This window comes from Coptis chinensis, chromosome 2 (assembly GCF_015680905.1).
Source record: "Coptis chinensis isolate HL-2020 chromosome 2, ASM1568090v1, whole genome shotgun sequence".
Lineage (NCBI taxonomy): Eukaryota > Viridiplantae > Streptophyta > Magnoliopsida > Ranunculales > Ranunculaceae > Coptis > Coptis chinensis.
The window spans coordinates 23534313-23606042 of NC_141457.1; the positions used below are offsets into that span (position 1 = coordinate 23534313).

The window sequence follows — 71730 nt, forward strand, 5'->3', positions numbered from 1 at the left end:
TTTTTGAAAACATATATGAAATTCAGAAAATTTAACATGTATGTATGAATATTATTACACTAACAAGTGAAAAAATAAAAAGTATGTAAACAACTATCTACACAGACACATGAAATGTGTGTGTGTGTGTGTGTGTGTGTGTGTGTGTTTTTCTTTTTTTTTAATTGTTTTTCTCAATCTAAAGGTATCTCTAACCATATAGAGGTTTTGACACGAAGATAAAATTATACGTCGATCCAGAATCATTTTGGTTACTCCGGGGTGTATAATTTTCATTTTTATATCCCCTAGTTTTGAAAACTATGGAGAGATGTTTTAAGATACTCGTACTCAAAAAGCTATGATTCTAAACGTTAAGCTTTTGAAAACCGGTAATCTCAGGCAACTTTCGTGTCGGCTCTTTATTGAACCCAATCCAATCAGACTGTGGCTTCAGTAATGTGTGTTAGGGGGTTTACTACGCAATATATAATGGAAGGATTTAGCTGATTGGACACTAGTGGATGGTGGAACTAGGTCTCTTTGGTGGATTTTGGTAGTTCTGGTTAAAATGGGATGGAACTAATGCTCTGTTCTGATTGTTGTAGGTACCTTGTCCTTGTCTGAATGTGTTTGATGGTTGATGTGATGATATGTTGGTGAGCAAGGGACAATTGGTATCTATATGGTTTAAGTTGAGACAGAATTTGCATGGTGATATGTGCAACTCTTAGTAACACATAACTGATCCTCAAACCACCCTTAGAAGAATGGAGATTGTGTACTTCTAAGAGTTGGTCTATATGGAATCCATTGCCCATTTTGTTTTTTGTTTTTTGAAAAATCACATGACTATTGATGTATCTAGAACCTTTTATTATGAGAACGGAGAAAAAAAAACTATTTTGAAAAAGAAATGTAAAATAAAGAAATGTAAATTGTATACTCGCTCTATATGATCACACTTACTCAAACAACACGAGTAAAAAGTGTTTTATAATGAATACGCGAGATATACGTGAACTAAGGTTCCGACACTTACAACCACACACCCCAAGTGGAGTGGTTCGGTTACCTTAAGGATTCACTCCCATGCAATGCATCGAGAAAACATGATGTGTCTTTTATAGTCAAGACTATATGTGGGGTTGTTTTAAGTCAGATTCCCCAAGACTATATGTATATGATGGATGATATGTCATTAGCTATATACTAATAATCTAAACAGTTGGGGATCTTTATAGAAAAACATGTAAAAGCATACACCCCCAAACAGAATGAAATGATGCATTTGGAGTGTAAGATGTAGAATGATAAGAGAAAGTTTATACAATCCATCATGAAACTTATGCAATAACCCGTCATGTTTGAATTGTCCAAAAGAGTGTGAGGTTGGTAGTGGATGTTCTTCAGGAAGCTCAGATGCTGCGGAATATGATATATTAGGCTTTTGAACCACTTGAATGATGGGTTCGTCATTGCATGCTTTCAAGAACTCCAATAACTCTTCATCTAGCTTGGGTGTATCTACAAAATTGGGATCAGTGTCGGTATCTTTAAGAAAATCATCAATTTCGTCTATCGTTAAGTCCACAACGACCACACTAGATTGGGATCGATATTTCACCATAGATTTTGTTTCTTCTTTTTCTAGCACTTCAATCAAAGCGGGGTTATCATCCACTGGAATGATAGGCTCGTGAGTATGTATGTTGGGCAAAGTCTCTTTATTGGGAAGGTTTAGAAAATTATGAAGGATCTCAAAGGCAATTGACTTAAGTGCGAATTTGAGGTTTCTTTGAAATGGTTTAGTGGTGCATGCAGTCCTCAGAAATTGGTGGATTTTTTTTATAAATGGAGGTTGGATTTCAAGAGGTGTTAAATTGGGATGGTGATGGTTGGGTGGCGGTTCTTCACATGATCTCGAAGACTCAAAGAATTCTTCATCTAGTTTTGGCGTTTCCACAAAATTGTGGTTCATATCTGCAATAGTAAGGATGTCACAAATTTGTTCCATCGATAAGTCTTTAATGGCCAAACTAAATTGAAATCCGCTTTCCACCATAGTATTTACTCCCTCTTTTCCAAGCACTTCATTTTCTTTGTCCTCTCTGCCTAGATCTTCATAAATTTTCTCAATGCCATTTTCCAAATGTGTCGAGTGCAATACATGCTCTTGAGTTTCTTCTGTCAGAGTTTTCTCATTTATGGGTGATGATGCGTTAAGGCATGTGAGGGAAACTGTGACTTTAGGCAGATAGTCATCATCATAAGATCTGGAATTCACACAATAGTCAGGTGGATGATGATGGGATTTTAATTGGTCATTAATATCAGTATGGGCTTTAGCAATGGGCGTTGTTATAGTAACACCTGGTTTCTCTTGTTAGATGGGTTCTGGACTGGGTGGAAGGACATTAGTCTCAGATGTGGACTCTTTTGAATTGGATTGGAGAAAACATAAGGTAGTTTCTATTTGCTGAGTTAGTATTGTTTGCTTGGCTATTTCCTGGTAGAGTTGGTCTGTGATGGATGGTGTAATGGAATATGAATTTGATATGGATGGTGATGTGAATGGTAATGGGTTTTGGGTGAAACTGTACTCTGACTGACCATATGGATACATGAATGGTGGTTGACTATTTGTGGTGGAACTTCATGAATTGTCGACATGACTGAAAAACTCTTGAGTGTATGGTAAGGACTACTAGGGAAGTTTGAAAATTGAGGTTTGTAAGTGTAAGGATTTCCCGTAGTATACTCGAATTCAGTATATGATGGACAATAAGATAACCAGTGATAAGGACTACTACAAAAAGAACAAGGTTCTGGGTTTGCATTGTAATTCCATGATGGTTGCGACGCATATTGATAAGACATGAATGTTTAATCAATGATGATACACAAATAGTATAAATTTATTTTTTTGGATTTTTTTGAAAATATTTGGTTTGGTCTATAATTTACTATGCCCTGTTCAGAAGAACAATTGGGCGCGAGACTAGGGGAGTGAGGAAGGTAGTTGGTCCACCAGAATCTAGTTACTAATTACTCTAAGTCTTTGTGGCTAAATTTTTTTTTGTCCTTTTCTGGAGGAGCGTGACTACTTGGGCTCTAGTTGATTGATTTTAATTAATTTTTTTTGGTCTAGGGCTTTCAAGAATCAAGCAACGTCCAATTTTACCTACATTGGGTAATGACTTCCCAATGGTTGTTATGGCTCGGGTTCAGCTTTATGCGCGAATGTAAATTGCAGTGCGAAAAGTAAATTTCAAACAATCACGTAAGTATGCTTGAACACACAAGTATCCTCTTACTTGGGCTTCGAGGAGGTTTAGAATTTACCTCTCAAGTCGTGCTTACATACTGCTCGAGGAGAAGATGACGTTGGTTGGCACTTGATATGAGAATCAGGCCCAACCTTTCGAATTTTACCCTGTTTTAAGTTACAAATAAAGACCCACTTAAAAAGCCCACAAGTTGGGTTTTTGACAATTTATACAACTTTGCCTTCAAGGGCTCAAACTTAAAACTAAACTAAGATTATACTAATCTAATTAACTAGTTTTAGATTAATCTCCTAGATTAACTAGAGTCAATTGGACTTAGAACGTTCATTACCAAGTTGATTCAAAGTGTGTGAGCTATGATCCACAACTTGCCTCACACACTTGAACTTCCCAAGGCAATTAAAACTCTAATCCCTTGGTAATTATTAAACTTAAACCAAGTTTAACTCATGTTCATCATAAGAAATCAATCAAAAACCAAGTTTTCCCTTTTTTTCGTTTTTCTTTTTATCACTAACTATTACAAATGAGTTCCACTGTATTCTTCTACTCTATTACAAAATTTGGGCTTGGAGTACAACTATGTATCACAAATGAACTAGACCTCAAAAAAAATCTCATATACGTGGAGGTGAACCGGTGTCGCGCACCAAGACCACCGCAAGGTCCACAAAGGCCATGCCCGATGAGCGTGATGCGGTCTTTTCGCTTTGTTGGATCAGCTCCTCTCCACCTTTGTTGTCCCACAACCTGATTTGCAAAAAAGTATCTCAGTACAGAGAAACAATAAAAATAAAATGACAAAAAATAAAATAAAAAATAGAAATTGAGAGGTAGGAATGATGCTCCCTTCTTAGATTCTGGACCAATCACTCTCACTCCTTCAATCCATGATAGCAGCGCCATTTGATGGTTTAGTATTGGTGGAAATATACTTTAAAAGAGTTTAGAAGTTGAGGTTCATCATAAATTGTTTAGAGTTTGAGTGAGGGAGATAGAAGAAGAAAGGTAGACTCTTGAATCTTAGAATGGTTCTAAGCTAATGAACTTGAAAGCTTTGATTGTAGATTAAAATGACTTGAAAACATTAAAGGAAAACTGATTAAAACATTGAAATGAAGATTGATTAAAACATTGAAATGAAACAAGCAAACAAGATGAAGATTGAAACAAAGAACAAGTAACAAGTAACAAGTTGATTGAAATAAAATAAATGAAATAACAAGTTGATTGAAATAAAGTAAATGAAATAACAAGAAATTAAAAGCAAGACAAGAAAATAAACAAACCAAATGGTTTGGATCCTAAAACAATGGATGAGTTCTCTCTCCTTTGCTTTTTGATTATATATCTATTATTTTGCCATTTACAGATTTGCCCTCATCCATTCTAAACAAGACACCTCACCCCTTTCACTTTTGCTTTATAAGTGCCTTCTTGACCAAGATAGGGATAGGGATAAGTCTTCATAATTTGAAATAAGGGCCTCCATCTTTGGTATTCTGATTTGAGTCCTTTGACTGTTGACTTTGACTGGTTAACTTTGACTTTTTTAGCACTTTTCCATAGCAGCTACTGATTTTCATAATAAGCGTGATTAAGGCTCCTTTTGGTGCTAAAATACAGCTTTTATGATAAGTGGTCTGAAATACTCCTTAACCTGAAAAAGACAGTAAAAGCTATGAGTTGTCTTTTCGTTAAGCGTAAGAGGGACTGTAATGTAGCAATATACAGGTAATAAAATGCACATTTGGGAGTTGATCAGCGTCCCCCATCATTAACAGTCATAGGCATGTCTCCCCAAAAAAACTCTTGACTACGGTTAGGAGTCAACCATACATCATAATCATCTCCATCCAATAATTGAACTTCAAATTGATTACCACCATTTAATACTCGAACTTCATCATCATCATCTTCATTACCACCATTTAATACTCGAACTTCATCATCATCAGCTCCATCCTTTACTTGTACTTCTTCTTTTTCTTCAAAATTAACTTCATGTAGTATTTCAACTTCATCACCATCATCATCACCCTCATTATTGTCAATATTTTGATTCATGGAAATTCTATATTCCTCAAGGACGTCCTTTGTATCACCATATGGATTTTGGGAATCAAAGTCATCATAATCAGGTTGATCAAGATCTGGTACACCATCTTGCTCATCACCATCATTGACCACCCCTGTTATATATCAATAAGTAGCTCCCAACTATCAGCAACTTGAACTATATGATACCTTGCAATGTTAGAGTGTGTACCTTCCACAAATGCTGAAGGCAATATGACCGTTTCTTTTCTCTCTACAGAAGGTTAAGGTGTAACTTCAAAGGAAACACCCTCTGGCCAAAAATCTATGTTTCAATGAACAATCAGTAAGTCCGCCACCACTATCAACAACATGTAACCTATCAATCAACATATCCCATTGATATCGAAGACTCACTTGCCATCACCTTTTCAAACATCGACAAGCTATGCGGTTGAATGTGTTCTTCGACGTCGTGAATCTCTACATCTTCCCATTGATGATTCCCCACTCTCCTACTTGAGGGTTGGTCAAGGGGACTTTCTGGAAAACCAAAGATTCATAACTATCAAGAACTAAAGCATGTACGCTCACTAAGATTGAATGACCTAAACAAATGGAACTGCATTACTTACCAATTGCTTCATCGGCAAGTTTAAATTGGTTGATAGGACGCTTCTGATGAGCTAGCACCTTTTGTTTCAAAAAAGAGTGTTTGACAGGAGAAACACTGTTTGGAATCACGTCTTTCTTAAACAACTCAGTAACAACTTCTTTCTTCTTAACACTAGGTTATCCATTGCTGACCACTGCTATTTCGTTGATAACCTAAACTGTCATTATTTTTCTTGGAGACTTTCTTTGTTTTATAATCATGTTCAAATAATCTGTTTCTTCATCAATTCGACACGGGGACTTCTTCATTAAGTATCTTAAAGAAAAAGTTGATCTCTTTCTCGACAACACACCTTCCACGGTACACATGAATTAATCCTTCAAATGAAATACCCCCATCACAAACTCTCAATTTCACCTCGCCACCAACATACTTCATCAGGCCATACTTGTCCGCTTTCATCTCCCCATTGTAGTGAATAAGAACATCAAAAGAAGTACCTAACCAGTAAGTATAATAAAAACAACAAAAAAGCGATGGTTACAAAGAAGTACCTAACCATAAATAAGTAAATTCAAACATTTAAGCACAAAACCAGTTAAACTAACACTTTTAGGACATTTATGACAGAACCCATCTTAAATGCCTTCACATTAAACCCAACATTAAATATACAATCAACATGGAAACCACAACTACCACAACTATAGAATCAACATACATGGAGACGTCAGAGCTGTCTTCAAAACCCTCTTCCTTGAAAGATGAAACCTCAAACAAACAAAACACTAAACTACATGGAAAACAAAACCGTAAGCCAAGACCCAAGACCGTAGATAACTTCAATAACAACAAACTATACCTTTATCATGTGAATGTGTCATGTTTTCCTCCATGTCAAACCTTAAAAAATACAAAAAGCAAAGGGACAATGATGAGGAAGAAGAAGAAGAAGAAAAAACCAAGAAAAAAACATAAAATTTGAGCTTTTGTTCTTATTTTTTTAGGTTGGCACAAAATACCAGGTAAAACATGTAAAGGTACTGACAACGAAAATCATTGAAAAGTTGCTGATAGTTTATTAGTCGGTTGCTTCTTCATTATCTCAAGCACAAATACTACAACATGTTTTGATTAACGTGTTTTATTTATCAAGATCCGACGGTTGTCCATCACCGCAAAGTCAAACTCATCAGGTACAATATGACAGAGTTGTGCGTAGTAGGAAAAGAGGGGAGAGAGAGTTGTGTTGTCCACGTGGGCATTTGCTTAAAATAAGAACAAGAGAAAAAGTGTCCAAAGTTAAGTTGAAAAGTCAAAATTGGATAGTGGTTACTACTTGGGAACAAATTGACATTATGGGTTACTATTTAAGAAATTACCCTTTAATATAAAAACAAGACCAAATAAAGACTAAATAATATAATAACTTAGGCCCGAAATAATACAAGAAGTTTTAAGAAGGCCCAATAATATAACAAGTCAAATATTAATAAAATAAGCTCACTAAAATTACATACCCAGTATTCTAGAGCAAGCCCAAATATTAAACAGAAAATGGGCCCATAGGACAATATTGAGTTTTAATTTTGGTTTTAGTTAAGGTCAGCATATAATTATAGCTCAAGGACAATTTTTGTTCAATGATATTTCTACCATCCACTTACTGATTTTGGGCAAAAACATATCTCCACTTTGTTTTGACTGGTTTTCTCTTTTCTTTCTTTATTCATCTCCCTCTACCAATTTTGGGAATCAATTTAATTTAATTATAGAGAATAGGCAATTCAAATTTTAGCAACAAATTTACATGCAAAGAGGTGTATGTATGTGTGCTATATATACACATGCGCATGTGTGATATACACATGCATAGTAGTGTTTGTATGCGTATTATACACATGCGTAATGATATTTGCATGTCAGTTATACAAATACATAATGGTGTATGTATGTTGGTATACACATGTATAGTGGTGTTTGCATGTGTATCGGACTACTACTCTCAAGTCCTAACTTAAAAATATCATCGACGACAATAATATTGAAATTGAAATAAATCACACGATTGATTAACATAAGATTCGAACATTTGAAGAGGAAATTCAATTATTGTTCAATTGTTTGTCGAACCAGTGTCGAAATCAACCCAATTATTTTTCAATTTTAACAATAACTTAACCTAAAATTGGAAAAGTGAAAAAGTAGATTGCGAAGTGAGAAGAGTGTTTGTCATGAGAGAATAAGATATTTTCTCACATCTTAAATCACTAATCACAACATACAAAACAACTATCTCAAACATGGAAACAACTAGATCTCAAAAAAAATTACAAGTTTACAGTTGAAGTTTTTTTGTTTTTTTTTTCCAAGTGGAAATTTTATTAATAATAATAACGAGTTTTACAAATAATTAAGATAGGCGTGTAACAAGCTGCACACAAGTGGAAATTTATTTTTATTTATTATTTATTTTTCTAGATGGAGAAGAAGGTAGATATTTGTCATAAAAGAATAATGAATTGATCGATAGATAGAAATGGAATAGAGATTTGGGGAATAAGAGTTTGCTCACATGAAAATTGGGTTGAGTCCAAAAAATTTCAATTTCTATTATATTAGGAGGAGAAAATTATTATTGGAAAAAAATAAGACAAATTTTTTTGTCCTAGAATCATAATTACTAACACTTCCCCATTGATTTGTCCTGGAACCATAAATAAAAATAACCCGACTACAATCAACTTAGGAGAACATTGTTTCCTCGTCCATTTTCTATAAGTTCACTGACCATAACATCATCATGCAGTTGCAGTAAACCCCTTGCTTTAATTTGCCTCAGTGTCATGCTGTCATATAGCGAGTCACTACACCAAGCTAGGGATGCGACATGCCAAATGGAAGTAGCATTACCATTAGCAATCTCCTTAGAAACCAACTTGAACACTAGACCACAATATGCAGCAGAGTTCCATGTTTTGAGATCCTTATACTGAGTCCATGTGCACCTTCCTCTTTTGAATATCTAAGCACTTCGTGACTGGCCTTGTGAAGTTTCCTTTGTAGAAGGTCTAGACCATAATAATTAGTTGCATAACTTGCTAACTAATTCCAAGGACCTGCGATATATCCGATGGATATATTGACATAATTTGTATATGATATATATCGAATTTTCCGATATATACGATATAGATTGTTGACTTTGACCAATATTTGACCGCTTTTTATTTAGGGCTGGAAATGGAGCGGGTTCGGGTTGGATCAGACTATATCCATGTCCAGATCCATTTTTTCAATACAAAACCAGATCCGGATCCATGACCCGAATGGATCCAAAATGGCATACCATATCCGAACCATTTCTATAAATGGGATAATCGGATCCGACCCGACCCGACCCGAATTGCGAACCACAAGTTCTCAATCACCCACGTGTCTACAAACAAGAGAGACCTATTATTATTTGGAAAATATATTAACAAAATTTTATATTTTGGATTCGGATCTAGGAGGATCCGAACCGTTTAGAGTAAAACCATATTTGAATCCGAATTAAAAATGGATAATCCATATCCGACCCATTTTCTTATTCGGACTCATTATTAAGGTCCAAATCCGTTGAAATGGGTTTGGATCGGGTCGGATTCGGGTCAAAACCCGCACCATTTCCAGCCCTATTTTTATTAGAGAATAATTTTGTGGACATACAACTATTTGTTGTCCACAAGACCTTATGTGCTGATTGGTGGAGAGGCTGCCCAGAAAAACTATTTACTGGCCCAAATAAACTGTTTATCTAGCCCACAAAGTGTTTGGACCAATGAGAAGCTGCTGTTTGTGGACAAGTCTGTCCACAAATTCGCTCTCTTTTTATTAACATATCAACAATATTTCAGATATAATCGGTGATATTTTCAATATTTTATGATATATCGACATACAAAACAAAATTTTGACAGTAAAAAAAGATATATATCTACCGATATATAGATATATATGATATATATCGGTTTTTGGGGGATCCGATATATCGCCCCACATAGAAAAATTTGGCCTTGACTGATTCCAATACAGTCATCGATGGGTAGCCACAAATGTTCTAGTCCAATATGTGTGAAATGAACTAAGAACAGATTGTCCTAGTAGGAGCCTTCCTGCATGAGTTAAAACTCTTGTTCTTCAAATTAGAAATTCTCACTGTAACCCTTTCAATGAGTGGGAGACAAGCTCGATCTAATCCAAAGTCTGGAAGCAAGGAATGGTAGCCCTAGGTATTTGATAGGGGGTTGAACTATAGATACTCCTAGAATATCAGCTAGTGCTTCAGTGCTTGTGCATCCTCTAACTCAGTCCAGTAGTAAGCATAGTAGATTTTGTAGGGTTGATTTCATTACACTACTCATCAGTTGACTGGAAAGATTTAATATTCAACACACCTTCAGGAAAAACAACAAGCCAGCACTATTTGTCAAAGCTAGCTTGTTTTTTTTTTCTTTTTGGTAATCATGTCAAAGCTAGCTTTGTAATGTCAGTTATTCAGATTTTATGTATCTCAACCCTCCTCTTCATGAACAATTGTCAGAAATGATAGAAGAAGATGCAAGAGGCACTTGGTACGGTGTACCAAAGGTTTTCAAGTTAATACAGGTTGAGGTCTGTCTAACCTCGTAACCAATTCGTTAAAAAAAACGGGATGATGGAAAAGGTTTTTGGAGAAGTTATTGTTGGAAATGTGAATGAATTTGTGTCCTCATGGGTTTGAACCCATGACCTTTTGTATCTACTACACTCTAATGTGGGGGGCTTTAGTCCCACATTGGTTACTAAACTTAAGACTCTTAAGTTTATATTGGTTGTGTCCTTATGGAGGGATAGTGTAGAGATATAAGGAGGTGCTCGCACACAAGGCCTCCTTGGTTTGGGGGCTCTCGGGAGGTGGGAGCTCCAGAAAACCTTAGTGGCCGTGTGCCCACACACGTCGCGTACAGGGGGGGGGGCTGCAAATCCACCCAATTGGGCTTCGCGTGCGGGTGCAGTCTTGGGCTTGTTTTTGCGTTTTGGTCTTCTTTCCAAAACTGAAACTGTAACAGTCTTTCCTTGATTCGAGTCAAACAATAAAGGCAATAGCCTGAAGTTGCGTTTTTTCAGATCTATAAAACTAAGGTCTCTCCTGTTTTAGAAAATACGAAAACACAACATTATTTTCCTCCTCGATTAAAAACTGGTCCGAGTATCTTTGAGAGTTCCTACAGAGTGGTCATTGGGTGACACGCTCATCCTGTTGTATCCCGGGAGACGACGCGGCTTGAGGTCGGCTACTACCATACCGGCGGCGTTTTTCGTCTTAAGGAAATTGTGCCGAGCACAATCCTCAGTGATAAGTTTTACTTCCTTTCTTATTACTGTTTTTCGATACTAGATTCATACAATCTTAAGACGAAAAAACGATTGTCTAATAACGATCTGTTATTATCTAGTATTGTGCTCGTTGTTGTTAATACTGCTAAGATGGAAAAACCTAGTGGTAAGTCCGTCAAACCCTGAGATTTTTGATGGCAGAAATTTTAAGCGCTGGCAGATGAAAATGCGGTTTTATCTGACTACTCTGAAATTGGTTGAATGGATTTCGATTGTGAAACCCGTTTACAATGAAAATGAAGATGAACCTGGTCGTTCTGGTGGTGTGGAGAGATGGGAAAAGAAAGACTATTTATGTAGAAATTATATACTTGATTGTCTTTCCCTTGATTTGTATGATGTTTATGCCGCAGGTGCAACCGATCTTGAATTGTGGAGTTTACTTGATAAGAAGTATGCTACAAGAAGATCACGAGGTTCTAAGAAGTTTCTTGTAGGAAAGTTTCGAATTCAAGATGGAAGATGGGAAATCATTTGTTTCTCAAGTGGAAGAGCTGCAAATAATTATTCATGAGATTTTGCAGAAGGTTATAAAATCTGCAAAGGCTTCCAGGTTGCTTCCATCATTGAGAAACTCCCTTCCTCGTGGAAGGAGTACAAAAACAGTCTCAAACATAAGAAGAAAGAGATGACACTAGAAGATCTGATCGTCAACCTTCGGATCGAGGAGGATAACAGGAAGGCTGAAATCAATGTGGAGACTTCAGAAATGAAGGCTAAGGCTAACCTGGTGGAAGGTAACGCTGCTAGTTCTTCTAAGTCTAAATCAACTAAATTCCCCGTCAAAAAGAAACCATATGCGAACAAGAATAAACAGTCCCAACCTCACTTTAAAAAGAAACCTTACAATCCTGAAATTCATTGCTATGTGTGCGGATCTCGAGGTCATATAGCCCCGGATCAGAATTCAAAAAGGTCCGAATGATGGGAAGAAAGATAAGGCACAAGCAAATGTAGTTCGGGATGGTAACTTTTTTCTTTGTGGTTCCGAGGTTAACTTGGTGAGTAACATGACCGACCGTGGTGGGTAGACACCGGGCTACCAAACACATCCGTGGCACTAAAAGTGCATTTCGCCCTTCACTCTCCGGGAGAAGGAGAAAGTCCGTTCATGGGTAACTCATCTGCTTCTAGAGTTGAAGGAAAAGGGACATTAATTTGAAGTTCACTACGGAAATGTTCTTAATTTGAAGGATGTTCTTTATGTTTTCGATATTAGGAAAAATCTGGGTTTTCGGTTCCCTTTTAAGTAAGAAGGGTTCAAACTTGCCTTTGAGTCGGACAAATTTGTTTCGACTAAGGGGAGCCTTTGTGGGTAAAGGTTATTTAGATGAAGGCTTATTTAAGCTCAATGTAACTGATTTTGATTTAAATAAAGCATCTACTTCTTCTTATATGGTTGAGTCATTTGATCGTGGCATAGTAGACTTGGACACGTTAATAATGTTTCAATTAAAACCGATGCATCTAGGTAACATATCCAAGAATACTATTTCTGAAAATAAGAGATGTGAAGTATGTGTAGAATCTAAATATGCTAGGAGACCTTTCAAAAGGTAGAAAGAAACACCGAAGTTGTTGGCATTGATTCACACCGACCTATGTGATCTTAAAGGTTACATGACTAGAGGAGGTAATAAATATTTTGTTACATTCATTGATGATGCTTCACGTTTTTGGTCATGTTTATCTTCTTAAGAGTAAGGATGATAGTTTAGCTAAATTTATTTCCTTTAAAACTGAAGTTGAGAACCAGTTAGACAAGAAAAATAAAAAATAGTTAGGTCGATAGAGGAGGTGAATATTCGGTCCTTTCAATAAATTTTGTGAAAATAATGGTATTGTACATGAGACCATCGCCCTTATGCTCCCCAATCCAATGGGATAGCAGAGAGGAAAAATAGGACTCTCAAAGATATGATCAATTCAATGATCAATAGCTCTCGGGCTTCTATGAACCTATGGGGGAGGCTTTGCTAACGGCCCGTTATATTCTGAATAAGATACCTTTTAAAGACACAGATAAAACTCCATATGAGATGTGGAAAAATAGGACAACCGACTTATAGATTCTTTAAAAGTGGGGGTGTTTGGCTAAGGTATCTATACCAACACCCAAGAGGACTAAACTTGGCCCTAAAACTGTAGATTGTGTCTTTATTGGGTATGCACAGAATAGCAGTGCCTACAGGTTTTAGTCTTCAAATCTAAAAATAAATTTGTTGATGATAATACCATTATTGAGTCTAGGGATGCTGTCTTTTTTGAGGATAAATTCCCATTTATTGAGAGATCGGGAGGGACTCCGAGTTCTTCTACACTTGCTCCTAGAGTTCGAGAAGATTCTTCTGCTGAAGATGAAATTGAACTCAGGAGGAGCAAGAGACCTAGGACTAACACCTCTTTTGGACCTGATTTCCTTACTTTCTTAGTAGAGGAGGATCCTCAGACCTATTCAGAGGCCATGTCATCTTCTGATGCGATTTTTTGGAGAGAGGCCATTCTAAGTGAATATGAGTCCATTATAACCAATAACACTTGGGAGCTGGTTCAGTTGCCCCCTGGTTGTAAAACTATTGGGAATAAATGGTTATTTAGAAAGAAACTTAAGGCAGATGGATCCATTGATAAATATAAAGCGAGATTAGTAGCAAAGGCTATAAACAGAGAGAAGGGTTTGATTTCTTTGATACCTACTCCGCGTGACAAGGATTACATCTATCGAATGTTAATAGCCTTTGCTTCTACTGTAATCTAAGTAATTCACCAAATGGACGTTAAAACGGCATTTCTAAATGGGGAATTACAAGAGGAGATATATATGGATCACCCGAGGAAGGGTTTGTCTTAGAAGGCCTTGAGAGAAAAGTTTGTAGGCTAAAGAAATCTCTTTACGGTCTCAAACAAGCTCCTAAACAAATGGCATGAGAAATTTGATAGTGTGCTAATCTCTAATGGTTTTAATATTAATGAGGCAGATAAATGCATTTATTGCAAATTTGAGGAACAATCTGGTGTAATTATCTGTTTATATGTGGATGACATGTTGATCATTGGAACCAGTTTAGAGACCGTCAATAAGACTAAATCTTTTTTGAGTAAGCATTTTGACATGAAAGATTTGGGTATCGCTGATGTCATTCTTGGCATTAAGATAGTGTATAATTCTGATGGAATTACTTTGTCTCAATCTCATTATGTAGAGAAAATGCTTAAAAGATTTAATCAATTTGACTGTGTACCTGCCAGAACACCATATGATCCTAGTATACATTTGACAAAAAATACTGGATTAGGTGTATCTCCTTTAGAGTTTTCTAGGGTTATAGGTAGTCTCATGTATCTTATGAACTGCACTAGACCCGACATAGCTTACCAGTAAGCAAACTTAGTAGATACACCATAAATCCCAAAGAATGAGCATTGGGATGCTCTTATCGTGGTATTGAGATATTTGAAATATACTTCAAATTATGGTGTTCATTATGGCAGATATCCAACCAGGCTTCTTGAGGGGTACAGATGATGCCAATTGGATTGCCGATTCTCGGGAATCTAAATCCACTAGTGGTTATGTGTTCACTATGGCAGGGGTGCAGTGTCTTGGAAATCATCTAAGCAAACTTGCATTGCCCGTTCCACTATGGAATCTGAGTTTATAGCTTTAGACAAAGCTAGTGAGGAAGCGAGTGGGATCAGAATTTTTGATGGATATCCCGCTTTGGCCTAAACACATTTCCACTCGTCTCTATTCATCGCGGATAGCCAAGCCGCTATCTTGAGGGCCAAAAATACTTCCTATAATGGGAAATCTCGACATATTATTCGTCGAAGACATAACATTTGTCGCGACAGGTTGTTAAGAGATGGGATCATAGCTATTGACTTTGTGAGGTCAAAAGAAAATTTAGTCGATCCTTTAACTAAAAGGTCTAGCTAGAGAGTGGTTTTAGTACATCGAGGGGATGGGGCTAAAGTCTATTAAAGACTAATTGCCTATTTAATTAAATCACCGATAACCGACACCCAACCTTCGCGGAATGGAGATCCCGGGATCAAGGTTCAATGGGGAAACAAGTTATCTGCGTGATTTGTGGGGGTACTACACCTAGAGTGAAAACTCGTACCCATCCCTATGATGTAGTAGTACCTTCAGTATCATTTAAAGGATGAGTGAATACTCTTAATGCTTTCTATAGCTGGTTTTTCCATTGGGGTGTAAAGATACAAGATTACCCTCGATAGAGGCACCTATATGAGTGAGGAAGTAAAAGCCGTTTCCTATGAGAACTTATAGGCTTGTTCTCTAGAGCACTCATGAAACCAGGAAGCTCATGGCTATATGAAAGCACAACCGAGGGAACTCTATGATGATTTTTGAAGTTATGTGTGTTACTGTTGACTAGGCTTACATATAGGTTGAGCAGTTCAAGACTAAGGTCACCGGGTCAACTAGTAATCCCGACAGACAAACACCAAGCCGAAGGTTCAAGTCGTATGACACCTTGACCCCATTCATAACTTCTTCATACTCCGGACATTCTTGTTTTTTTTTTTCTTTTCTTCGTTTCTTAATAATTCCATTCATGTGGGGATTGTTGGAAATGTGAATGAATTTGTGTCCTCATGGGTTTGAACCCATGACCTTTTGTATCTACTACACTCTAATGTGGGGGCTTTAGTCCCATTATTGGTTACTAAACTTAAGACTCTTAAGTTTATATTGGTTTGTGTCCTTATATGGGGATAGTGTGTAGAGATATAAGGAGGTGCTCGCGCGCACACAAAGGCCTCCTTGGTTTGGGGGGCTCGGGGAGGTGGGAGCTCCAGAAAACCTTAGTGCTTGGTGTGTGCCCACACGCCGCCTTGAGGGGGGTGCAAATCCACCCAATTGGGCTTCAGCGTGGGTGCGAAAGTAATCGGGCTTGTTTTTATGTTTTTGGTCTTCTTTCCAAAACTGAAAAAATCAGAATCTTTCCTTGATTCGAGTCAAACAATAAAGGCAATAGCCCGAAGTTGCTTTTTTTCGGATCTATAAAACTAAGGTCTCTCTGTTTTAGAAAATACTGAAAACACAACATTATTTTCCTCGATTAAAACCTGGTCCGAGTATCCGAGAGTTCCCGCAGAGTCGGGTCATTGGTGGTGACACGCTCATCCCATTTGTATCCGGGAGACGATTGAGGTGGCGGCTACCATACCGGCGGCGTTTTTCGTCTTAAGGAAATTGTGCCGAGCACAATCCTCAGTGATAAGTTTTACTTCCTTTCTTATTACTGTTTTTCGATACTAGATTCATACAGTTATAACCATGGTGTTACTTACTATAAAATTCATGAGCTCAAACCTTTAAATTACCAATCGACTTTTATTGTGTTGAACTGTTCGCTAGCTTGAAAACTCAAATTTGGGACTCAAATGGATGAAATGTATGTTGACACTTGACATTAAGAGGATGGCTTGGTCACCCACCTTCAGTGAATGGAATTTACCCCATTTGTTCAATTTATAAAACTATCAACTCCTCCGTTTACATCTAGTCATCTCCTCGAAATTAAAACATCTGGAGTTTTCTCTACCCTTTGTTCAATTTCATTTTGATTTACTGCCAATGTGATTATTAAAAAAAAAAAAAAAACTGTCTATGCCTATGACACCAAATGTTGACATTGAAACACTGGTAATTTCAAAGTAATACCCTTGGGAAAATACTTTAGTTAAGCAGGGTTCTAATGTTTTTCGAACTGTACGTTCAACGTTTTGTTGAAGTTGCGTTACTTGCGTAGAATTGGGATGACCAGTGAAGTGTACATACATTTCTAGCCCTCGTCCAAACCCTTTTTTATTTATGGACTTAGCTAAAGCCAAAGCCCAATAACAGTCACCATTATTTTCAATTGGCCCAGTACAATCGTGACGTTTCTTCTTTCATTTTACACAAGAGAACCCTAGAAGGAAAGTAGAGTAAGGACTAAAGGCTAAGGAGCAATGAAGAAAAGGAAAAAACAAAAGAGTAGGTTTTTTCTCAGGTAAAAATATGTTCAAAACTTATGACACTTTATAGTTGAAGAATATTTTATAGTATTAGATTTTTGGAATCTAATTTCTTATGATATATAAATTTGTAGGAATGTTGGGTTATAATGATTTGTCCTCTCAAATTAAACAAGGTACACTCATTTTTCTAGCTTATAACTGACAGTGCATCTGCCTTTCATTATTATTATTTTTATTATCTTTCATCTTAACTTGAATTGATGGTTTGTCGGCCATCCAAATAAACAGTTTGTAGGATCGTCCGTTTATAATGATTTCTTGACACTAAGCATTGTTGAAACAACTGCATAATTTACGTAGGATGGCTATTGTTTGGCCTCCCGGACATCATGTTTTTGTATCCTGAACAATATTGCAATTGCAGCATCTTATCTTCTCAGCAAGATAATGTATCTTAGCCCTAGGCATCCACACTTACGCAAGCAATATTTGTACTTGGGTTCTTAGTATTTCTTCTTCCTGGCCATCATCTCTATTATTTAGCATACTTGATCCTTATATTGTTCTTTATTTCTCTACATATTCTATATATCGATAGGTTCTTGGCTCAATGTCATGCAGTGCATACTTGTGTTAGGTATCGTAGTTGACAGTCTCGTTGGCAAGTCCAAACTACAAGTCCACTCAGGGTAATAAGTTGAATTCTTCTTTTTGAGTACGGAAAATAGTGGTGCAATTAAAGCTGTTATTTCTTTAGGAATCTTGTGGAGTGTGGGAGATGCCCTATCGATTAATGCCTGGCTCGGTTCCTGGGTTTTGGTGACTGTTTCTTCATTGTTGGTTCTTGATCCTGTGAATCTTAAGTGGACATTGCTAATTGTTGGCATGTTGAGTATGTCAATAGAATTTTTATTGATCCCTTAGAGTGGTAATTCAATACCGTACTTATATTATTGGGCTTCATACGGATATGGAGTTTGTTTGATTAAATCTGTGTATGATAAGGTCCTGGAATGGTATGATGAAATTAGGCTCTTAAATCCACTGTGTAAGATCCTTAGCGACCAGAACATAAAGTGGGTGCGAGAAAGCTCTCAATATTCAGTTTTCCTTTGATCTTTATCTATTTATGTTTACTTGGTGAGAAACCCGAATATATTTATTTAATCACCTTCACTTCTCAAAAAGACTTTAGGAGTACCATGTGACTGTAACTTTAGAAACATTTCGACAGCTTTAGCGTACATGTTAAAGTGGATTGGCCAATAAGTATAGAAAGTGGCTGTTAAGAAATCAGGGCACGACTTCTTATCGAATTAATGTGAAAACCGTAAAAGTGCGTTGCTAAGGTAAAATTATAGTGGGAACCAACATTTGGTAGTTCATGTTGCAATGTGTTCAAGAAGTGACTCCCACTACTGATTTCTTAACTAGGGGATTTCTAGTTCATAAAGAGTGCTCTCTTTGGGATCACAAATAACTGAATTAAGATTTGAAGGCAAATACATATTCATTACCTATCCATTGCGAGGGTTGTGGTTTGGTGCTGGAATACTCCTTCCAGAATTGACAATGAACAACATTGCTTGTTGTGGCTAATGAAACTGGTTACATTGACATCAAGTCATCGTCAAAAGTAAAAAAAACAAAAAAAGTCATTGTCAACCTGATCAATGTCTTTTGTTGCTTCAATTATTTGGCATTGCTCTTGGCAAGGCCAAAATGAATCAAAATTTGTGGGGGATTTCCTTCCCATCTTCGTGTTATTTCTAAAGCTAAAAGGTTTTGTGAGTTTTGCTGTGTATGCTTACATCTTTGATACAATTAATGTGTTATAATTCTATAGGAACTTCTTATAAATTTGAAAAAACACAAAAGGGAAACTTCAACTCAAGCAGCTAGGAAAGGGAGGAGGGCACAGTTTAGAAGTTCTTTTGTTCCGATGGTGCAGTTGATAAAAAATCTTAAAAATAAGATGGGGGAAAGATATCTAAAAGCCATTCGAGATACCCCTTTCAGAATTCTCTATGATGCTTTCTACAATAAGCAGATTGGAGAAGAGGACACAAGGAAATCATCACAACTCATATACATCATAATGGTAGCATATTGCAAAAACAGACATGCTTTCAGGATTGGGAAAACATGGATGTCGCTATCTGTGGAAGATGTGGTTTTATTGTTTGACCTTCCTATTTCAGAGACAAAGTTAGAACCAACTTCTCAACACAAATGAGATGTGAATGATGACTTGAGGAAAACACGGTTCTTCAAAGAATACCATCTTGGAGTCAAAGATGTTATACCAGTTCACATACTTAGGGGTATAGAGAATTCATTGGATAACTAAGCTAGCACTACACCCGATGACTCTACTCGGTTGGTGGTGCTTTACATGATGGACATGATTTTTTTTGCTAGTCCTACATACCATTGGACCTTCTACCATATCTACTGTGTTCTAGACTTAGCGAAGCTGAAGAGTTACTTGTGGCCTCACATATGACCAGCTGATGCATCAAGTCGAAACCTCCTCCTTAGATGATATAGGTGCATTTACTGGTTGTGCTTTCTTACTTTTGGTACGTAAATCTTTAATTAACATAAAATTAAGTTGTTCATCTAATGCTACCATTTTTTGTTATTAATCGTTTATTTGGAAAATACAGTTTTGGTTATGTGAGCATACAACCGTTGTAAAGAAAGTAGAAGGGAAATTTGAATTTTTTGTTTGTTATGATATTATTTTGTAGGACTATCTATTATAATGATTTGTCGTCTCAAAAGAAATAAGGTATACTCATTTTCTTAGTTTACAACTGTACAACATTCTTATTTCTTAGAAGACTTTATGCATTTGCCTTCCATTTTTTTGTTTTTATTTTTTTTATCAACTTGAAGATGTATTTTGGAGTTTGTTGGACATCCTATCCAATACCTATATTTACCAAATTGTTTAGTGGAGATGGTTTAATTTCACATACAGATTTTTATTGTTTATTTTGATATTCTAAAATCTTGACAAAAACAAAATTAAGTGTAATGAAATTATTTAGAACAATTGGAAGTAATTATTCCTTGGTTGCATAGCAAGCAGTCCATTCGTAAAACATCACTCTTACGGATCAAAATAAATCTTAAATTCTTTATAATAAAAATTGAAGCGAGAATGCTTATTGAAGAAAATATTTCCTACTTGAATATGATTATGACTCGTGGATAGTATTTCTTCTAAACATAGTCGTACCAAGGATAGAACGGGGGAGTGAAGATGAGGATGACCTCACCCCCATACTCCTTTAAATGCCTTGAAAAGGTTGATGTGGCCCTCTATTTTCAGGGCCTGCATTGGTGATGCCCTTGGCTTTGATTCCACAAAGAATGCCAGAAATTATAAGGATTTTAAGACCAATGTTCCCTAACTATTAATATGGTTATTTAAGGAAAGCCATGATTTCATGAAACTCTTAATTTACAGGGTGACTTTTAAGGAGAACAATACCTTAGATTGTTATTGTTTCGGAGAGGTAGGATTCTTAGCAGACAGAGAGAACATACTACTTACTTCTAGGTTAGCACAATCACTGCTGTATCACACTGAGTGGCCAATGCCAGTCACAACTCACAACTGTTGGTGCTAACAGAGAGGGAACTTTTAATGGTGGAAGGTAAGTCCTTTGAAGTAGATTGGGGTATGTTTTTGGTGAGGAGGGGTTAGAGCTCAACTGAAAGGGGCAGTAGGGGGTTTTTTGTTTATTGGTGGAAGAGGGTTAAGGAATCTGCTCTGTCAAAGTTCTCGAGGTTGAGCTATGGGGTGCCGATCTGCCATACGGACAACTCAGGTAAGCTAATATGTACTATTCAAAAGAACAGTAATGTGGATTTCCTTCATTTGCTGGTTTGCGCTAGGTATAAAACTATAAATCAAAGAAAAGGGCAGTGATGTGTGTTACTTCTGGCAAGGATATAAAGGGGTGGGTTATCTTGGGTTGAAATTTCTGGAATCGCTCGATTTAACTGCCCAAGATCAGTGTACACAAGACAAATTCGAAACACAGATGATTCATCAGCTGAACCAAGGGGAAAAGATTCTTCTTTGAACAATCCAAATTGGTTGTCAATGTGTGCTCGGGGTCTTGGTAGATGTAAAGGGGTGGTGCAATCAAAGGTGTCGTTCATCATGGTGGGTGACAATGGTGTTATGTTGCTCTAAAAATGGGATTCCAAATTGGGGTTGGGTGAAATGTAATCTCAAAACTGTGTTTGGTACTGTGGATGTTTGGGTTACGGAATCCGGAGGAGCTCTGGTTTTTCTCCAGTCTGAGAGAGGTGGAGAGATTGATGAAGATGCCACCTTTTAGATTTGGAGAAGGGGAAGTCATCTTTAATTGCTGGAATCCTGAAATGGGCCGTATCTCTAACTCCTTTTTGAAACCAGCAAAGTCTGGCTGGCTCTTTCAGGCATTATTCTACATCTCAGAACTAAAGAAATAGTTCAATCCCTCATAAAAGATAGTGGTAACTTGATAGAGATAGATGAGTGTTCCCTGAACTTTTGTGGAAAGAAAACATAGGTAAAAGTCAAAATTGCTGACTTGGGTGCCATTCCAAGAATTGTCAGCTTGGAAGAAAGTGGATACATAATTCCTGTTTGAGTGGAGATTGATATCGAGATTGACGACTTGGAAGAAGAAGAAACCTTAAGAGTGGCCAGAGTGGGTAATTGACAACATGGCAAACCAAGCAGCAACCCTTCTGTGGTGGCTCAGTTTCAATCTGAGAGTTGTCCCTAAAATCTTACAACCACCTTGCTGATGTCACACCAGAGTTGAGTAGGCCACCTGGTGAGACATTGAGGAAGGAATTCAAAATTAAAAATTTGAATCCTCTAATTAGGTAAGTCGGGACTGCCAACTAGAGGGAATAGGAGAATAATACAGCTAGTGAGTCGTCAACATCTGACCCTCCAGTGATTGACCATAGGGTGATGGGGAACTTGCATTAACAAGTTCTGGTATTAAATCAACTTCTGTTCCAGAAGTGGTCCTTACGCCAGTTTTGGAGCCCCGAAGCACAAACCCAAGTGTCCTTCAGGATAGGCCCTTTAGTTTGGATCCAAATCCAAACATTACTACCCAAAAGAAGAGAAAAATGACCATCATGGACAGAGCAAACCAGACTTTGCAGGTACATTGGGGAGCACTTTGGTCCAATAGGTTCAGCAGACATTTGGGTCTTATCAGAGTCTGCAATGGAAAGGAAAGGCATAGCTCAAAGGAAGACCAGGGTAAAAGCAAGAAGGCTATATTGTACCAGAGGCCTTTGTCTCTTCCGTTATATCAAACGTAACCGTCGCCGATCCATGAAGCGAGTGAGTTCTCTTCCAGATTTCTCTATGTCAACGGGATAGTTCTTATTCTCTTACAATTACACTTTTATAAGAGGATTCAATTGTGGGGGCTGATGCTTTTGGGATTGAGTCAGTTGACAATATGTACTGGACGCACTACCAAAAAATCGACTTTCCCCAACGGCCAAAGTAGAGCTTTCTTGATAGTTATGACTGTCGCTAGTTACCAACGGTTCACGGCTGTAAGGACTAGTAAAACAGCGTCGCAAAGTTTTTAATATTGTTAAAAATTTTTGTTACAGTTTTTTTACATTCATTTCCCGTCGCGAATTATATTGCCTCAAAGATGTCAGTAATAAAAATTGTCGCATTACAATTTTCGACAGTTTTTTAAAGTTTGCTTGATGTACTTTAGCTGTTGCAAATACTAATGGCTCATTGCTGTAACAAAAATCTTACGCAAATCAACTTGATTCTATTTACAGTTCAACATTTTCAAATTTTTATTTAATAAAAATATATTTGTTCAATATTGAGTACAAATGCATGTGTCTAACCTTTCAAAATATTATCATATCAACACACGAAAAAAGAAAACACTCGAGCACTCCCAAAGGTACTGATGTAGTTGAATCTACAAAGAAATTTCTTGAAGCACAGTCCTAATTCAATCTTGAGAATTGATTAATATTATCATATATTCATATGTAGGACAATCAGTCATTCTGACTAACTATTCAAACTAATTACAATTTAAAACTATTGTATAGGTAGTGCTTGGTCCTTCAAATATGAAGTAAAAATGAAAATTATAGGAATGCCTACTAATATATGTGACCTATTTAAGCAGGTATATGCCAACTAGGAAAGTTGGTAAAATCTTTTGGTGGTGATGATACCAAAAGTCTAGGGCTCGAACACAGCCAACATCAAAGAGTACATTACTGATCTCATTTAAAACTGGCTTGCCAATCCAAAAAAAAAATTAAAAATTAAAATGTGACCTATTAAACAGACAGACATACTAAATAACCATCGTTGATTTACATCGAGACACGCCCGCGCTATTTTAAGCAAACTAACTTTATCTAAGTAGTGAGTTGCAATAGTAGTCAATCAAGTAAGTATGAGTAGAAGTACGTCTTGCAAAATTAATCCCAAGATCGGATCTTTAATTAGTATATATAGAACGAGCTAAGCAGCTCGCATCTTTTGTACGTTCAAGCACAACTCATGGTTGCAATAAAACCTAGGTAGAACCATAGAACGAGCTAATACTAGTTGAAGCTGAGTAGCTTGGGTAGTTTGCCAAGCCATTGTCGGCTTGTGTTTTAGTTGTGCTTTTAAGTATGTTCAAGCTCGGGTTTTGATACAAAAATAAAAAATAAAATAAGAAAAAGCCCGTAAGGATTTATATAAAATATATATTGTCCTGAGTAACTGGACTCGTTGACCATGCAAGCATATACGCACAAATTACTCTTTATTAAGCAAGGTCGAAAATGTCGACTGATCGGCAATATATATATCTCAATTTTTAAAATACCAATATCCCGATATGGATATATTGGTGCTGAATATTGACCCATTTTCAAGGTGATATATATAGCATTTTCCGCCGATATATCCGATATGTATAGTTTGACTTCATTTGACTTTTGATTAATTTTTTATTCTTTTGACCAATTTTTTATTCTTTGAGATTTCGGGATAATTCATTCTTTGAGATTTCGGGTTCTGGCGTCGGCGCTCTTCAAGATATCTGAAGTACGTTCATTGTTTCCCCAAAGACATAGACATGATAACTCATTTGGACGTTTCTAAAAAGAGAAAGTGGAGCGAAGTTTGGCAGGCCATGATAAATTGGCATGATGCCAAAGAATGGCACTTCGATAGAGATGAAGCTAGAATAGACATACCCCCAAAACCCCCCACTACAATGGTCGTGCAAATTGGTTTTCCCCCCAACAACCCCCAAAGTCTTGATGGTTATAAATATGCTTCAAATCCTATCACTTTCTTATCATAATCAAGGCTTTCAATTTGGTATGGGTGTTTTTACTGTTTTAAGTTTTAGTCTTTTGGTTGATCAGAATGTTTGTCAATCTAATATGAATTTTTCATATTTGTAGCGAAAATTAGACAACCATGGATTCTCTTAACCCACAAGATGGTGATCACTCACAAGGTGCTGATTTAGATGACCATGCCATTGATGGTAATGTATAGAGTTTATGGCTTACAATATATTTGGTTACATCCTTGTTTTCTAGCGTATAAAGTGAGTAATCTTATTGAACATGTAGGAGGCACGCCTGCAGTGTCTTCTACCAAGAGAGGACCGTCGAAAGGCCCTACAGTATTACTAGATGGGAGAAAACGAAAAGTCATTACTAATGAGTTAGGACATCCTAATGGGATAGATCTGGACGGCAAGGCATTTAGTACTGCCATAGGAGTGAACAATAGGAAGTATATTCCCATAACACATCTGAACTTCCGTGTAGTGTCGGATGGTTTTAAAAACAATGTTTTGCAGGTATATGTTTAACTTCATTCATTGTTTAAGTTAAAATACGATTTTTTTTTGTTTTTGTTTTGGCTTTAAGACTATACAGTATGTACTAATCATTGTTTTTTCTTTTGTAATGATTTTAGGACAACTTTGATTATGATGATGATTTAGCTGAGTACCTCCAAGAAAAAATGAGTCAAGCTTGGAGGAATCACAAGCATAACTTGCACAAGAACCATATTAAGGGTAAAAATTTGGCATCAGTTAGAGCTGTGCCACCACCTCCTTTTGTGAATACGGAGCAGTGGTTATGGTTTGTCGAGTACACAAGGAGTGCGAGGTATCAGGTATGTAGTAATAAACTATCTAGATCCATTGCTAGTACAGATATCCAGTAGTTAATTCTGTGCAGGTCTGTATTTGAACTAATTTTCAAATTTCTATTGGATTATTAGTTTCTTGAATTCTTTGTTTGATTACTGCAGGCTTCAAGCAAACGGAACATAACTAATCGTTCAAAACTGAGAGCACCAAATACACTGGGAAGGAGGAGCATGGCTGTGACATGCCATCTCATTGTGAGTACAATTGTTATAATTGGGCTGTGTTTATAAAGGACATAATTTGATTTTTTGGTTATCGTTTTGAGCTGTATTGGTACTCTTATAAACATATAAAGGCAGAGGAAAGGAAGCTGAAGTCTGATTTAGAGGTTGGGAGGGCTGAGGTATACATTCGTGCCCATACAAAGAAGGATAAAACCATACAGTGTCCGGAGATTGTTGTAAGTGTAATTTGCAAAACCAATTAGTACTTCTATTATTCAGGCAATTGGAAGTTTATAAATCATGTCAATTGGCATATTACTAACGTATTAAAATGTAACAGGAAAAAATTCAAGGCATTGTAACTTCTGATCCTTCGTCCAACATTTTGAGTATGACGCATTGACATTGACGCAGGCAAGTTATACACATTGGTACAAAGCCTTTATTCAATTTTCCATCTTTCTTATGTTTGAATTGGATCATTTTACAGACGCTTGGGAAAGACAAAAGTGGACGTATGAGAGGTATGGGTGCTGGAATCAGTAGTACTACGATGGTGAAAAAAACTTATTTGCTTTTGAGGAAACATGAGGTGTTGAGAGGTTAAAACAGTAATACAAATTCAATGCTGGATAAGTTAGAAAAGGAGTTGCAGATGGTTGATAGGGACATCACAGGTACTGCTGGTAGGGGAGTTTTGAAATTTGGAGTGTTGTTGTTTATGGTTTTTCCTTGTTTCTAATTTATGGTTTATGTACATTCAGCTCACATCCCAAACACACAGTTACCTTTTTCAAATACACCTACAGCTGGAGTTTCATTACGTCAGCCTAGTCAGGTATATTATTCTCATTCGTTGTGTTATATAGTATGTTTACTTGTAAGTATGTAGTATACTAAGCTTGCATTATCATTAAAATGAAAGCATGGTAATTGAAAATGCAGATGGATTATTTATGTGTCAACAAGACGAGGGATTTGCATATTGTGGGGGGCTTGAAGGTTGGTAGCGGGGAGATTGTTGCAGTGGACCCGAAAACTGTTGTCCATAATACAACTATGGGAGAGGGAGTTTTCAAAATTCTTGTGACTGAAGTGGTTGACAACAATGTCAATGTGTTTTTCCCAAATGACTTTGCTAGCTCACTTGGAGAAGATGGAGTTCATGTATTTGTCACTTGGCCAACGGCTTTTCTGAAAGTTCCTCAAGATAAGTTTAGTTTAGTCATTGCGTAGTTGATGACTTATGATGTCTATACTTTTATTTTTCCTGTTTTTTTGCTTTTCAGGCGTGGGTGCCTAGCCCCCAGGTTTGTGTGACTGGTTCCAGCATCCCCCAAAAAAAAATGTATTAGATGCTGCCTACGGCTTTTTGGACTTGACTATCTGTAAATATGTTATTTGGCAATGGATTATTGTTCTCTTTTCATTTTTGTGTATTCCATTGCTGACTTATTTATCAAAATGAATTAGTATGTCTATCTATGTCAGTAAATGGATTATGGTGCTCAGTACATTTAGGCATTAAGAAGAAAAGAAATAGGAATTTGTTCTACGTGTGAAGCAGTGAAAGATTTGAAGTAATGAGTTGTTGCTCTGCAGAAAATTAGTAGATATGCTTTGACCACCTTTTGGACTGAGCTGTTGCTCGGCAGAAAATTAGTAGATATGCTTTGACAACCTTATGGACTGGCGTCATGGGAGCATGCGTTCACACTTTATACATCACCGTAGTGGTGTTTCATTTGGCTTGCTAACTTCAGTGACAGGAAGTAAAAATTCACAGTTTGGCAGTGTAGTGTTTTTTTTTTTTTTTTTTTTGGGACAAGTGGTAGTGGTGGATGGTGTAACTGATGTTAATTCAATGAACTCATTTTATTTGCTTGGTTATGCTTGAAAATTATGGTAGCCGGTTCTATTATTTTCATGTTTATTGGGAGCACATTGAACTACTCGTATGTTTTCATGAAATTTCCACTACCACATGCTCCAGGGGATGGACCAGTATGAAGCTTTGCTGAAGGCTAAAACTCGTACATAAGAACACAATAATTTTCTAGTTAGTCTATTCGAATTCTATTTTCGCTGTGTGATTAGTGATGTCTTAGGCATTTTGAATTTCAACACACTTGTTTAGCTAGATAAATAAATGAAAATATAACAATAAGTGATGACTACGATTAAACCCCTAGCTGGGAAATTAGGGTCTAATTTCGGACTTAGTAGGGGGCTAAATATTAATTGGCTCATCTAGTGGAGGTAATTCTGGTTAATCCTAACAATAAAAAGGAGGATAACCTGTCTCGTAATATGAACTCCACTTATATGAACTCTAAAGAAATTCCATCATGAAAAAGAATGAATTAGAAACTGATTTTTGGTATAGATGTTCTTCTCACAACATATATCATCCTTAGAACAAATCAACACATTTGAAAATGTCTAGACGCATTAAAATTTGTTTATGGTGTTATAAAATTATCTAACCGTCTGTATTTTTCAAATTTTAAAATAACTTTTGACAAAGTTAAACAATTTCGTTTGGGCTGATTTTTAGTATGAAAATTCTCTATTATGAGAAAACTATTTTCACCAAAAACAACTCTCAACTCATCTTATAAATCCACTTTTGCTGGTGGAGTTCATATAACGGACTCAATAGTTTTATTGCTATTTCTTTCTTAAGTTTATATATAAATAGGGATGTGAACTAAAAGTACTGTGACATCTTTCTTCAACACAAACTTATTTGCTTAATAACAAATATATCCAAAATATATATTTGCTAATGTGCTCTAATAATATCTATTGTAGTAGTAAGCGTGGCCATAGGACTGACAGATTAGCCAGTTCATCTAATAAAATAGAATGGTATGGGGTCCTCACGTTCAGGATCTAAATTACTTACTGCAACATGGGGTCCAATTTCCGTCAAACCTATTTCTTCCAAGTCAACAGAGACTTCTGTGTCGGGGACTATGGCGTATGGGGAAATGGCTTAAATTAGTTGAATGAATTGGTGTACATTAAATACCGTAGTTGGTTCGGGGCTTCGATAGCAAAACAAAGAAGTGGGCTACAAAAAACAGAGTCTATACAAAAAACAGACTTAAGTCTTTGGTTCCCACTTTTGATTGATTTGTAAAAAGACAGAGATTAGAGAGTAAGGAGTAATGAAGAAAAGGAAGAAAAAACGAAAGGGTATCTTTTTCCAAGGTAAATATAGGTTCAAAACATTAATGATATTTTTCAACTTATTATAATTATAGTTATTTGAATTTTATTTACTTATGTTTGCTATGATATTGTTTTGCAGGAGTTATAATGATTTGTCCTCTCAAAATAACAAGGTATACTCATTTTTTGAAACATTTTTATTAGGTTATAATTTAATTCGATTGGGCGGAAGCAAGAATCAGTAGATCGCCCAAATAATTTGATGTTATCTAATTTTGAAATTAGCGGATTAACCTAGAAGCGATATCTCTTTTTTCTGAATTTTTTTTCCCTTTGCTATTGAATAAGTCACGTGTAGTATCTTTGCTTTTGTCTTGTTTATGCTACTGGTGACCCTCTGTCACCACAGCATACCACTACAATGTGTGTTTCAAAAAAGAGAAAGAATTAGAGATAATCAAATTATTTATAGGGGGGTGAATTAATAAAAGCCCCATTAATAAATTAAGCCAAGAAAAGAAACCTTAAACAGTACTAGGATTCTCTCTTTTCTTGTTAGTGTCTATTGGATTCTATCATTATCAATTGTTAGATGAGCTTAGCAAAGACTACTGGTTTTAGGGCTCTAAGGAGCATAGTACAAAATATCGCGATATTTATCGATAAATCAGAGATGGACATTGAAATATCGCGATATGTAATTAGATAAATACAAATACAAATATCAACGATATTTGTAGATATATCGCGATATTTCAACGATACAGTGGGTGTATTGTGATTTGAAAGAAAGGGTTGAGTCGATTGCAAACCGACGCGAGAACACGAGAACAGTATCTTTCTATCCTCTCCCACGCCCTACTCCTACCCTCTCCCACGCGCTTGCCAAAATAATTGCAAACGAATTCAGCACCATCACTAGCTGCTCTTGTTTTTTTCATTTTTCTCTTCATGGGAGTGGAGAGTAGACTCTTTCTGAAAATAATTTTTCATCATGGAAGAAATTGATCATAACCCATCTCAGATTCACAGGTTTGCTATCTCAATTCCAATTTATTCAGTTTGTATGTATATCTATTCTTCACAAACTATTTGGAATTCTTCGGATCCAACTTGTATAGTTGTGTACTTTTAAAGTGCATAAAATATAGTACCCCATCGTCCAGACAAGACTGTTCATTTGTTTACTAGATCGAATATGCACTAGCTTAGCAAAGTCGACCAACTAGAGCATAAGTACTTTTTGGGTTTATTTTTAGGAAGTGTGGAAAAGATCTCAATCTTTTCTTCTTCTGTTTTTTCTGTTTAAGTTTTTTGTGGTGTGAAAACTCTGTTTACATTGATGAAAAGTATATGTAATTAGATATTTGTAATTAAGTATATGGGGTACCTTTTCCCAGAAGGACTTGGAAGCGATGTATAGTTGAGAACAGTGACACCACAAATGTGTTGTTAATGCGGTTGTAGATATTGCTACTAGAAATGATGACAGACATGGAGATATGTAAGCAATACTGAACCTAGAAGCAAGGACAGAGCCAGGAATCTTAGTTTGGTGATGCAATGGTGAAATTGTTCTAAAAAAATTTAGCTACTTACCAGTGTGTGATTTTTTTTTTTAAATTATTAGGGGTGCGGTCTACAGTCACACTTCATTGGTTTCATCCTTGACGAGAAGGTCAGCATGAATGGCTTAATGTCATTACGCCAGCAAACTTTGGATGAGAATAATTCCATGTCTAACATGTAGAAAATCAGAAAGACATTCTTGTATCAATCAATTACTTTATTTGATCATATGGTTTCTGGTTCAGTAGATTAATTGTTTCAAATCTAATTCTCAGAACTCAAGGTATTCATCATTGTAAGAAATTTCGACTTTATTAAGTCAATTTACTTGTATTACTACTTGTAGGGGTTGATTGTAATGTATCATGCTATGTATGTTTTAAGATTGAACACTTCTTCTATTATTGATGGAGTGTTTAAAGCATTATTTGTGTGGATAATTTCCAAGTTTTTGTTTTTAAAATCAAAGTATACATTGAAAAAAATGGGAATTTTCGGTGATAGGCTTCTAATCAGTGATTACTCTTGGTTTGCGTGTTGCTTGCTTTAAAAAATGTACAAGCATAATTTCATTTCAATTTTGGATTATTGCTCACCTTATGCTACCAAACAAAAATAGAGGGATCTTGTTGCTCACCTTAAGGATTCTATTAGCTTATCAACCTTATTTTAACTTCTAAGAATAGCTGTCTTGAAATCTATAGGTTTGTTTTTTAAAATCTATAGCTTGTCTTGAAAGATTTGCCTTTCCAGCTCACATTGTTATTCACTTATTTGACTTGCTTTTTTCAATTCTTAATCTAGCTAGTTTATCATTTCATATGCGTTTGGAATTGTGGAAATCAGCATAAGTAGAAAGTCGTCACAATTTTGAAATTTTATTCCTCTACTTTGAGCCCTGAGGTGAGCTGAACCAAGTTGTTCCTTCCATTCAAGTTGATTTGTTGTCACACCTTCTATTAGTTATATTCAATCAACTCTCTGACAATCAACATTTCTTGCTTTGACAGAAGTTTTGCTCATTACTCATTACATCTTTGAATTAGTAGAGCTAATGATACTTTCTAGATCTTGACATGTAATGAGTAAATTCTATGCCGAACTTGTCTTCATTGAAATTAGAATTCAGGATCTATCTTCAGTTTGTATCATAAGCCTTTAATCATACATCTCTAAGATTCTAACGCATATACAGTAGATGTAATTAATATGTTACCACCTGTTGAAGTAGTTGGCTTGAATTTGTTGATATTTGATTCGAGGGTTGGTTACTTGACTTAACTGGCACTAGTCGAGATGGTTAAGTAGCCGGTTCTACAAATCAGTATATCTTTTAGTAGTTGGGTGTAGTTTTATTGGATTTCCAAGTTATGACAGGATTTAAGTTTATGAAATGTCGAAAATACAGAGGAAATTCTGTCGAAATTTTGTTGGATTTTTCTGTCTCTGTGTAGTTTGGGTTTTGCTTAGTTGGTCTGTATCACGTTCTGAGTTTTGTAATAATTGTAGATGCCACGTGTCTTTGGTATTCAGTGACTGTTTTATTGTTTTATTGTTAACTTCGTTCTGTTATCTCTTATCCCTTATCTCTCTGGAAATGCTAGGGCTAGTTGTTCTTGTGTGCGCACATCTATGCTGAAGATTCATATGTGAATGAATCATCATAAGAAAAGATGATGAAATCAGTTTCAGCAGAAAACGTCTCTGAAATCAATGAGAGTTATATTGATAAAAACATGGGAATAATGATGGTCAATGGTCCAAACGAGACGATGGGTAAGGTTCTAGAGTTCTTGCAAAAGCCAAAAGATCATGATCATAGAAAATGAGAGGATCTTGATTCAGTGTTGTTTGTTGGGAAGTATTTGGCGGAGTCACCCTTTGCCTACATGTTAAAGGCTCTGGATCTTCTCGAGTACCTTCTTTCCATCAAGGGTGAGGATGAACCAAGACCATTCTATTCTGTTTTATTTATGCTTTCCCTATTGTTTCAAATAACAATCTCCATTAAAAGATGTAAAATCCTGGTTTCAACCAAAAGGCTGCAATATGTTGTAGATTGCCTGATCAAGATGATGGATGTGGTTTATGACATTGATGGGGAGGATACTAGTGGGAGCATGATTTTGGCAAGTGATGTAATTGAACACGTCCTATTGACAATTGATGAAGTGGATTGGAGTTGTGTTGGTCGTCTCCTGAAGACGTGAAAGTGTTGGATAGACTTTATAGGCGAGGCATCTATGGACATCAGGGTTGCAGGCTTTCACGCTCTCATCATGGATTCAGTCACAACTGAAGATCTAATAGATGATTGAATGCTTAGTGCAAGTGCAACAAGTATTGTAATATGTAGAAAAAAAATTTAAGATTCATTGTTAAAGAATGAAAAGTCAATGTAATATGTAGGAATTCTGAGGTGTATTTTTTAGTATTAGAGAGTAATTTATATTAAAAGTACGACTGTGAGAGAATAATATATTTATATATATTATGCACGTGTCTAACATGAATCATGAAAACTCATGGAAGATCGTTACAACATAACACTTTGTCTAGAACGAGGTGACAATCTCCATGACTCATGACAGATCGTTACAGCATAACACCTCGTCCAGAACAAAGTGACAACCTAGCATATGCACGCAACGGACAATAACGTTCAACGTAGCTGTGTTAGTTAAAGCCGTAAGCATTAGTTGCGCTCATGAATACACTGTCTAAAAGCTCATTTATTCTCATCAAGACAGAGACTTGAGCTGACGGAGGAAAGGGGGGAAGCATTGGGTACTTACCTATAAAATAGAGGAGAGGAACTACGTCTGACTTGATTCAAGTTTATCACGAAAACTTGATACGTAGGCAGCTTGTCCCAAAGCGAGCTTAGTCAAAACTCGACCCATCACAATCTTCTCCATTATTCACACTTGTAAGGACGGATCAAATTCAACCTTTATAATGACCATTTTCAAAGAAAATATAGTTGATTTGTAGATATTTATTGATATTTGTCAATATATCGCGATATATCTACGATATTTGCAGACAGAAATAACCACACAGTATGTGGATATTTGTCGATATTTATCGATATATCTCGATATATTTACGATATTTGCAGATGCCCCAATATAATATATCCCCACACAAGGGAATATATCCACGATACATATCCATAAATCAGAGGTCGATATTTTGTCATATCCTGATATTTTGTACTATGCTAAGGAGTACTGGTGTGTGCTAAAAGGACTGATTGGTGGTGTTAGGTTTAGGTTTATTGTTGGTTATGTTGTTAGGCTCTGTTTCCTTTGGTTTATGTTTCGTTTCAATGTTTGCAGGTGCCTTGTTGTTTGTCTTCTTAGTTTGTCTACACAAGTGTGTTCCTGCATGTGTTGTTTGTCTGCAACTGGTTCATTTCAATGTCCATAAAACATTGTACAAGTAGCCCTAAGAAGCATTTAGTTGATTTTAGAACAAGAGTAAAAAGTAAAGGCGCACCCATGCACCCTGTGCATACTAGGTTTAGCCAAGAGTAAAAACCCAACTGGATCCTAAAGCCAAATACTATTGCTCCTCCAAAAGATTAGTAGAAATGGTACAATGTTAAATCCATATGACATTGTTCGTGTAAGTCATTTCTTCTAACATACTATACTCAACCACAAAATATCAGTAGAAATGGCACAATGCCAAATCCATATGATATTGTTTGGGTATGTCATTTCTTCTGACCTACTATACTCATCCAAAAAAGATTAGGAGAAATGGTACGATGCCAAATCCTATGACAATATTGTTCGGGTATGCCATTTCTTGTGACATATTATAGTCATCCCAAATTTTTCTTGTTGAAAAATTTCGTGAAATTTCAAAATTTTATTGGGCACCTCATTTCATTATTGATGTCCATGTGGAAAATACACGTATTTAATTAAGTAATTTTAATAATTTTAATTTAGCCTTAAATATTTAAATTTTGAGTGACACATTGAAATTTGTTTTGTTTAATACCGCCTAAATCAATTTGGACAATGAAAAAAAAAATCAGTCCCTATTTGGGGTGGCAATGGGTTGTGTTCGGTTGGGTTCGTGTTGTGTCATATTCAAATCACATGTTAGGAGATCGTGAGCAAACCAAAATCTAACACCAATTACTAATTGTGTTGAGTTTGTCAAACCCAAACCCAATCCGACTTATTTAACGGGTTACCGAACAGGTAACCCGCTAAGCTAGCGGGTCAATTTTAGATTGGATTCACACAAGAGATATTAGGGGATAAGTGGGAAATCAAATGCAAAGGCACGGCTGTGAAAGTAGATAGGTGGGAAGTTAAAACAATTATCAAGTGGCTAGTTTTAGGGGATCCCGACTCTTAAAAAAAACCACACGCACCAAATATCTCTTCGCACGTTTATATGCAGGTCACTTCGTTCATACAAAGCATGGGCAGCACCAAGATTTTGTTAGAACCTTCTCGAGATTTGTGCCAACTAACAACTGTTAGTCTCTTAAAAATCCATTTTGTGAGGTTTTGCATTTGATTTCGGAAAATAAGTTGGCAAAGATGGTGAAGAGGATGAGTAGGTTCTTTAACTTTGTTCTTGTTCGTATAGTGAAGTTTGATGTTAGCTCATTTTACAAAACATAACCATATATTCAAAGGTGCTACTTTTTATAAAGTTTGTATTTTTCACTCTCAATATAGTTGAAAATTGTATAGTTTGGGTTTAAGAGTGTTTTATATAAGGATGAATGTGTATTGGTCTACAACAGATTAATATGGTGCACAATGGTATGCCTTTGTTCAGATCCGCCCAAGCATAAAAATGTCCTCTTTGTTTTCGTGGCAGTAGTTAAGGTTATTGCATAAAATTTGTGTTTTTGTTTATCATGATAGAGGTCGTTTTGTCTGCTTTGGTATTAGAGTGTTTAAAAAGGATTGAACTCAAAACTAGAAAAGTGAAAAATAGAATTTTATTCATTAACAAATACAGAGAACTAGTGTAGTATTAATACATGAGGTTAGGTGAGTTAGTTACACTAACTTTTGTTACAAACGGTTAGGTTGTTATAGGATTTTGTTATATTGTTATAACTGACTCTGCTGAGTTGTTAATTGTTGCTGAGCAGTCTCTTCTTCTAGAACGTTTGAGATATTTCCTCTATTAGTGTTTTGCATAATACATAATATGTAGGGTGCTGTAAATAGATGTTTTTTGTTGTTAATTACTTCTAGAGGTGTTGACAGACTATAGTTGTCATTGGTCTTGGCTTTAAGTAGGAGATGTACTAATCGAATGATATGTTCTTTTTGGTTTGATTTGAGAAGATGAAAAAAGTAGTTTTTGGTGGATTTTTTTTGTGGTTATTAGTTTTGAAATTTTTTAGTAGTAAAGGAATTGAGTGATGGTAAATCTTAACTTTTTGAGATTAACTCATTTATTTCGATATTTGCTCCTGAAAAAAAAACCACTATAGCCCTTGCATTTTTATTTGTATGTATCATGATAGAGGTCGTTTACTGTTTTTTGTTTTTCATAAAAGTGTTTCTTTGCTAGTTCTTTATTTTTTATGTCTTATAAACAATGGCCTTGTGTTTTATGTTGTTTTATATACGAAAATCCCAGATTCAGAAAAATGCAAAGTGCCACTGAATGAGTTCTACAATATATGTGACGCTATTAACTCTCTGAAGAGGGAGTTAAGCATTGTACTGGTTGAGGTGAGGGATATTAAACGTACACACACACTAGCTATATGTGTCGCAATGGAAGATGTTGATGCGCTTTTTATTGGTCTGAATAGATTGAACAATATGTTAGTTGAAATGGACAAAACCCGAAGAAGGGAAACGTTGTGGAGGATCCAATATATATAGCCGATTTGTCTTCCTACAATGAAGAAGATTTCATACACTACTTTTAAAAAAAAAGGCAAGGTTCTATTCTCTTCTCTAGTCATCCCCAAAGTGAATAAGTTAACTTCAACTAGAATATAAAACCATATCCTTCAATTAGTGTATACGCTGCAATTAGTGTATAATTTGAGTTGCATTGTAGTTTGTAGTTAAGCGTGACATTGAAGACATGCCATATACGGATATAGATCCAAAGTGGCTAGAATCTCACTGGCTGCTAACAACTGACGAAGAAAAGTCTTCCGCTGGATATTTTCAGCTACTGCCAAACCCGGATAAACGGTCTCATTGAATTGCCTACATGTTATTTAGTTACCTCATCCACCAATTAATGCTATTCTTTCTTGTCACAGGGATTTCATTGCAAACTTTCCTATGTGGCACAAGTCCCGATCTACGTTTAAATGCTTGTTAGGAACCAGTGAACTGTCGCTGCACGTATGCTACTATCAACGTGGTGTTTGATTTCATAAATTTATTATTGTTTATCAAATATAAGACGTTACTAATATGTTATTTGTTGTAGCTCAGGTTTATTTGGTGCGCCTATCTGAATGCACAACAAAAAGTTTACCAATAAGCACTACTATTATTCAGCGCTCATGAACACAAATATGAAGGTATCAAGCTGAATCTTTTATGTTCCAAACCATAAGTTAAATTATGAAACTGTGAATCAATAACTAGGAGAATTTCATACAAAAGACATTCTATGCATCCATCATTGTTTACGAGTTCCAATTATGTTTAGTAGGAATGGAGCACTGACCCATTGAAGCTTGCTGCTGCCACAAAAGCAATGAATTTAGATTCAGACATAAGACAATATCGGAGAGTAAGATGATTTTGTCATGAATCATACGTTCTATAATGTTGGTTGGGTTTGAACCATGGGAACTAATTTGATTGTTATTGTGCAGTGGTACATACTGATATTGAAAGATCATCATTGGTGGTTATATGTTATTGACCAAAAGAATTGCACTGTAGTTGTGATGGATTCTGTCAACATCGGCTAATAATATCTCTGGCGGTAAGGATAACAATGTAATCCCCACTGAACGGGATAAATCGACGATAAAGATTGATATTTCGTGGGTTGATGATATGAGTCTGGTTGATATATGACCCAAATTTGCCGCAAGTTTTTGGGCGGTCTTGTTTTTTCGTTGTTGGCGCTCATACCAAAAAAATTGAATTGAATCGTGTCCTAAAAACCACCTAAAACACTGTAGGGCGCAAATATCATTATTTCGTTTGGCTCGTCATTTTTTTCCCCTGCAAGAACCCCAACAACCGAAACAAGGAACAAAGCCCTGAAACAAATGCTCCCTCTCTCAATGATCTAAGATAAGCCCTAAGTTTATCTCTCCCAACTACTAAAAAAGTGCCATCTCTCTCTCTCTTGGGTGACACAATCATTTCTTGAACTCCTAATCGACTTTATTCTATCTTGTGGAATCGAAAGATTAGAACAATTTTGTCTTTGGATTAGTTAGTTTAGATTAGATTGTTTTAGTAGTTAATTTCATTGGATTATGATATGTTGTTTATAACTTAAATTGGGTATTTTGTTGCAGTGAATAGTAAGAGAAGAGAATAATTGCTTGAAGGATTTAGTGGAGGGTGTAATAGCAATACTAGCTAGAGTTGCTTGCTGACTTGGTAAGAAACTCTTTAATTGTTTGTTGTTAAAGAAGAAAAAAATGTGCTGATTTTTAAGTTGTTCTAGCGTATTCAGTCCTTGCCTTGCATATTGTCAGTATCAAGCTATATATAAGCTTTTATTCATGCGCACGGTTATATAAATTAGTATGTGGATTGCCTAGTAAACAAATATTTACTTATTTCTTATCAATTGCATGGTTCTTTGTTGATGGTTGAGTGTCTGTTTGTTGTTTTGCCTTGCTTGTACTGAAATGGAGTTAAGATCACCACCTTTTGGTACTAAAAGTAACGAAATCAGGAGTACCACTATTATTTTCCCTTCATTAATTTTAACTACCTTATCTTAAGATATTCAATCCTTATTCATCAATTTGTTTAATCTCTTATCTCTTGTATGAATTGTTCTAGTTTAATTATTTCGGCTCTAACTTTCCTCTAAATCTAGTTCCTACACACACTGCTGCATGGAGAGATTACAAATTATGAAGCTTTTATACTTACAAGATGATCATATATCGTCTTTGCTCATAGAAGGAAAGAAAGAGAGGTAACTAGCTATCTTCAACTATTTATTAATTATAAGTTTTCAATTTTCTTTTATTAATTAACATTCAATAATTTGTCTAAATGACTAACAGGTTCAACCAGTGGTCTGTACACATGAGCACAATCAAAAGGTAAATAATTGGATATTGTCTAATGCCCAAAAGAAAATGGTCGTGGGTTTGGGCTTCAAGCACCTGAGAAAAATATACCATTTCCAAGGAGACCGGGACTTGATATCTGCTTTGGTTAACCGTTGGCGACCAGAGACTAATTCATTCCACTTTCCAACTTTTGAAGCAACAATTACACTGGAGGATGTAGCCTATATTCTAGGCTTAAATGTAATTGGGAAACCAATTGTGGGCAACTCAAAATTGAATGCTCATAAAGCATGTCAGAAATATTTGGGCCCAAGAGGTAAGAGGAAAATCAGTTAAATTGTGTTGGTTGCAAACTACCTTTCAACGTTCACGAGTTGGTGTTAGCGAAGCACAACGCGTGATTGCATTTTGTTATTCCTCATTGGAAGCACAGTGTTTTCAGAGCCAGGACGTTATCACGTGCATACGAAGTATCTACTATTCCTTGTCGATACGAAGAATTATGCCTCGCATGCTTGGGTACTGCTGTGCTTGCGTTCCTATTCAGGTCACTCATATGGGCCTCACTTAGTCATAAAGAAAAGAACAATGGCCGCAAAAGTACCTATAGTTTTGTTTTGAACGTTTGTGGTTCTTCAACTCTATTGTTGGTAAGTATTGTAACACTGTAGCTTCAAATTCTTTTATGGACAATTCTTTATTAAGTAACTATATATTGGATTGTAATTGTGGATGTTTGCTTCTAGGCATGGTTTTACAAAAGGATTCGTATGTGTCAACCAAGGTGTCCTGCTTTAGTTAAATTCCCAGCTGCTTGTCTGTGGAAACATGTCAAATATAGACCTTCAAAGCTCACGTATGGCCATCTAAGTGCAAAGATGGACATACTACGTGTGGATCAGGTTTGTCGTGTGGTTGTTGTCTTAAGTAGATATTTAGGTATTAGTGATATGCATTTATACTTGATATTTGTCATGCATAAACAAATTAGCCACGTAGTAAAAACCAGTGCAATTAGGTTGTTAGGAGTTGATCACTTTTTATTTGTGTGAATGTGAATGCAATTAGGTTGTTTGGAGTTGATCACTACTTATTTATGTGTGAATGTGAATGTCAAAGAAGTATATATACTATTCTTGGTATGATGTTTGCTATTTTAGATAATATAGCAGCCATGGGAGGTTTGGGTGAATGCTCTCTAGTTTGCTTTGAACGCTTCATATACGAAACCCATATCGACATGGCTTATATACTTTGACATTCTAGAGAGATATATGCCAGAAAGATGCATGAGGCAATTTGGGCAGAAGCAACACGTACATACCGTAACCACCTCCTAGGTGGAGAGATAATCCTAAATTCGAGAAGCTATCCAAAGAAATATGCGCAGATTATGATAAATGGTGTACGTCTGACTGTACTGGCGAGGAAGAAGCAGAGTTCACCGAGGAAAGTAATGTAGCTTACTTGGAGTGGTATAGGAGCCACAGTGTCACGTAGATTAGACCGTGGCATCCTCGCGAGGCATTGCTGAGGGCTAAGTTGACTAAAGAGGTTAATATGTCATGGATTCATTCCGGGTGTTTACTATATTTTTGTTTAGAATTATGTTTGCTTAGAATGTACGTTCTTAACGACATTTGTTTAGAATGCATGCTTTTAGAAAGTAGATTGATTATGATATGATGAGATTTCCCTTAAAACTTCTTCTTGCTAGTAACTTTAACCTTTGTTATGTGGATACTTATCCATGTATATCTTTTGAACCTAAAATTGCATTTGTTTTGGTGTTTTGGTGCAGAGGAAACGCTCTTTCCGCCTTTCTCAATTGCTTGTGCCTTTCTTCAAGAGTATCACTGCGCAAGTAATCTCACAAGATTTGCTCGACGTGCATTCAGAAATAGTAAGAGCTGGTGAAGCTTGGAGTGATGCTGATGTAAGTGAAAATAGGCATTGCGATGAGACTACGAGTGGTGTGACTGCGAGTGGTGTTCAGGAGGGCTCCAATGACATGAGTAGTGAGTCTGATCCTTTTTTAGCACCAACTTATGAAAGTGAAGACAGCATTGATGACACAGGAGTAGTATTCGAACCAGTCAATGCCCCATCTGAAGCAGACCTCAACAAAAGTCATACCGTCAGTGATACAGGTGAAGCAAATGAAGATGAAAGACAACATCATATAAATTTAAATATCTAGTAAATATGTTTGTGTTACTAATATGCTTGTTTTGCAGGTTGTTTCACTATGCCTCCTGATGTGCGATTGTCTCTAGATGAAAATATGCCTCTGACTACAACACTGCCTGCTTCTTGTGGTAAGTTTAGGTTGTTATGTATAGTCTTATCGAATTAATGATGTACTCTTTAGTGTAAATAAATAAATACATATTTGAATTGATGTGTAGAGAATGTTGAAGGAGGCATTGCGAGTGGTAGTTCCCATGCCGAGCCGGAAATACGTAATGGTAATCTGGAATTGTTTAAATACATATATGTATCAAAAAATTGAATTCCCCAAATAATTATTATCATTGATGCTTACGAGTTGGAATTTACAACAATTGGTTATGCAAGTAATTCTGCGAGTCCGGTTGAGAACATTTTCACCACAGTGCATGCAGAATGTCAATGTGTTTTTCCCAAATGACTTTGCTAGCACACTTGGAGAAGTTGGAGTTCATGGCTTTGTCACTTGGCCAATGGCTTTTCTGAAAGTTCCTCAAGATAAGCTTAGTTTAGTCATTGCGTAGTTGATGACTTATGATGTCGACTTTTTTTTTCCTGTTTTTTTGTTTTTCGGGCGTGGGTGCCTAGTCTCCAGGTTTGTGTGACTGGTTCCAACATCCCCCGCAAAAAAATGTATGAGATGCTACTTACTGCTTTTTAGACTTGACTATCTGTAAATATATATTTGGCAATGGATTATTGTTCTCTTTTCTATTTTGTGTATTCCATTGCTGACTTATTTATCAAAATGAAATAGTATGTATATCTATGCCAGTAAATGGATTATGGTACTCAGCACATTTAGGCATTAAGAGGAAAAGAAATAGAAATTTGTTCTACGTGTGAAGCAGTGAAAGATTTGAAGTAATGAGTAGTTGCTATGCAGAAAATTAGTAGATATGCTTTGACCACCTCTTAGACTGAGCTGTTGCTCCGCAGAAAATTAGTAGATGTGCTTTGACAACCTTATGGACTGACTTCATGGGAGCGCGCGTTCACACTTCACACATCACCGTAGTTGTTTTTCATTTGGCTTGCTAACTTCAGTATCAGCGCTTGTTGTTTTTTGTCTTCTTCTTGTATATTCATAGATGACTAGTTTGGCCACGATTGCCGATTGGGATTTGGGAAGTCTGCAGGGGTGAAGAGGTCATGGGAACATTGCTGGGAAGAAGTAAAAATTCACAGTTTGGCATTGTAGTTTTTTTTTTTGGGACAAGTGGTAGTGGTGGATGGTGTAACTGATGCCAATTCAATGAACTCATTTTATTTGCTTGGTTATGCTTGAAAATTATGGTAGCCAGTTCTATTATTTTCCTGTTTATTGGGAGCACTTTGAACTGCTCGTGTTTTCATGAAATTTTCACTACCACATGCTCCAGGGGATGGACCCGTATGAAGCATTGCTAAAGGCTAAAAACTCGTACATAAGAACACAATAATTTTCTAGTAATTCTATTCGAATTCTAATTTTGCTGTGTGATTAGTAATGTCTTAGGCATTTTGAATTTCAACACACTTGTTTAGCTAGATAAATAAATGAAAAAAATAACAATAAGGGATGACTACGATTAAACTCCGAACTCGGAAATTAGGGTCTAATTTCCGACCTAGTAGGGGTCTAAATATTAAATGGCTTATGCAATGGGGTAATTCTTGTTAACCCTAACCATAGAAATTACCCTAATTTCCGACCTAACCTAGTAGGGGGCTAAGGCTCATCTAGTGGGGGTAATTCTTGTTAACCCTAACAATAAAAAGAATGAAAAAAAATTGACACAAGATACATATACATCTATATCTATTTATAGGCTAACCTGGCCGTTATATGAACTCTACTTATATGAACTCCAAATAAACTCCATCATGAAAAATAATGAATTAGAAGCTGATTTTTGGTGGATATAGATCATTCTTAGAAAAAATCAACACATTTGAAAATGTCCAGACTATCAAAATTTGTTTAGTGTTATAAAAATTATCTATCGGTCTAGATTTTTCAAATTTCAAAACAACTGTTGACAAGGTTAAATATTTTCGTTTGGGCTGATTTTTAGTAGGAAGATTATCTATTATGAGAAGACTATCTTCACAAAAAATTAGCCCTTAATTAATCTTATAAATCCATTTTTGTTGATAGAATTCATATAACGGGCTCGGTAGTTTTATTGCTATCTCTTTCTAAAGTTTATATATAAACAGAAAAATTGCAAGTCTGTCACGTACAAAAACACTATAAACACTAACTTTTAAGACTAAAAGTATCCTAACACTTTTCTTCAACACAAATTTATGAGTTTAATAAGAAACATACCCAAAATATGTATTTGCTAAAGTGGTCTAATAATCTCTATAGTAATAAGCTTGGCCATAGAATAGGCAGAGTAGGTAGTTTATGTAATAAAATAGGGGTGCTGTATTGGGCTCCACTGAAATTAGATCGGGCAGCCTCCAGCCCAGCCCAAACAACAAAGTCCAAACAAGAAAGCCCAGTACACCCCCCCACCAAATCGCAAACCGGAAAAACCTATTCCTTCGGTCATCTCTCTCGCCAAAACCCTTCGATCAATTATCGCGAAACCTAACCAAAAAAATCCAAAATCCGAATTGAAGCAATCCAATCGCGAAATTGAAACAATCCAATTGAACCTTCGACTATGAGGAAGGGTTTGTTCTAGTGGCAAGAAAGCCGTGTTTTGGATTGCCAACAGCTTGCCCTTCATCTTTACCTGTTTATATCTACCTTCGTTTTGCAAACGTCCCCTTTGATTTGCGTTTCAATCTTCTTCATCCTGATTCAGGTACACGTTCCCCCTTTTATCCTATTTCAATTACCGAACTTTATTAGCTGTTTTACATAAGTAATTAGAATAGTGTATAATGTATGTGTAGAACAGTTGATGTGGGACTATGTGGTGTCACTGATTCAGTTTAATTAGAATACTGATTGAACAAGAGCAGTTGATGTTTCTAGGATGTATAATGTGGAGGGAGGGAGTTGGACAAGGTCGAGGTATATCAAGGCATCATATTTTTACGTGTGCTAGAACTTTGAAGGCCATTTGGGAAAACAAATATTCAATAGGCAGGTTGGATAGTTTGGAAAAATGAATTCTCTCGAAATCTGTTTTTTTGGGTTTTATTGCCCCTTCCTATGTTTCGCAAGAAGAATGATAAAACACCGTGAACTGTTTTCTCGGGATGATTGATAGGGATCATCATTTATACCACCAGGAATCTGTTTTACTTTCGAAATATCGCCAGATTAGGCATTTGACGTTTTGGCTTACTTGTTGTCTATCCTCATGTCTTTGTAAGGTTGTATCGGTTTTGATATACTTTAGAGTTGGGTCTGTCTTCATCTGAACAATAAGGTAATGACAAATAATGACTTACTGATTTGAAAGTAGGAATAAGGAATTAGAAAGCTAAATTGAAAGATTAATTTTGTTTTTCTTCTCTCGACGAATGAAAAATCAAAGCAATTATGAAAGAAGAAGAAATAGAAAAATAAGAGCGAGGTTTTGAATGCTATACGATTCTGGATCTCCATAATATTGTTTTCATTATAAGTCCCAGCCGATTCATTGAATTACATTCGTCACCGCCCCTACCAAAGAAGCAAATGCAAGTGCTTCACTAATGGTCCTATGTGTACTGTTCCATCCATAGCAACTTCTGACATTGACCTCAATGTCCTTAATAGAAGATTCTAGAAGCTTTCGTTTCTCTGGTTGATACCCAAGTCGGAAAATCATCCGACGGTAGTCTCCGACCTGCGAAGATCGACTTTCAACGTCTTATTTGAAACTATTGATTTGTGTATGACTAGTGAGTTACTAACATGTTGAATATTGCTTTGTAAAGTAGCGTGAATAAGTTCTTTTTCTTTAAAAAACTTGTGAGTTTGAAGACCATCTAAACATGTAGTTTGATGGGTGATCGCAGTGCTTAGCCATGTTTGGGTATCATCTGGACTTGGGGTTGTTGTTTTACTATCTAGGATGCTATTAAGTTGGTCTATAGTATGATCGAGTAAATGACACGAGGAGTCATATTGCAGCTTAATATGACTTGGACTGCATTTAATTTGCATAAGCTGAAGACTTGAAGCTACTTTTGTTAGAGATTATTTTACATTCTATAAAGTTCTCCATTTTAGTAATAATACGCTTAGAGAAATACTAGCGATGCTACCCCCTCTACTAGCGATGCTAGCAACAAGACGCTAGGGGGTAGCATGGTGATACCCCCAAACATGTGATTTAGAGCCCCGTTTGAAAATTAAAAAATGAGTTGCTTTACATCTTGTTGCTAAACTTTCATAGTGCTCATCTTTCATACCTAGTATTTTCCTTTAGGGCTTGATGTTATAAGAGAAGATACTTTTACCATTTTATGATTAGTGTCTCTGTACATTCTGTTACTCACCTTTTATATTGCTTATGTTCTTGAGTCTTGACTAATGAGTAATGACCTTGATTACATGCAGCTTTTACGAGTACTTGCTTAAGGTCCGGATCTGAGGGAACAAACCGGAAGCGGTAAAGCATTATAGGTGAGAAGCTTTTTCTTTGGTTATCAAATTTACTGAATGTACAATCAAGGTGGTTTTTTTGGGTGGTTTCCCCTATGCTTGACGAGGGACAAAAATTGTATTGTGGGTTGAATATTTTATAGGGTGTTATGTACATATGGTTGTTGGAAGGATGTCATTATTGATTTCCAGGTTATGACAGGTTTAAGTATACGAAATGTTGACTAAACAAAGGAAACTCTGCCCAAAATTCGATAGAATTTGGATAGTGTAACGCCTCATTCTATTTCTTCATATATACTTGGAGTTATCATAGCAAGCTTATAAGTATATTAGTTTTCATTTGGGATGATCTCTCTTTTTTTTTCTAGTGGTTTTCTTTGTACATTGTTTATTTAAATATGGTTTACTAATACTTATTTTATTTTTCTTTGTAGCGATGGGTCCTCGATCAAAGAATGTGAAGAATGTAGCGAAAACTACATTCAAGGGTGTTAAGAAATTGTTTGGTGGCGGTTCCTCTAGCGGTGATGCAGTTGGAAGAAAAAGACATAGGGCAGACGGCTTAAGCGCGTAGAGGGAACCATTTGGAAAAAGAGGTTCCTGAGGTTGATTCGTTTAGTGAAGATAGTGTAGATAGTGATACTAATGTAGGTTTAGATGTAGGTTTAGACAAAGGGAAGAATATAGTAGAAGAGGAGAGTGAGGAGAGTGAGGAGGAGAGTGAGGAGGAGGATGAGCAGGATGATGATGTTGAAGAATATGTGGTAGAAGATGTACCACCAGTGGAAGAAGCACCTCCGGTATTGGATTTCGTAAGAAAATCCAATGATGATTTGGAGTTTCAAAGAGGTGTGTATGGGGGAGGCCCGTATGAGTCAGAGTTGTTGTATGACTATGCGGTGCATGTCGCTCGCGATGTTTGGGAGAGAAGGGTAATATTTTGTTTTTCTTGTGTACTTTGATTTTCTTTTACAAAATCTTTTGTTTACATTCATATATATCTAATGCGTGCTTTCGGTTGTTTTGAGGAGGATCGCGGGCGTTGAAGTGTGTTTCACACTTAGCGAAGTTATCCCAATGGAATTTCAAAATGAATGTGAAAGGTCTTGAGATTTGCCGTGCTGGTTGAGAAAGACCGGGTTGTTTGATCTCGTGGAAGGTTATCACGAGCATATGGATCCACCATTGATCTCTGCGTTTGTGGAGAGATGGCATCCGGAGACCAACACCTTCCATATGCCAGTTGGGGAGATGACTGTGACTTTGGACGATGTTGTCCAAATCTGTGGAGTCTGATTAGAGGAAGAAGCGGTGCAAGAGGGACGATGATTGAACTTACAACAATCGATAAATCTCTTACATCTTGGTCTGGGGCTCCCTATTGATTTGATTAGGGCGGAGATGGAAGCTAGCAAGTTCACTTCAAAAGTAAGGCTAGAATTCATCCGGAAGCATTTTGCGAACAAGGTTCATGATAGCCCTATATGTGACGCTTTGGGAATGTGGTAGAGAAGGCCTCGAAGTTTCGGGATGTTCAACGATTTGTTAGAGCTTTTATTCGTTTTTATTTGGATGTGCGTTTTTTCTCGACAAGTCCGGGATTTGGAGTGCCTATATGTTATCCGAGGCCGTTGTTGAAATTCAATTGAGATAGAAGAGTATGCATGGGGTGCGACAATTTTGGCGTTTTTATATAGAGGTCTGGGGGCCGCCCATGTGCGAAGGTGAAAGGGGGTTACGGCTATATGACTCTTCTGGGGGTAAAACTTGAGTATTTTAGAGTTTATTTTTTTTAATGTTAATTTTATTACTCTATCAATATGTTAACTATTTGTGTATATCTAGGCATGGATCTATGAGTATTTTCGGTATTCATGACGGTCCCAAACTTCAACTATATCTCGTCTCGCCCGGCGTGCTCATAGACACATCGAGTCGCTCCACACTATTACGAATAATAACGTATGCATTGCAGTTTTATCGGCGATAATTGATGATTTGAATGAGTTCAATGTAAGTATTAAATTTAATGACAATTTGGTATTTAAGTTTGTTTATATTTATTTTTAGTAATTGATCATTAGAGTTGTTAATGACACATTTGATTTTGTTTCAGTTGTTTGGCATCCCTACAAAAATATCAGAGATACAAACCCGATCGATGACATTGCATTTTTTGAGGGATTGCTATGTTTTTTCAACATTGTCGAGCTTTACGCTGTCGCAAGGGTGGTGCGTCAGTTGGGTCACGTGCAACTTGTACCTAAAGATCCTCCAATGCCAAATTGGAGAACAAGAACTGTGGCAGGACGCGGGTATGAGGTGAGCTGGACCAATATTGGGCCACTTTACTGGGAGTCGTGGCAGAATCACGTGATCCAACTCTGCAACCGAGGACCTATTTCGTCTTATCCATGGGAGTGTCATCAAAACTACATGACTTGGTATGAGAGGAATTCTCATGTAGTTTTGGTGAACCCTGAGCTTCTTCCTATTCATCCCTCCCGGAACAACTTGCCTAACTGTTCACCGATTGTAAGTATTGTGATTTTTAATTGAGTTTTCTCTAAGCGTGATTTTTGCATTCGATTGGTAACTTATCTTGATTTTTTTTTTAAATGAGCGGCGTCATCGATGAAACCAGTCGTTTGCTAGAGAGAGGTCCGCAATTGGTGGGAATGATATGCGAGGAGGAAGCAAGGTCCTCCTTCGAACAGCGCATACAACTTGACTAGGTGCAAGTACATTGGTGGGCTTATAGTTGATTTGTTTTTCGGTTTAGGGTTTGTAACTTTGTAATTTAGTTTGATGGATGTAATTTGTTTCAGTTTAGGGTTTGTAATTTTGTTAACTTTGAATGAATTGATGGATATGATGTTTGCATGAATGTTTGAATGGAATTTAATGTTTAGGGTTTAGGGTTTAGGGTTTAATGTTTGAATGTAATTTGTTTCAGTTTAGGGTTTAATGTTTGAATGGAATTTTATGTATGGATGAATTTGATGAATGAAAGTGTTTGATATCTGATGTTTGAATGGAAAAGTGGAATTTGATGAATGAGAGTGTTTGATATTTGATGTTTGAATGGAAAAGTGGAATTTGATGAATATGAAAGTGTTGTAAAAACAAAACGAATTTTGAATTTTTTTTTTCCAAACGACCCAGCCGCATCGTTTGGCATAAAGGCCAAACGACCTCAGCAGATCGTTTTTCCTTTATACCAAATGACCCACCCACATCGTTTGGTCTAAAGGTCAAACGACATGGACACATCGTTTGGTCTAAAGGCCAAACGACATGACCACATCGTTTCGTCTAAAGGCCAAACGATCTGGCTGGGTCGTTTCGTATTAAAGCCAAACGACTTGACCGTGTAGTTTCGGTCATTATTGACAACATACGAACATTATTTCAAATCACTCGATTGCGGTCGAATCAACTAGTCGATCTTTCGATTGCCATCGAATCAACTTAGTCGATCATTCGATTTCAAAATCACTTTCGATTGACGTCGAATCAACTTAGTCGATGGCTCTATTTCCAAATCACTTTCGATTGCCGTCGAATCAACTTAATCGATCACTTTCGATTTCCAAATCAAATCAAATAAAAGCCCTAACATTATTTCCAAATAACAAAAAAAATAAAATCAAATTACATTTGTTCTAAATTACATCAAAATATCAAATTACATCAATATATCACTTAGTCGATAAATTTCGATTTCAAAATCACTTTCGATTGCCCGTCCGAATCAACTTAGTCGATTACTTTCGATTTCCAAATCAAATCAAATAAAAGCCCTAACATTGATAACATAAAAATCAAATCAAATTACACTTGTTCCAAATTATATCAAAATACAAATTACATCAAAATATCATATCGACAACATACAAACAACTTAGTCGATAACATGTACTGTTGGGTCTTCAACGAGCTCCTTTTCCCATATTAAATTGGGAATGTTCAATGCCATAAATTGCAATTGCCTTACTGTCAAGGCCAAATTCCAACTTTCAGCAATATCATATCGAGCTCTAAGCCATTGGCGCATTACTAGAGGAACCGGACAATCTTCAACAAGTTTAACATTGACAAAATGATTTCCACCAACATGTGCGCTACCCAACACTTGGGTCACTCTCTTAGGATTTGCTTGGGTTCTCAGCGGCATGAGAAGGAAGCACTGATGAGCTCCTAAATGCATAAGGACAACATTAAATCTTGAAGCAAATAAGTATCCAGCAAAAGGCATGCTCATCCACTTATTTAAGGGTGCGTAACCTTCTTCATGTAGGATTTCCTTCATCGAATATAAAACCTCACTTTGATTGTACAAAGTACAATAAAGGGGAGGTTGTCGATAAGCTCTTCGCAACTCCCTTCTCATCTGTGGCCATTCTTCTTGACTTCTTCCTAATGCAATGCAGAAAGCTCTATAACCCGCGGTTGCCATCGCCAATGAGGTCATGGACTCTAACAATATATTTATGCATTTCTTCAGGAATATCCAACCCGTAATCCTTAGGACCCCTCGTCTTTCCAAAGTCTAAGCCATCTCTCACATTTCGTGAAGTGATTTGTTTTGGAGAAGGCTTATTTCGTGGTGTGTGGTTGTTTTGGTGTTTTGGGAGAAGGTTTATTTCTTGGTGTGGTTGTTTTGGTGTTTTGGAGAAGGCTTATTTGTTGGTGTGGTGTAGATGTTTTGGGTTGGTAGTTTTGGAGAAGACTTCTTTCTTGGTGTAGTGTGGGTGTTTTGGGTGCGTAGTGTTTGGTTGTGACGAGACCCCTCTTCATGGTCCGCGTTGAGAATGTTCAAAATGAGATGGATCTCGCTTTGAAAGTTAGTTATCATCTCGGTTTGAAGCTTTTCTGCTGCAGCTACCTTCGGCCGACCTTTGGTTTTGCTTCCTCACAAGGTGGTACTAGCCATGTACTTTCCGAATGCGGCAATCTCCATAAGCTTCCTAATCATAACCCTCGCTCTTCTTCGAGAAACCATTGCAAACCTATTCATGAACAAGTCCATCGAAGGTGCAATATCGGGACCAACACCCATCGACACATTGGGAGAAGCGGACAATGTTTTCCAAAAGGGGTCGATAGCAGTCAAAGGGATGGACGCTCTTGCTCTTCAAACTCAATTAATTCATGAGCACATGGCAGTCCATGGCTTGCGCAAAAATAGCACCAACACCTTATCTCTCCATCTTTAACACGCTTTTACGCGGGTATCTATTTCTTCAAATAACAAGTCTAAACACTTGCGTGAGACAAGGCCTCCGAAGTTCCGCGAAACAAAGGAATTCGGTGGTGGTCTTTGAGTTACAATCATACTTCTCTCGAAGGTAGCTCTAATCTCGGACATCCGGATCTCTAGAATCGGGTGGATTAAGCTAAACATACTCAAAAAATCATGGCGGTTTGCATTTCCTAGTACACGCTTCACCGAGCATGAGACCCTTCAACTCTATTGGTCGTTGTACTCCCAAAGTGAATCGTTGGTCATCCAACAACATACTGAATCGATCCCCGTGAGGAAACCAAGTCTCTCGCAAATAACAAACAAAATTGAGTACTCAACCCCTGTAATATTTTTCCAAAGCATCCCATCTGTTTGGAAAATAACCTCTCTTCGATTTGACTACGGTGTTCCACGAACGGGCCTTCTCTACAAGTTACGTAGTTGGAAAAATATCGTAACATTTTGAAAGGACGACGTAGCAATATGCCATCTACATAGATGCTTGTGTGCGTTAGGGAAAACTCGTCGTCCACACGCATCAAGGCTAAGTCCTTGTCAGACACGATCACAGATGGGGTTATGTCACCAAGCAAGCCACTAAAATGATGCAGGGCCCACTCATAGTCATTTGTTGTTTGGTGCAAAGCGGACGACACGCGGTGAAAGATTTCCACGTTGAAGTCACCTGACAAAAATGTCACGAAAGGCCACCGATACCTGTTAGTTTTGTAGGTAGCGTCTAACATGAAAACTGTTGGAAAAGTCCGAGCCAACTTAACACCTTCTGGATGGGCCCATAACAATCCCGTTATCTCCTCGTTATTCTCATCCTGTCTCAACTCCTCAAAATAATGTTCTTTTGCTAACAACTCATGCAATCTCTGCAATTGTGTGAGACCGTTCATATCCAATTTCCTCACCTTCTGCCTTGCAGTGTAGACTTGGGATATACTAGAGATGTTATCATGATACCTATTCTTGATAGAATCCAATATTTGTTTAGATTTTATTCCACACTTACTCATCTCTGACAAATACTCGAACTCTGGAACGGTTAGTCGAGTAGCAAATGCATGTCCTTCAAGGGTCTTCGCCAATGGATGGTTGTGAACACCATTAAGAACGACAATTTTCCAACTATCGACAGTGCCGCGTTGGAAAATACTTTTTAACTTAAATGGACATCCCGATTTCTTGGTTCCCGACCTTCTCTTATTAGCCCTCTCTTCGCCTTCCTTCTTGTGTGACCGATACATACCCGAGCACTCGCAAGCCAAATTCAATCTTGCTCCTCGGTTTCCTTTGGCACACTCCGACTTTTCAATGACCACAACAACATTAACTTGTCTTCCTCTAGCGGTTGCCCAATCGATTGCCTCGCTACGTGTATGAAAGACCTAAACACATAAAAAACAACAACTATTATTAATACACTAATAAAATTATATTTAGAAAATTTAAAAAAAAAATGAAATCAATGCCTACTCAATCATACCTCTTTCGTAGTAAAAATTTCTATTGTATCACTTAAAATCGGTTGACAATCCACATCATTCGAGTTTGCAGAGGATCGGTTCCCGGATAGCGGCAAAGAATTCTACATATAGAAGAATAAAACAAGAGTCTCAAACAATTTGCATTTAGTTTCAAAGTCACAAAAAAAAAAAAACTTTTAATTAAATTTAGTCCAAACGACCCAGCCATGTAGTTTCATCGAGAGTTCAAACGACCCAGCCATGTAGTTCTATAGTGTCCCCAAACGACCTGGAGAAGTCGTTCTATAGTTTTACCAAACGACCCAGCCATGTAGTCCTATAGTGTAATGAAACGGCCCGGCCATGTCGTTCTGTAGTGTTCTCAAACTACACCGCCATGTCGTTCTGTAGTGTTCTCAAACTACATGCCCATGTCGTTTGATAGTGTTCCCAAACGACCCAGCCATATCGTTTGGGCTCGGGTTTTGCATTCATTCATTTTGCATCCATTCATTCATTCATTCAATCAATCAATCAAGTGTTTTGTATTCATTTTAATCAAGTGTTACCTCATTATTTAGGTTTGCATTTTGTCGTCGACGATTTCTCGGAATTTCATTTGCTCGACTTTTCGCATCTTCAAATTCTTCACCTTGACCTTCAACATTTTGTTCCACTTCTTCACTTTCAACATATCTTCTATTTTCTCCTTCTCTAATTTGTTGTTCTTCTCTAATTTGTTGTTGTACCTCAAACATTACCTCAAATACTTCTTCTTCATCTTCATGTTCCATTTAGAGAAACTTGAGTATGTAGAGAAACTGGAGTATTCTATGTAAACCATAAACTCTAAACTGAGTGAATGAGTATTCTATATATATTTGAAATTTTGATATATTTCGAATAATTGAGTGAAATATATTTGTAAACCCCCCAAACTAGTTTATTATTTACAATTAAATAAGAAAAATGGAAAATAACAAGTTTAGATATAAAACAAAATATTATTTTAGATTTAGATAATTTAGTGAAATATGTTTGAAATTAATTTTTTTTTATGTCGGTACGAAATTTGTAAACCCTAAACCCTAAACCCAAACCCCAAACCCCCAAACTAGTTTATGATTCAAAATTTGAAAAAGAAAATAAAAAATAATAAGTTTATAAGTAAAACAAATTATTATTTTAAATAATTAAGTAAAATATGTTAGTACAAAATTTGTAAACAACTCTAAACCCTAAACCCTAAACCCCAACCTAGTTTATGATTCACAATTTTAAAAATAAAATTAAAAATAACAAGTTTAGATATAAAACAAATTATTATTTCAAATGATTAAGTGAAATATGTTGGTACGAAATTTCTAAACCCTGAACTCCAAACCCCAAACTAGTTTATGATTCACAATTGAAAAAATAATAATAATAATAAGTTTAGATATGAAACAAATTATTATTTTAGATTTTAGCATGTTTGATTACATGTTTTAACTTGGTTATAAAGATACTATGTCATAACAGATAAAGAGTGCATGTAGTTTTATTGATGTAATTGTGTTGTTTCTAACCCAATTTTTTAAATCGGATTTCAATTTTTTCTAATTCAATTGAAATCGTTTGAGTCGCTTTGGAATCGCGTTTGAGTCGCGTGTCCACGTCGTTTGAGTGTCACTCAAACCGTGACCAAGTCGTTTGAGTGTATACTCAAATTACATGTCCAAGTCGTTTGAGTGTATACTCAAAACTACATGGACAAGTCGTTTGAGTGTTACTCACACTAACACACAAACTACTGGCGTCCATGTCGTTTGAGTGTACACTCAAACTAAAAGCGGCCATGTCGTTTGGTACACTCAAACTTCTGGCGGCCATGTCGTTTGAGTGTATACTCAAACTACATGAACCGTCGTTTGAGTGTTACTCACACTAACACTCAAACTCTGGCGGCCATGTCGTTTGAGTGTGTACACTCAAACGACATGGCGGCGTAGTTTGAGTGTTAGTGTGAGTAACACTCAAACGACGTGTCCATGTAGTTTGAGTATACACTCAAACGACTTGGTCATGTAGTTTGAGTGCACACTCAAACAACATGGCCGCGTAGTTTGATTGTACACTCAAACTACGCGGTCATGTAGTTTGAGTATACACTCAAACGACTTGGTCATGTAGTTTGAGTGTAAACTCAAACGACATGGCCGCGTAGTTTGAGTGTTAGTGTGAGTAACACTCAAACGACTTGTCCATATCGTTTGAGTATACACTCAAACGACTTGGCCATGTAGTTTGAGTGTAACTCAAACTTACACTCAAACTCAAACTAACACTCAAACGACTTGGACAAGTCGTTTCTATTTACACTCAAACGACTTGGCTAAGTCGTTTGTTTACACTCAAGCGACATGGTCATGTCGTTTGAGTGTAAACAGAAACGACTTGGCCAAGTCGTTTGAGTGTAAACAGAACCGACCCGGAGGGTTCGTTTTGGCGATACCGGTTGAATTGGTTGCTGGGCTTGGGCTTTGATGGCAAACTTGTAATATGGCAAATTTGTAAAATTTCTTTTTTTTTGAGGGGTTGCCCAATCCAATTTGATGAGTGCCCAATGGAATCACCTAAAATAGAATTGTATGGGGTCCTCATGTTCAGGATCTATGGCTGCCATCCGTTTTCATAGGGTATGATTTAGGCAAACCCAAAAGAAATCAAGTAGTGTGATGGTTAAGCTAAATTACTTACTGGAACATGGGGTCCACTTTCCGTCAAACCTATTTCATCCAAGTCAACAAGGCTTCTGTGTCCGGGACTCTGGGCGTCTGGGGAAATGGTTTAAATTAGTTGAATGAATTGGTGTACATTATCTAGAAATAAAATACTGTAGTTGGTTCAGGCTTCGATAGTAAAACAAAGAAGAATTGGGCTACAAAAAAACGACTATGCACTTCAGTCTTTACCAACCAAAAACCCTTAAAATTAAAAACAGAAAGAAGTTCTCACTTTTCAAGAGAGTAAGGAGCAATGAAGAAAAGGAAAAAAAAACGAAAGGGTATCATTTTCCAAGGTAAAAATAGGTTCAAAACATTAATAATATTTTTCAATTTGCTATAGTTATAGTTATTTGAGTTTTATTTACTTATATTTGCTATGATATTGTTTTGCAGGAGTTATAATGATTTGTCCTCTCAAAATAACAAGGTATACTCATTTTCTGAAACATTTTTATTTATATTTTGCGTTTAATCTTCCTCGTCAAAAAGTCGGTATATAAAACCTCCCCGTATCTAATCAAACTAACAAAACACTCCTCTTTTCTAAAACAAATTAAACCAACAAAAATACTCCCGAAAAATTATCCCGGTACCACCGTAAACAACCCTCGCATCTCTTTCATCTTTTTCACATTTAAATTTTTTTCCCCACACCATAAACCCTCGCCGCTATTTACCCTCTCTCTATTTCCTGACACCACCGTAAAACGAAGTTGATAAAATGGTCGAAGGAGAGAAACTAGCTAAAAGTAGTAGAAAAATGAAACAATGTTCAACTTCTAACAAAGAAAAAAAGAAGAAGGTTGGTAGCGAGGCGAAGTCGATAAAAGTCACAGATCTGGTAATAATTTGTTACAATGTATTTTTATATTTTCGTAGTAGTTAATTCAAAAATTTATGCTGTTAGAGTTTTATTTTTAAATTTGCATAGATGATCTTTGTTATTAATTGGTTTTCTCTCATTATAACAGAATATAAACAAGAAGAAGTTGTACAAGACATTTAGATCTTCTGCAGTAGCTCTGTTGGGTCTTGTGCAAGATTTTAAGGAAATTCTTAGAGATGACCATATTGCGAAGTTAAAAGAAACACCATTTAGAAAGTTGTTTATGGGGTTTCACGATGGTACAATAACGAAGGCAATGTTAGAAAAGCACCCACTGCATAATCAAAGTCTTAGAAGCTTACTCGAAGAAAGGGCGAAAATTCAAATTCGGGAAAAATAAGTGGGTGGAGTTGACTCCAGAAGATGTAGCTGTTACTTTTGGCCTTCCAGTGCAGGGAAAGATAGTGACATTCTAGTCGAGAACACTTAGGCAGAATGCCATTGACGCTTCACCGTTTATGCAAAGATATTGGAAAAAAGAAGCCAAAATAACAACTATGGTTGTATTAGCTACATTGAAAAAAATTGTCAACAAAGAAGATAATGAATCTGTTGAAGACGTTGCTAGACTAATAATCATATACATGGTTATGTCCATGTTTGTCAATAGCGGAGCAAGTGGAATTGGATGGTTATTTCTAACACATGTGGAGTCTTTTGATGCGATGTGGAGTGTTGCATGGGCCACATCTATCCACAAAGAGTTGATGACCAAGGTTTATAAATGGGATAGTAAATCCCCGTTCACTATATCAGGATGTATTATTCAGCTCTTGGTAAGTTATTTAACTTTATGTATAAATGATTGGCCATCCCGATTAACTATTAAAGATTGTCTGATCCATAGCAGTTTTACTCTGCAATCTTAGATTTTCAGAGTAGTTTTACTCTACAATCTTAAATTTTCATAGTAGGTTTACTCTGCAATTTTAGATTTGCATAGCAGTTTTACTCTGCAATCTTAGATTTTCATAGTAGTTATACTCTGCAATCTTACATTTTCATAATCTTAGATTTTCATAGCAGTTTTACTCTGCAATCTTAGATTTTCATTGTAGTTTTACTTTGCAATATTAAATTTTACTCTGTACTTTTAAATTTTCATAGCAGTTTTACTCTGCAATCTTAAATTTGCATTTGATGTGCAGTATTTTCTATGTGAGCATGTTGCTATATGTGAGCCTGTAAATGCGCACTCCTTCCCAAGAATAGCAAGGTGGTCTATGGAAAAACTGAATGAGAAGATGACTAAGGATTTTAAGCTAGAAAATGTTGAAATGGGGAGCGTGATGATAAATTTGAAATTGAGCGAGAAAGAAACAAGATTAATAAGCCATGTTTCTGCTCCAAGTGAACTGGATTGCTTGAGAAAAGAAAATGAAGACTTGAAAAAAGAGAATGATCAGTTGAAGGCTGAAAACACTCACTTGAAAAAGTTGTTAAAGATCGAGAAGTTGGATATGGAGAATGACATAGGTGAGGCAGAAAACAAAGAACAAGCAAAGTTGGACGGAGAGGAGGAAATTGGAGAGGCAGACGAGGAAGAGGAGGACAAAGGAGAGACAGGTGAAGTGGATGAGAAAGGACAGATAGATGAAGAGGAAGAGTCCGAGTCAGATGAAGTGGATGAGAAAGGAGAGGCAGATGAAGAGGAAGAGTTCAAGTCAGATGGAGAGGAGGAGAAAGGAGAGGTAGGTAAAGAGGAGGAGAAAGGAGAGGTAGATGAAGAGGAAGAGTCAGACCAAAAGGAGGAGGAGAAAAAAAAGTTAGATGGAGAGGAGAAAGGAGAAACAAGTGAAAAAAAAGGAGAAAGAAGATGCAGATGGAGATGGAGAGGAAGAGAACAATTTGGATGGAGAGGAGGAAATCAAAGAGACAAAATCAAATGGAGAAGAGGAAAGCGGAGACACAAAATTAGATGAAGACGAGGAGAAAAAAGGTGAGGGAGAATCTAACTCGATGTTTAAGAAAGTTAAGAAAATGGAGAGGATGAAGAAAACATCAACGATATATGAGTTCGGAGATATTAAAAAGCAAAAAAGGAAGACAAAAGTTACTGAACCGGTGATTGATGTAGATGATTTCGAGACTCCACCACTACGAGCGGAAAAACCTATGTCAAAACCACACTCAAACAAGTTGTGGAAGCTATTTGATAAAGAAAAGATGTCGTTGGTGGAAAGCTTCTTCAAAAAAGCAAACCAGAAGTAAAATTTATTTTTCCAAAATATATGTAAGTTTTTATGTTTTCTTATTGTCTATGTAGTTGCACTAAATTTTTTGATCGTGTATGTTGCAGTACAATTGCGTGGATGGACATCCAAACGCATTTGAAAATACAGGGGGAACAATTGAACCACATGATGTTGAACTTATTCATTAGTGATAAGGTAATTCTTTGATTACTCAAATCTTTTGAAATGAAAAAACTTACAATTTAGTTATTTTTCTTACTGTTTATGGTAGATTATTGATTGGTACATGCACTTCCACCTCCCAAAGGAAGTGATGAAGCTAATTGGATGTTCTCCACCAAAGTGTCTCTATTTCTCATCATTTGCATGGGTAAGCATCTTCCATGTAATTTAATTACTGAAGTTGAATGTGTAATCTGTGGTTAGTCTGCATTCTTATATTTGCAGACTAAATTCACAAAATCTCTGAAGATGTAGTCTGTGGTTATTCTGCATTCTTATATTTGCATAGTAGTTTTAGTCGTGAAGTTGAATCTGTAGTATGTGGTTATTCTGCATTCTTATATTTGCAGACTAAATTCAGAAAATCTTTGAAGATGTAGTTTGTGGTTACTCTGCATTCTTATATTTGCGTAGTAGTTTTAGTCTGCACTTTTAAGTTTGCATAGTAATATAACTTCTTTTTGCCCAACACTTGAGATTTTATAGTGAAGTCAGTTACAATTATAACGCATAATACTCTTACTATGCAAACTTCAGAGTGCATAGTAAAAAGTGTAAAGTGTTAAAACATTATTGTTTAGTGACTTATTTATTGTAGCTAGCTTTAAGAGATCAACATAAACAAGGCATGAGGTCTATGTTAGAGATGTCCTAAAATAGTTGGATAGCAAGGTCGCCCATATGTTTTTCATCATAGATAGTCCCAAGCTGAGAAAGTACAAAGATGGTCATTATTGAACTTTGTTTCATGTTGATACTTTGAATTGGGAATGGACGCACTATGACTCTTTAAGGCCAAAGAACTACAAGAATAGGAAATACATTCCGTTAGAAGATGCTAAAGTTTTGGTACGTGAAATGTTATTTTAAGTTACTATGTAAATATAAATATATATGCAAATCTATATTTACATAGTTTTGGTAATTTTTTGTTCAATTTAATGCAGCAAGAAAGGGTGGTGGAAGCTATTAGATGTAGGCGTCAGGAGCTAAGGTTGCCAGATGTGGATTTGATGAATGATATCAAAGTTGGAGCATGCCCATAACAAGGAGCATCGTAAGAACTTAATTTCCCGAACTTAAATGTCTTTTTAATCTCTTATCTCTTATCTCTTATCTGAAACTTATTTTTTGGCATTTTCCGTTCAGATTGTGAATTCTTCGTCATTATGTTCGTGAAGGCTATAATATGTGGAAAAGCTATGCAAGATATAATAGTAGAAGACGCGAGACAATTAAGGGTTGACTTGACATATGAGATTGTATCAAGCCAACAAGAAAAATGGGATCCAAAAAAAGAATGCAAGAAATGAAGAGCTGATTTTTCGTATTTCTAGTTTATTACGTTGTGTTTATTTGTGGTAAACATTGGAACTATTCTAATTTGGGAGTGTTCGATTATAATGCACTATTACTGTTAATGTGTTAGAGTTATTTAGTATTTAGGTTCTACATATTCAGTCTTTGTTGGATTATACTTTTTTGTATGGTTACTCTGCCAAAACATTTTATTATGATGGATTAAATGTTTATAGCTTTTCTGGAAATATTATGTGTGCACAATCTCTTTCTCTGTCAGGTTAAGCACCAATATAATTATACTATCTATATTTGTGAATCCAAGGTTACTTGAAAATCACTTTTTGTCCTAATAACATACTTCATTATGGTAGTGTGAGGGAGTAATATTCACATTAAATGAATACCACACACGTGTCCAGTATATACAGAACTAACAACCAACCTCGTATCCTCGTCCTCAGAGCTCGCTTCATAGTGACTCAACTCAGGCAAGCAACCTCCACAACTCGCGCCCAGAGTGATGGCACCACCAACCGATCTCTCGTACTTGACCTTCGAGTTCGCTTCAAAGTGACTCGAGTCCAGGAGGCAATCTCACTAAGAAGCGACCTCCATAGCGCTCACTCCTCTCGCTCCACAACGGCTCGTAATATAAGCCTTTATTACACCCATCAAGACCAAAACTTCAGGCACGCAGCTCATTGATTCTCCATAACTCGCCATCATGGCTCATAAGTGACCTGAAAACCTGGATCTGACCTGAAGCGGGAGAGCAGGAGGCGCGGGCATCTTACCTATATAAAGAGGATGAGGAACTACGTTTGACCTGATTCAAGTTCCCCCCTAGAGAGAACTTGATACGTAGGCAATTCGTCCATACGAACTCGGTCACTTTAATCCAAACATCCTAATCCCTTGATCAAGCCTACATTTGTAAGGAGAACCAAAAGCATCTTTTACATTGGCGCCATCTGAGGATCGAATTACTTGAAAATTCATCTACTCAAAATTTCCATTTCTTTCGACCATCTTCCTAGAATCAGTAATTTTCAAGCCCACTGTAACGCCCGTATTTAAAATATGTAATTATTTATTAATTAATTAATTTAATTATTTATTTAATATTCGCTGGATTTGGATTTGGGATATGTGGGCATGGTTTATGGGCCCGAGTCTGTGTTGGGCTTGGGTTTCAAACCCAAGTATATAATCACATTGTTCTAGAGAATAGGGTTTTTAGAGAAAAAAATATAATAAAAATGGAGGCAGAGATAGAAGCTGGATTTCTAGAGCGTTGGAGCGCGACGATTCGGACTAGGAGGATTCGTGGAGCTTGGGATTAAGGTGAGTAGTTAGTTTTCTACTTCACCGGTATACAGAAATCGTTTTATTGTTCATTCTTCTTCGTCCTGTCTTGTTATTTTCTTTAAACTAGTTAAATATTGGTATGTTAAATATTGGTATATTGTTTTTGGGTTAGTAGTGAAACTGTTTGAGCTGTTGAAGCTCGACAGACGTCAATGGCGGCGCAAGACAGAGAGATCGTCTCTGTTGCCTTTTAAACTTGTATTGGGTTGAATATATGGTGTGTTAGTCGGGTATAATTGGTTGATGGAGGTCAGGGGTTAAGTACTGGAGGGTGGTTGTCGGTGATTGGATGAGCTGTTCAAGCTCTGAAGAAGTCGTTAATGGCTGACGTTTCAGTGTGGAGAAAGGGCTGTCGTCTGTAGTGTTGGATGGACTGTGTGTGTGAAGGTAAATGTGGTATTGACGCTGGGTTGGGGGTGAGTTCGAAGCTTGAAGGTCCATTAATGGTGGCACGCCCAGACGTCCTCCAGTAAAATGATTCAAACTGTGATTTGGTTGATTTTGTTGGTTATGGATGTTTGATTGAGTGCTGTAGAGTGGTGGTGGTGGGGCTGTTGAAAGCTTGAAGCAAGCCATTAATGGAGGTCAAATTTTTTGAGATCTAGAATTGATGAAGGGTTTGGATTTAAGGATTTGAGGTTTTTGCCTTAATTAAAGTGGTAGGGGTTTTGCATTGGGGTAGTTTCGGTTAGGTCTTGTGCGGGGGCGATGGAAGTGGTGGCCGATTTGGTGGCTGCTGGAGGAAGGAGATGACCGGCTGGGCCTTGGTTGGTTTCTTGGGCCTAAACCTTTGTTGGTTGGGTGATAAAAGGATAAAATTGAATAGTCTACCTACGAAATGAACGATGAACTCAAAACGTAAGTAAACTAAACTAATCTTATGATGCTTATATTTATCAAAGTTTCTCTACTCTCAATTCTATCGAATATAGTGGAGTAGGAAGTTCGTTCCACTCCTAGTGCTCTAGCATGGAATGTTTTCTAATCTAATTAGTCGGTCTTAAGTCAATGAGAGCTTTACGAAGATGATATACTACGATACTTACTGAATTTGATTACTTGAATTTAACTACGAATGCTATGGAAATATGATTGTGTTGAATCTAGATAAAGGATTAGAGGGGAATTGAATCCACCTCAAATCCAACTTAATAGCCTAACATAGATTCTTGTATCTCGATTCTTACGTTCTTACGGCAAGAAATTCGAGTTCTAATCCCTAGTGTTCATGGCATTTCTACCGAGTACTAACTAGCATTTGAGGTCGCCCACCCATTCTCATGGCTTAATCACGACCTTCTAGATTGGAATAGATTCTACAATGTTTCTACACTATACCACTAAGTTTTCATCAAGGCTTCATCAACCCCTCTAATGGAGGTTTTAGTCTTGAGTCATCAAACCATCATTTCCCATTTCATTATAACTACACATCATATTCAAATTCTAACTTAACTAAATTAACTAACAATGGTTCAATCTATTTAAACTACGGAATGATAATCAACAAGAATTAAAATCAGATCTATAAATTGAAATAACACAATTCAAATTGAGAAAACAACTATTTTATTTATCTAATCAATCAAGAACAATGATTCAAAGACTTAATCTAAAACAAGAATTGAAAATGGAACTAAAGCTTAATTTAATTAATGAAAACAGATCTAGAATTATCTATATTAATTTAGGTCTAACTAGCTACCATTAACAAAGAGCTAAACTTTTGTTTTTATACTTTCAGATCCAAAAATCGTGCATGGGCTTGGAGCCATGTTTTGGGCCAGAGAATCAGGCTCAAAACCCAATTCTTTCAGTCCAAAAAGGCCTCTTCAGCTGCAGTTGGCTTCCACAGACTTTTTGTCCACTTTTACTCCTCTGATTGGGTCAAGGCTTAGACCATTGGAAAGCTCTTTCCGAGCCGGTCATTTTGACATAAGGTAGGCCCAATTCCGAGGTCTGAGTCCAAAGATACGGCTTTCGGAAGTTCTACTGACTTGTGTGCTGTTTCAGTCCATGTCGACTTTTCAGCTTTTGACCGGGCTTTAGGAAGGCTTTATCTTCTTGAATCTTGGCCTTTAATCATGGAACTCCTTAGTAACCGACCTTTTCTCCTTTATCTCACTAAAGTGGCACATTTCTGCACATAATAGACTTTGAAGCCTGAAATGCATAAAAACACGTAATCAGTGTTAACTCTTAATTATTACTCACATAATTGGTCCAAAAGTATGATTGTTAAAGGGTTAAAACTACAGTTTTGGGCTCTTATCAAACCACCCCCAAACAGCATTTTGCTTGTCCTCAAGCAAAGATGAGAAATTAAAATAAGTGACCAAAAATGGAGTTCTATCTACTCTCGTTTGAAATTTGAGTCGCATTTGCATTGACCCTATGCAATAAGGCCTTAAACCACTAAGAATTTCCTAGTGGACGAGTTATAGCCTGTGAGAGTTTTCCAGTGAAGGTACTCACAAACTTCAACTATACTACAACGACTAAGAAATAAAACTATTGTTTCCTCATTCATGTCCCAACTATCTATACATCTCACTAGCAAATGAATAAGAATAACCAAGTCAAAAACCTAAGCTAATATATGCATAATAATCAATCATCTATGATACAAATATATATACTATGAGTAATACTATGAAATGCCTAGCAGGTTCAAGTTTTGAAAAACTCGAATAGCGCCCTTAAGTAGGTCCTCACATAAATGTCAAGACAAAACCACTCTGATTTTTCCACTCAAGTTTAAGCTACTCCAAGCAATGCGGTGGGCACACTTTACCTTACAATCTCAATGACAACAAGGAAGCGGGGTCGATCAAACACATCTGCCACTTACTATCACACTAACCTATTCCTAATTGAGCTAGAGGTCTTTATTAGGTGTTGGGGGATTAGGAGATAGTTTAAGAAGGAAGGAAATGGATATTCAAAAGGACAAGTCCGAGATAATAGAGTCTTCATATTATGTAACTTAGAGAAAACCTTGTTATTTTCTTTTGCTTCTATACTTTGTTTCCATCCTTAGCCATATTTTTTTTTTCTTTTCTTTGGCTTTTGACTTCCTTTTATTCTATTTTTTGGAGTTTTTATTTATTTCTATATATATATATTTTTTCTTTTCCTTGGATGGAAACTTCTTTTTCCAAGCAACTAACTAATTTTTGTTTACATAATGTGTTTTTCTCTTCTTCTTTCTTCACTCATTCTATTCTCGGACTTATTCTAAATTGGGTAGGTTGATTTATTTTTTCTATTTTGTTTTTGTTTTGTTTGTAAGGGTAAAGGAATTGTGGTTTATGGAAGGCTAAAGAAAGGTCAGAGGGGCTAATTAGCGGAAAATAATTTATAGGTTTGAATTTCTGGCTATATCGATCCAAAGAGGGCCTAAATTTCGCTTTAGGATATGGCATAGTGATCAAGCAAGTGGACGTGTGATATCTCTATCCGGATTTTACTCTTTCTTGTGTCATTTCTCAAATGTTTCGCTCATATAAGGCTTTTAGGCTATATTCTCACAGGATTTGTAGAATAAGTACTCTAGCCTAGATTTCAGAAACTTACTGCTAACAATCATAGATACTCATGTAATATATTTATAGATAAATGCAAAGATTATTACCTATATATTAACCTAAGTTCTAGCAATTATTCTGATGCAAAAGCTACGCGAGACTTCTAGATTGTTAAGAGCATGGAGAAAGAAAACAATACCAATATTCCTAAGTGTATAGCATAACTTATTTATTTATATTTTTGATTTTTTTTTTAAAATTTTAACTAGAAAACAAATGCATATTATACATATTTATATCCTAACAGATGCCTCAATTACACGTGTTTCTATGCCCCCCCCCCCCTCCCAAACAAGAATCATGCTTTGTCCTCAAAGTATTGTAAATAAAGATGGTAGGAAAAATACCATTGAAACGTGTGAAATTCAGGAACATCTGCAAAACAAAGTTAGAACGTACTACTATAGGAAATAAACCGACGCTTAACTCTATAATGAAGTTCCACCCATTATAGGGTTAACAAAAAATGAAATTGCTTGGGACATAAGGACACTAAAAAAACTAAAACTTACCTTATCTCCCCGCTTTAAGCATCCTCCTCCTCATTAAAGATATGAGGTTCCTTCAAGATCCGCCAATCCATTATAACTTGCCAAGCTTGCCGCCATTTATCATCTACTAATGCTAACCTGTTAAGTGTTATTATGTCCGATGGGATGTACGGGCGACCAAATGAGGCTGCACCGCCATCCCAACCAAGTCATTATTCGAATGAGCTTAACCACCCTATTGGTGGGTCTCATGACTTCAACCCTTTTCCAATCTATGAATTGTGCACGTAATACAGGTAAACAACTACGCATGATGCGTCTTACCAACACAGGCATAAGAAGATACTTATGCCTCATGGTTTGGGCTCTCTTAAGACTAGTGACCAAAACTCGGGGAATGTCATAGTGGCGACGTCCCTCAGCTAAAGCGAGGAAAATGTCACCGATGATATTGCTTTTGCGTATGAACCGCCATTCCCCAAAATATTCATCAGGATAAATAACATGGTGGTGCCTACGTTTAAGGAAAGGCTACCAAGGGCAATGCTATATCGCCCCTGGTCCATTACTCAAAATACCCCTCCCCCATAATAATCATGGAAATATGTATAATCATAAAGATATGCATTATTAGTCATATATGCCCATGTGTGAACAGGATCAGGTATTGGTATTCCTAAAACTAAGGCGACCAAATTTTTATTGAATTCATGTGTCGTGTCATCAAATACGACGGAGAATTCTTGATCTCCATCCTGATTACAATAGAATTTAACGTGGTCATAGAAATAAGCAGTAAGTTGTGGTGAATATGACTCGTCATCACTTACCGATAGATGGCGACGCCATCCTAACTGCAGGATCCTGTGTCGGAACCAGTGTCCATAGGTCTCGGTGCCCAACACATCTTCGAAAGACTGTTCAGGTATGACTATAGGAGATGTCATCACAATAACTCTTTGAACAGTTCCACAAAAATCCTGGAATGACCGTCTGAAAATTGGAAATTTCCACGTTCACAGAAACCAGCGTCGCGGCGGCTTCGTGTAGGCGCTGGGTCGCACTCTTGTGTAAATGCGACATAGTGTTATGGCGCTGGTCGCGCTTTGGTATGAGGGGGTGGTCGCTCGACAAAATTCTTCAAAAAAAGTAAGGCGCAGTTCTAAAGCGCTCTAACAAGCGCAAAAAGCGCTCGTAAAGTACCAAAACCGGAGTTTAGATGAAAAAGAAAGTAAAACTTGGAGTGGATGGTGCGGGATGATGGTGGTGGAATATTGTGGTTTGTTAGTGTAGAAAGAAGGGAGTTTAAATAGGTTATGAGCTTCCAAAACGAATTGGGAAGTTCCCTATTTGTTTGAAGGCAATTTCCGGAAATAGGAAAATTCCCAAAACCGAAAACGGAAACAAGCCATTTTCATGATTTCCTAAAAATCCTGGTATCTTTCATACTGGATTTAGAATAGTAACTTCTAAACTCCCCTAGATTTCATGCTACCACCACACAAGTCATAGATTTGCCGATATCGGCCAAATTATCAACCTTTCCTCCAAGACAACGTAACATATATATGATCATATAACGACTTATGCTCGGTCTAAATATTTCCACCCCCAACCAAGTCGGGAAGGTGGGATAAATGATAAAACAAGCAGTACTCGAAAATAACCCATTATATTAAAAATAAAATAAAATATAAATCCAAACAACATTAAATAAACACATTACTATTTAAATTTAACTACTGAATTAAAATCCTTCTAATAAAACGAAATTATGAAATAACAGCGAACTCCAACTGGGGTGAACACCTAGTTTTGTGATGATGATGGACCCTGAGATGGAGATTGGCTTGAACCCTCTGTCCTTTGGCGACGACGCTCATGCCTGTCGGACTCGGCTGAAACAGAGTCCTCCACGGGTGGCATGCGTCGTAGCATCTCTATTCGGAACAAGCGTTGGGCTTCCATCTCAGTACCGAGTACTGCATACTGGGTTTGTTGTTCCTGGTTATACAACAAATCTCCATGTTGTTCCTGGTTTGTTGTATAACAGTCTCTATGTTATACAAGATATCGTCCAGAACCCCTCCGAGCATTTCAAATCTCCTCTGAAGGTTCCCTTGCTTCTTTTGAACTACTATCTGTCTATTTCGGATATCTCCACAAATACCATAAACGCACCGCAAGGCAGTTTGCAACACTTGCATGCGTTCTACATTAGAATTACACTTCTCTAATGCATCTTCATCCATCCATGTCATATCTTCCCTTTCATCCTCCGACTCATCATTTTTTTTCTTCGACAACGCCAAGTCTCTTGGATGCAATCCAGATAGATACTTGCATTAGAATGCAATTTGATCTTAATAGGAGCAGATCTTGCGGCAGCTCTAAAGGAGAGCATGATCTTAGTGATCAATACGGGAAGAGGCGCTTAAACTCTTCCCCCCTCCTCCGAATCACATTAAACATTAAATCAAGGATGCAGAAATTATACTTCTTTGTTTGCAAAATCCAGAGAACGTGCGGACATTGCAGCCGATATCATCGACTTTGTCTTTTCCCGGGGCGTTCCTACCAATCCACCGAGCTCTGACCCGGTTGATTGGTTCTCGTGGTGGTCCGGCGGACGAATGGGATGTCGGATTGTATTCACCCTCCACGACGGTATCCTTCATCAAAGCGAGGAAGTCCAAGATATCTTTGGGGTTCCTGAATTGTCGTTAGTAGGTTGCTTTCAAAGCGTAATTCCTAACGATTCGCCTAACAACCGCCGCGTTACTTCTCTCTCGCGTTCCTCCTAACTTTATGAAAATCCTATCCCCTTCCAATTCTCGCTTTTTATAAAACTGTTCTACCAAATCATAGTGATAGAACTCCTCAGTTGAGTACCACAGTTCGTTCCAATGTCTCTTGAACATCTCCGCGTCATAAAATGGTGCAAAACTGTCGGAAGCAAACGCGTTTTCCAGCAAAATTCTACGTCGTAGCGCCATTGAAATTTCTTAGACTACTAATGGTTTGTAGACTGTGGGGGAGGCGAGTTTGAAGAAAACTACTAAAACGGCGTTGGTGGTGGTGGTGGAAACTGTAATTGGTGGGTGTTTTTCGAAGTTGGGTTGGTGGTGATGATTGTTTAGAGAAGATTTAAGGTGGATTTGATTTCCTTGTTGTAGGTGTAGTTAGGTTTTCTTCCCTCTCTCTATATTTATTTATTTTATTTTATTTTTTTTATTTTGGTTTCCAAACTTGTAACCGGCGGTTTGGGGTTGAAGTGGAAACACTGTGCGTGTGGGTTGGGAAGGAAGGAGACGCGCTAACGTCGCGTGCGGTTTGGGCCCAAGCCCGCTTTGAATTGCGAAATTTTCTGATTTTTCGCGCAATTTCAAAGTCAATTTGCCGCTTCGTTACTGGCCCGATTTTGGCGAATGAGTTATGGAAATGATCAGTAGAGAATTTCCAATCCAATGATCCATAAAACACTCAATTCCAACCATGGGTGATGTATAAGAGGGTGGAAGAACGCCTCGAAGCGCGTGTGTGGACGTAAGTTATGCTTAACGAAGGAAATCTAAGTTTAGATTACGCCAACCCAATTGAACTAATGGGCCTAAACAAAACCAATGGAAAGTTCGAGCAATCCCGATGGAAATATCGATCGCTGCCCACCCCCAAACAAATTTTAAACACAAAATTTGTTTACAACGTGGTCGATTTAAAGTCATATTCCCAAGACTTGTTGGATTGCTATTTCTATGATTTTAAGAATTTTAATTTTAATTTTATTTGTTTATTATAAGAAACACGAAAAACAATAAATACATAATTCACTCCATAGAGGAACATGACTCAAAACCGAAAACATGCAAAAGTGGAAAACGTGAATTATGTGCATTGTGGACTTAGGATCCCAGATTTATTACCACACACTCCATAGGGAGGGCCCGGTTACTGAATGGTGTACTTATCAAGATATGGAAATGAAAGTAAGTACACCAAATGACAAGGGTCATCCTCATATGCGGTCCCCGTAAAAGGACTTCCTCTACATCGAGACGAAGTTCGTGAAAATGTTTTAACCGTTGACCATTAACTTGAAAGGTACTGTTGTCATTTGGATTTACCAAGGTGATTGCCCCATAAGGGGTGACTTCAGTAACTAGAAAAGGGCCAGACCAACGAGTTTTTAGTTTGCCTGGGAAAACATGTAGACGGGAGTTGTAAAGCAAAACCTTTTGACCGACCACAAACTCTTTGCGAGATCGTACGAATCGCTACGGATTTCTTCAAGCTCATTCAATTGCAACTTGCGTTTGACACCTGCCTCATCAATATTGAAGTTAAGGCTTTTTATAGCCCACAGAGCACGGTGCTCTAATTCAACGGGCAAATGACATGGTTTCCCAAATACAAGTCTAAAGGGAGACATACCTATAAGAGTTTTGAAAGCAGTTCTATACGCCCAAAAGGCATCCGATAGACGCTTTGACCAGTCTTTTCTATCAGGGTTTACAGTTGTTTCTAAAATCTTTTTGATTTCCCTATTAGAAACTTCTACTTGTCCGCTAGTTTGTGGATGATAAGGAGTTGCTACTTTGTGTGTAACTCCATACTTTTTCACTAGGGATGCAACAACTCTGTTGCAAAAATGTGTTCCACCATCACTAATGATGGCTTTAGGAATGCCAAACCGACAGAAAATATATTCTTTGATAAAAAATACAACGGTCTTATGGTCATTGCTACGGCAAGCTAGGGCCTCTATCCATTTTGACACGTAGTCCACGACAACTAGAATATAAATGAAACCGTGGGAAACCGGGAAAGGACCCATGAAATCAATGCCCCAAACGTCGAAAATTTCTACGATCAAGATTGGATTTAATGGCATCATATTACGTTTCGTAATTCGCCCAAGTTGTTGGCAACGAATACACGTCTTGCAATGCACTTGGGCATCCTTAAAAAGGGTAGGAAAATAAAATCCACATTGCAGAACTTTAGCGGCTGTTTTCATCCCACTAAAATGTCCACCACACTCTTTGTCATGGAAGAACGATAGAACTTCATTATATTCCCACTGGGGAATACAACGACGAATAATCTGATCCGCACAATACTTAAAAAAAGGTAGGGCTCATCGGTGAGTATAACTTAACTCGGCCAAAAACTTCTTACGTTCATTTCTTGACCAATTATAAGGCATAACATCAGCCGCTAGATAATTTACAATGTCAAAGATACCATGGTTTGAAAAAAATGGCATACGATGATGCTCATCGGGAAAAGAGTCCGGTATGGACTCGAGAATCGATCGATCGTCATTTGTGAGTCTAGATAAGTGGTCGGCAACTACGCGTTTTCGATCCCTCTTTTGTCCTTTATTTCTAATGTGAACTCTTGCGAGGAGAAGGATCCATCGATTAATCTCGCTTAGCATCCTTCTTTGCAAGAAGGTACTTTTAATGGTGTATGGTCCGTGTAAACTAAAGTTTTAGAACCAACCAAATAAGGGCTAAACTTATCTAAAGCATAAATGACGCTAAGAATTCTTTTCTGTAGTTGAATAATTTCGTTGAGCATCGTTTAATGTTTTACTAGCATAATAAATGACAAAGTGGACTTATTATCTAGTTTTTGTCCCAAGATCGCACCAACCGCATAGTCACTAGCATCACACATGAGTTCGAAAGGTTTAGACCAATCGGGAGGTCAGATAATTGGTGCAGAGGTTAGCTGCTGACTTTTAAAGTTTCAAAAGCCCGCTTACGGTTAAAATTAAAATCAAAGATTGCATCTTTCAAAAGCAGATTAGTTAAAGGCCTAGCTATTTTCGAGAAGTCTTTAATAAATCGCCTATAAAAACCTGCATGGCCTAGAAAGGCTCTAATATCACGGACAGTCCGTGGTTTAGGTAGAGTCGCTATCTTATCTAGTTTGGCCTTATCCACTTCGATGCCATCACTAGATACAATGTGACCTAGTACTATGCCCCTTTTCACCATGAAATCACACTTTTCCCAGTTTAAAACGAGGCTCTTTTCTTCACACCTTGTCAAAACCTTAGACAGGTTAGACAAACAGTTTGTGAAGGAGTCTCCATAGATAGAAAATCATCCATGAAAACTTCCATAAAGCGCTCTACCATGTCACTAAATATATGAAGCATACAACATTTGGAAGGTTCGGGAGCATTACAAAGGCCAAAAGGCATTCGTTTATAGGCATACGTTCCAAAAGGGACATGTGAAGGTAGTCTTTTCTTGGTCATCAATATCAATAATAATCTGAAAATAGCCTGAGTAGCCATCCAGAAAACAATAAAAAGCATGACCAGCTAGGCGTTCGAGCATTTGATCTATAAAGGGTAAAAGAAAGTGATCCTTTCGTGTCATAGCATTTAAACGTCTGTAATCAATACAGATCCTCCATTTCATAGGACCTTGTGTGACAACATAGTCACCCTTTCCGTTATTAACCATGGTAACTCCTGATTTCTTAGGAACTACATGAATGGGGCTTACCCATTCGCTATCAGAGATGGGGTATATGATACCCGCATCGAGTAATCGTAAGACTTCTTCCCTAACCACCTCTTTCATGGCAGGGTTCAAGCGACGCTGAGGTTCGCGAGAAGTCTTCGCGTTATCCTCCAAATGGATACGATGAGTGCAAACATTAGGG

The 71730-nt window shown here is 36.9% G+C and overlaps 3 protein-coding genes across 15 annotated transcripts; all 3 read left to right on the plus strand.

Moving 5' to 3' along the window:
• The first annotated feature begins 17221 nt into the window (after positions 1-17221).
• On the plus strand, positions 17222-27182 carry LOC147515438 (uncharacterized). Of its 4 annotated transcripts, XM_086587519.1 has the most exons (12): positions 17222-17372; positions 17472-17513; positions 20094-20134; positions 24823-24908; positions 24997-25229; positions 25349-25552; positions 25691-25783; positions 25885-25989; positions 26094-26167; positions 26244-26430; positions 26518-26591; positions 26699-27182. In XM_086587519.1, the coding sequence occupies exons 4-9, from the start codon at positions 24839-24841 to the stop codon at positions 26154-26156; spliced, it is 768 nt and encodes a 255-aa protein (XP_086443645.1). In that variant the 5' UTR covers positions 17222-17372; positions 17472-17513; positions 20094-20134; positions 24823-24838; the 3' UTR covers positions 26157-26167; positions 26244-26430; positions 26518-26591; positions 26699-27182. The 4 variants fall into 4 exon arrangements, with proteins under 4 accessions (XP_086443645.1, XP_086443660.1, XP_086443636.1 ...); XM_086587534.1 differs by lacking the exon at positions 20094-20134 and having other exon boundaries at positions 17223-17372; positions 26244-26439; XM_086587510.1 differs by lacking the exon at positions 20094-20134 and having other exon boundaries at positions 17223-17372.
• Positions 27183-28610: 1428 nt separating this feature from the next.
• LOC147515439 (uncharacterized) lies at positions 28611-41678 on the plus strand. 8 transcript variants are annotated; one of them, XM_086587547.1, is made up of 17 exons: positions 28612-28969; positions 29070-29103; positions 36131-36225; positions 36309-36702; positions 36774-36858; positions 36952-37040; positions 37175-37255; positions 37341-37453; positions 38001-38085; positions 38534-38635; positions 38727-39051; positions 39169-39385; positions 39482-39637; positions 40537-40885; positions 40973-41053; positions 41144-41203; positions 41313-41678. In XM_086587547.1, exons 11-17 carry the CDS (start codon positions 39026-39028, stop codon positions 41486-41488), a joined length of 1065 nt encoding a protein of 354 aa, XP_086443673.1. In that variant the 5' UTR covers positions 28612-28969; positions 29070-29103; positions 36131-36225; positions 36309-36702; positions 36774-36858; positions 36952-37040; positions 37175-37255; positions 37341-37453; positions 38001-38085; positions 38534-38635; positions 38727-39025; the 3' UTR covers positions 41489-41678. The 8 variants fall into 8 exon arrangements, with proteins under 8 accessions (XP_086443687.1, XP_086443692.1, XP_086443673.1 ...); XM_086587561.1 differs by lacking the exons at positions 36131-36225; positions 36309-36702 and having other exon boundaries at positions 28611-28969; positions 38727-38765; positions 38932-39051; XM_086587566.1 differs by lacking the exons at positions 36131-36225; positions 36309-36702 and having other exon boundaries at positions 28611-28969; positions 38727-38765; positions 38932-39051; positions 39178-39385.
• Positions 41679-55054: 13376 nt separating this feature from the next.
• On the plus strand, positions 55055-59719 carry LOC147515440 (uncharacterized). 3 transcript variants are annotated; one of them, XM_086594475.1, is made up of 6 exons: positions 55055-55288; positions 55389-55422; positions 58181-58271; positions 58348-58446; positions 59246-59355; positions 59448-59719. In XM_086594475.1, the coding sequence occupies exons 1-5, from the start codon at positions 55246-55248 to the stop codon at positions 59342-59344; spliced, it is 366 nt and encodes a 121-aa protein (XP_086450601.1). In that variant the 5' UTR covers positions 55055-55245; the 3' UTR covers positions 59345-59355; positions 59448-59719. The 3 variants fall into 3 exon arrangements, 2 of the variants coding, with proteins under 2 accessions (XP_086450601.1, XP_086450600.1); XM_086594474.1 differs by lacking the exons at positions 58181-58271; positions 58348-58446; positions 59246-59355; positions 59448-59719 and adding an exon at positions 55967-56692; XR_015213438.1 differs by lacking the exons at positions 55055-55288; positions 55389-55422; positions 58348-58446; positions 59246-59355; positions 59448-59719 and adding an exon at positions 57154-58088 and having other exon boundaries at positions 58181-58282.
• Positions 59720-71730: the final 12011 nt, after the last annotated feature.

Coding starts and splice junctions, on each gene's coding strand:
- LOC147515439 (XM_086587561.1), top strand. CDS start 39,026: ATGTCAGAAATATTTGGGCCCAAGAG. Junction 39,638..40,536: donor ACATACTACGTGTGGATCAG/GTTTGTCGTGTG, acceptor GTTTTGGTGCAG/AGGAAACGCTCTTTCCGCCT. Junction 40,886..40,972: donor TCATACCGTCAGTGATACAG/GTGAAGCAAATG, acceptor CTTGTTTTGCAG/GTTGTTTCACTATGCCTCCT.
- LOC147515440 (XM_086594474.1), top strand. CDS start 55,164: ATGCACTTCAGTCTTTACCAACCAAAAACCCTTAAAATTAAAAACAGA. Junction 55,289..55,388: donor AAAGGGTATCATTTTCCAAG/GTAAAAATAGGT, acceptor ATTGTTTTGCAG/GAGTTATAATGATTTGTCCT. Junction 55,423..55,966: donor TGTCCTCTCAAAATAACAAG/GTATACTCATTT, acceptor TCATTATAACAG/AATATAAACAAGAAGAAGTT.
- LOC147515438 (XM_086587519.1), top strand. CDS start 24,839: ATGGATTCTCTTAACCCACAAGATGGTGATCACTCACAAGGTGCTGAT. Junction 24,909..24,996: donor AGATGACCATGCCATTGATG/GTAATGTATAGA, acceptor TTGAACATGTAG/GAGGCACGCCTGCAGTGTCT. Junction 25,553..25,690: donor CAAGGAGTGCGAGGTATCAG/GTATGTAGTAAT, acceptor TGATTACTGCAG/GCTTCAAGCAAACGGAACAT.